Here is a 72,089-nt window from a genome sequence, read left to right as displayed (position 1 = left end):
AAGAAAAATGCACTGATCTCAATATAAGATTTCATGGATATAGTATCGACTAGACTTAGTTAAGTCTCAGTTGACTGATAAAAAAATCTGAAGAAAAAATTGCACTCATCTCAATATAGGATCCCGTGGATATAGCATGACTTAACTAAGTCTCAGTTGGCTGATAGTATGTAACAAGTCTGTTTTTTCTTTACTGAATGACCCTTTTCAAACTTCTTCTCTCGAGCGCACACAAATTGATGTCCTGTCTTTAGAGTAGGCATAGCGAACTATACAAGACAAGCTTTCATCATAACCCGATGAGAAGTAAATACCACCTCAATTGGAACGAACACTAAATTGAGCTCTGCTTGCCGACACACCAAACCCCTTGAGGACTCCTTTGCATTGTAGGAATTTTGTTAGCAACTGATCTGGGTTTTCATTCCATCCAAATCGAATCTGACTCCCTGGAGGTGGTTAATGCTTGTTCAGGACAAGAAAGAATCTGGAATGGCGCTTCAGCTGTTTATGCAGAATGCTTCATCATGGCTGGCTTGATAGGTTCAGTACACTTTTTGCATTGTAACCGAGAAGCGAATGCGGTAGCTCATAGTTTAGCTAAGTTTTCTTATGGAAATAATGAGACTTGTAATTGGGTCCATGAACCCCCAGACTTCCTGGTTAATGTGTTAGTGAACGATGTAACCTTATTGCCAAGTTAATAAAGTGAGCCATGATGGCATTCCCTAAAAAAAGGAATTTTGTAGGAATCTCATGGGATAAAATTTGTATAGAAAAAATTCTTTTAGAGCCCTTTGGTTTGTAGGAATATAATTCTATTCCTATGAAGGAAACACTTTCAATTTCATAGGAAAATAAACATTAGTCTAGACCCAATGAAAAAATGCTATCATGTGAACCAAAAGCCATTTTATTTTTTATTCATCGGATTTCAGACACGTGTCATCTCTGAGTGTCTAAAATAGTTGCCAGGTGAATGACGGAACTCCGATAGCCCCGAAAAGGCCATCGTCTTGGTCTCACCTAAGACGGCGTCTATAACGCCCCTGAAGAACAATCTGAAACAACGGCGAGCAACAAAGAACCTCCAAGCAATGCCTCGAAAAACAATGCTCCCAACAGAGAAATGATGACGAGGACACCGCCATCGTCGGTTCGGATCAAAACCTAGACTTTCGTCTGGAGACAACAAACCAAAGAAGAGGGAGTGAGGTACCCACACACTACAACAACGTCTCCAAGGAAGGGAACAAAACCACGAGTGTCACCACTGTTGGCACCAACCATAGCTCAACAAGATTTTCATCTGTATCACCAGCAGCTACATCCGAAATCCATCAAAATAGGTGTAACACCGTCCCTATTGGTTCACATTGCCGCTACCGCAACACCTTGCCATAGAAGCCACCTACGAACAATATCACCACCGCAAAAACGGTTAGCACTACCAAGCTGAGCACACACCTCGCCACCGGTACCTCCATGGGGCCCAATAGCCTCCGAGACCCGCCAACACCACGCCTACTAGCAACCAACAAACCAGACCCCACAGGCCACCTAGATCCAGATCAGAAGGATCCAGGGCCCTAGGGCATCGTCACCGAAACCTCGCCACGCCGTCAGGAGCACCACCGGACGAGGAGGGCCATCGGTGGGGGAAACCTAGGGTTACACGCCCCCGGAAAAAGCGCGGGTGTGATACCTGGGGCCAGATTTGGAAATAAGTTCTCTGGGTCCATGAGCGGGTCAAGTTTGACCAAGGATTATATATAGCACAAGTATACCTCCCTTCGTTTGTTTTTACAAGACGTTTCAAACAGCTTGCTTTGTATTCTTTTGAATAGTGTTTGAATGTGTTTTGTATTCTTTTGAATAGTGTCTGAATGCGTGAAACGTCTTATATAAAAATAAACAGAGGTAGTACGAGCCGTTGTAGGAGTAGTACATGGTACTCTAGCTAGCTAGGCTCTGACACACGATGTACGGTGCGAGTCGTGACCACCAACCGACATGTACGCGCGTTTCCCTTACCGGGACCTTCTGACATTTCACTCATTTTCCAGTCCTGAATATGGCCATCATATCGTACTATGTAGTACACTGTTTAGTAGTAACGCACGGTTAAAATTACCAATACATATACTCGTACATGCATGCGTTACTAGTAAACAGTCAACAGTGGCAGTGATGCCCTGCCATGCGCAAGAAGAACCAGGTCAACCTTGCCTGCTGCAGGCCGCTGCAAGTCCGTAGGAGCACGTATGGTGGTACCAAAGGCAGGGCATCTTTCCAGCAGCTTTGACACGAATCCGGTCTACATGCACGACGGCGCCAGCCTTTCTCAGAGCGCAACTGTGCACCTGCAGCGCCGCAGCCTTTCCTCGCGCCCTTTGCCCCCCTCGTCCTGCCCTCGGAGCATGGAGAGGCCGGGGAAGCGAAGCCAATTCATGGGAGAATCCATGGGGTTGGGGAAACGACGGAATCCAGGGCACTCGCAGCGTTATCATTTGTTCAATCTGCGGCCATGCGTGCATGGATAACCGAGATTTTCCAAAGCCGATTCCTCTTACCCCTACCTCAACAATCAACATACAGTTGTAATGGGGGCTCTTGAACAAAGAATTTCATGCTCCCGAATGGGAAATTGATGTTTGATCGAGACCAACGAAGATAATGACGGCACAGCTTGTGAATGCTACACTGCGTTTTAGCTGTTGAATGGCTTGGCCTCGTACCGACGAACATGCTAAGTGAAACAGGTTCCATGAGAAGTCGTATTACACGATCCACTTGAAGCCAACGACAGATACTAAAAGGTTTCTAACAGATGCAGCTGGGATTGGGATGTAGTACTCCTAAGTAAGCGTCTAGTGAAATCGCAAATCTTCACCGATTAAACTGCAGAAAGAAAGAACACACGACGATCGAGAATTCGAGTTCGACGGGCAGGGAAGTACACCCAGGATCCTAGACCCCCAAAACAGAAAGATAATCAAGAACACTCGTCAGGACTGTTGATCCACCGGGTCTACTCCTCGGCGCGCCGAGCGGCGCCGGAGAGCGCGGCGACAAGGTTGAGGTGGTGGTGGTGGACCTGCGCCATCGGCATGTACGCGGCCTGCGCATCCAGCGGCGAGAACCCCCACGTGTCCTGCCGCGGCGGCGCCTGCAGTGCCGCCCAGAACGCCGACGTTGCAGCCCCCGCGCCGAAGGCGTCGTTCTCCTCCTCGCGCGGGCGCTTGCCGAGGAGGGTGTGCGGGTACGAGAAGGAGGAGGATGAGGAGGTGGATGGCGCGGAGGAGGACACGAAGGCGGCGGGGGTGGTGCCGGTCCCCGTGGCGGCGAGGATCGAGGGCTCCGCCTGCCGGAGCAGCCACTCGATGGTCTGGCCGTCGGACTTGAGCCCCAGCTCGCGCGTGAGCTGGAACACGCGCGCGGCGCACACGATCGGCATGCGCACGCGCCGACCGCGCCCGTTCACCTTGCTGTGCCGGTCCTTCACGCTGCCACCGGCCTTCTTGCTCGCCGCCGGAGCCAAGCCAGCGTCGGCGGAGGCGGCGGCGGGTGCCATCGTCATCGGTAGGTGCTGCTGGTAGACGTGGAAAGGGCTGGAGGCGGCGGCGATGTCGTGGGAGGTCATGGCGTCTGCTGACTGCTTCGCTCGCTGTACGTTGGAGGGAGGAGGGAGCGTGGGGGCGGTGATCCGGTGGGGTTTGTGAGGCTTTGAGGTGACGGGGTGGAGCGGGGACACGGCGGATAGGTTTATATAATGCGTCCGTTTGCTATTTGCGGAACTTCCGGTTAAACCGCGCTAGATTTTTCGAGTTTTCATATTTTTTTCCAAATAAGTTTGTTTATGTGCAATTGTATTTGTAGTAGAATGTGTGTAATCATGTACTTCATCTATAAAAATATAAGACTCTACTAAGCAATTTTATACTCTCTCCATTCCACAATGTAATGCGCCCACGTTTTCTGAGATCCAAGGTTAACCGTAAATTTAACCAACGAGACCAACTACGACGGGAGCAACAATTATATCACCGAATTCATATAAAAATACGAATTCAGTGATATAATTTTTATTCCCGCCGCAATCAGTCTCATTGGTTAAATTTACGGTCAAAATTGAATCTCAAGAAGCGGGGACGCACTACAATTTGAAATGGAGGGAGTAGTAAAATATGGAAGGGCATCTTCAAAGCAGACCCTTAAACCGTCCGTAACTGTTCGGATGGCACGGTCCCAACGTATTTAGCCGTCCAACATGGGCTGTATCGATCCACCAACTTGTCCGAACACACTTTTTTCTGCAAAGTCAAAACAAATTTGGGGGGCTTTATGGGAGTCCAGACAGAAGCCGCGTAAGACTCCGATACTCCCGGCCCACCCAAAACCCCTCCCAAGCCTCGTGTGTCCATCCTCCCATCTTTCTCTGAATCAATTTTTCTCTTATGCCTCTTGCCGCCGCTCCACCACCCCGGCCACCCCGCCACACCCTTGTCAGAACTCCACGACTCTAACTCCTCCGACGCTACACCCGGGCTCCAGACGCTTCTCCTCCACTGCCGCTCCATGCCTCTCCTTCGCCCGCCGCACAAGTACCATCCGCCCCTACGGTACTCACCAGGCCCGACAATTGTTCGGTGAAATGCACTTGCTCATTTTTTGTCCCTTATTCTTTGAAGCAATGGATTTGGATATGGAGTACATATATGAGCACTTTGTTGATTTGTCCGACAACTCGTCCGATAAGGATGACTACACGGATGAGACAGCGATGATGCAGGCGGTCCTTGCAGAAGCGAAGCATGTGAAAGAGCATGTTCTCAGTTTCAAGGGCCGTCGAGTGCTCAACCGCAACATGCCCCCGATGATCGTCAAAGATGCTGCCATAGGGTGAGGATGTTGCCGTAGGTCTTGAATTTGAGAACATATGTGATTCTATCGAACTTCATGACCAAAATCTGGCCACATTTGATGAGTTTGTTCAAATGCATCAACAAATTCATTATCAACAAACTCATGAGCAACTGAATGGAGATCTGATTTAGCATATGTGGGCGGTTAAAAGGGACAACATTATTGGAGTGTAATATTTAAATTACAACTACTGCTGCATTTGAACATTTTTTAGCTAAATTGAAACTAGATATGCGGCTATTTTGAGCGTGCAAATGTATGCAGTTTTTTAAAAAAAAAATTGAGAACACATGTATGCGACTAGGTTTGGATGGCTGGCTCTCGCAACGGTGTCAGCGGACAAATGCGATGTCTGGTTTGCGAGTCAAAGTTAGACATACCCTAATAATGTACTCCCTTTGTATGCACTCCCTCGATAAACTAATATAAGATGTTTTAGATCACTATCATCTAAAACGAACCATTGATTGGCTTCGATTCTTGTCGAGCCAGAGAGAAAACAAAGAATTGATATACAGATGGACATTCGAAAGGGTAGTGGAGTATTCTCAAAACAGTGGGTAAAGGGCGTTTTGGATCTCGGCCTCCATGGAGGCCGGTTTTTAAAAAAAAATCAAAAAATTTGACAAGGATATGAGGTGTGTGTGTGTAAAATTTCAGGGTGAAATAAGTTAAAATGTGACATGTACAAAAAAGATAAGTTCATGGTTTGGGAGTGAATAGTATCATCATGTGTAAAAAGCCTCAGGACTGTTTTTCTTTTGCAAAGCCCTCATTTCAATGTATTTCGTTCTGAAAATTTACACACTTGTGCATTATGCCTTCACGTATATCTGCATATTTTTCAGAATTCTTTAAGATGTAAAAATATGAATTTTCGTAAATTTTGAATTTTACATTTGGAGGCCTCCAAAAGAAATTTATGTAGAGTATAAATCTTGTGAGGTTCATTGTTCATCTTGCATTTTCTTACATTTAACTTTTTCTAGCCGTTCTTGTATCATTCTAATAACATTTGTGCTTCTTGGTTAAAAAACATCAACATATTTACCCAAAAAAAACATCAGCATGATTCAAGCCTCACAAATGCGGCAACCTCCTAAAAAAAATAGACAGTTGTAGAGTAGGTGTACCCCTTGCCTACTATGCACTCTAGAATTTAGATATTGTTGACATTTTTTCCTTTTTAAGCAACTCACACCTCATATTTGTTTTGCAAACAACAGAAGATCATTTGAAAGATTTAGAAAAGTAAAGATAGAGCAAATAAATATAAATACATAGTGAATTTGCGGAAGAGCTTATTAAATTATTTTTGTAACAAATGAAAAATATGGGGCGAAAATAACAACTCCCTATGCACAATACAATGTACGACTTAATACAATTCTTACGGGGTTGGGCTAAGAATGCGAGCAGAATATATAATGTGGAAAAATGAGAGGCTCCTTAGATTAGTAGAATGCGTTGCTAAAGGGGAGGCTGAAGCGAGCTTGGCTGAACTTTTGAGAGAGAGGAAGAGATCAAATGGGCCCAACATGCTAAAGTGAAATATGTTAGATTGGGTGATAATAATCATAGTTTTAAATAGCCGGCTATAGCCTCGCTATAGCTCCGCTATAGTTGTTTGAGCATGTTGCCGCTAAATGATTGCATTTACAATTTACCGCTATAGCCTCGCTATAGCCCAGCTATAGTTGTTTTTAAGGGTCGCCGTTATATGCCATAGCCCGCTATTTAAAACATTGATAATAATACAAGTTCTTCCACTTGACCCCCAACGAAAAAAACAAAAACAAAGATTTTTCAGCTTGAATAGGATGAGAGAGCCACTGTTGGCCAGGAAAACCTTAAGTCGTGTATCTCTATTTTCAAAGAAGTTGTTTGGGTCCTGATGTCTAAGTTTGTGCTGATGAAAGAAAACACCTCAAATGATATACCACAACTCTATCCGGAAGAAAGTACTGTATTGACGACACCTTTCATGGAGAAGGCGGTATATGGTGCCATCTTATAGCTAAAAATAAATAATACACATGGTCCATATGGGTTCTCGATGGAGTTTTATTGAAGATGTTGGGGGGGGGGGGTTAGGGTGAAAGAAATATGCCCTAGAGGCAATAATAAACTTGTTATTGTTTATTTCCTTATATCATGATAAATGTTTATTATTCATGCTAGAATTGTATTAACCGGAAACTTGATACATGTGTGGATACATAGACAAAACACCGTGTCCCTAGTAAGCCTCTACTAGACTAGCTCGTTAATCAAAGATGGTTAAGTTTCTTAACCATAGACATGTGTTGTCATTTGATGAACGTGATCACATCATTAGGAGAATGATGTGATGGACAAGACCCATACGTTAGCTTAGCATATTGATCGTTCAGTTTTATTACTATTGTTTTCTTCATGTCAAATACATATTCCTTCGACTATGAGATTATGCAACTCCCGGATACCGGAGGAATACCTTGTGTGCTATTAAACGTCAAAATGTAACCGGGTGATTATAAAGATGCTCTACAGGTATCTCCGAAGGTGTTTGTTGGGTTGGCATAGATCGAGATTAGGATTTGTCACTCCGAGTATCGGAGAGGTATCTCTGGGCCCTCTCGGTAATGCACATCATAAGAAGCCTTGCAAACAAAGTGACTAATGAGTTAGTTACAAGATGATACATTACCGAACGAGTAAAGAGACTTGCCGGTAACGAGATTGAACTAGGTATGTGGATACCGACGATCGAATCTCGGGCAAGTAACATACCGTTGGACAAAGGGAATAAAGTATGTTGTCATAACGGTTTGACTGATAAAGATCTTCGTAGAATATGTAGGAGACAATATGAGCATCCAGGTTCCGCTATTGGTTATTGACCGGAGAGTTGTCTTGGTCATGTCTACATAGTTCTTGAACCCGTAGGGTTCGCACGCTTAAAGTTCGATGACGATTTTGTATTATATGAGTTATGTGATTTGGTGACCGAATATTGTTCGGAGTCCTGGATGAGATCATGGACATGACGAGGAGTCTCGAAATGGTCGAAGGTAAAGATTAATATATAGGACGATAGTATTCGGACACCAAAAGTGTTCCGGAGTGTATCGGGTAATTATCGGAGTACCGGGGGGGTTACCGGAACCCCCGGGGGAAGATATGGGCCATAAGAGGGGAGCACACCAGCCCACAAGGGGTGGCGCACCCCTCTTAGGCATGTGGCCGAATTGGAGAAGTAGGAGAGGGGGTTCGGCCCCCCTTCCTTCTCTCCTCCCCCCTTCCTTTCTTCTCCAGCGGGAAAAGGAAAGAGGGGGGGGGGGGGCGCCCCTTGGCTGCCTCTCCTCCCCTCCCACCTATATATATTGAAGGAAATATGCTCTAGAGGCAATAATAAAGTTGTTATTTATATTTCCTTATATCATGATAAATGTTTATTATTCATGCTAGAATTGTATTAACCGGAAACTTAGTACATGTGTGAATACATAGACAAAACAGAGTGTCCCTAGTATGCCTCTACTTGACTAGCTCGTTAATCAAAGATGGTTAAGTTCCGTAACCATAGACATGTGTTGTAATTTGATGAACAGGATCACATCATTAGAGAATGATGTGATGGACAAGACCCATCCGTTAGCTTAGCATAAATGATCGTTTAGTTTTATTGCTATTGCTTTCATCATGACTTATACATGTTCCTATGACTATGAGATTATGCAACTCCCGAATACCGGAGGAACACTTAGTGTTCTATCAAACGTCACAACGTAACTGGGTGATTATAAAGATGCCCTACAAGTGTCTCCGATGGTGTTTGTTGAGTTGGCATAGATCGAGATTAGGATTTATCACTCCATGTATCGGAGAGGTATCTCTGGGCCCTCTCGGTAATGCTCATCACTATAAGCCTTGCAAACAATGTGACTAATGAGTTAGTTGTGAGATGATGCATTAGGGAATGAGTAAAGAGACTTGCTGGTAATGAGATTGAACTAGGTATGATGATACCGATGATCGAATCTCGGGCAAGTAACATACTGATGACAAAGGGAACAACGTATGTTGTTATGCGGTTTGACCGATAAAGATCTTCGTAGAATATGTAGGAGCCAATATGAGCATCCAGGTTCCGCAATTTTTTATTGACCGGAGATGTGTCTCAGTCATGTCTACATAGTTCTCGAACCCGTAGGGTCCGCACGCTTAACGTTCGATGACGATTGGTATTATGAGTTTATGTGTTTTGATGTACCGAAGGTTGTTCGGAGTCCTAGATGAGATCACAGACATGACGAGGAGTCTCGAAATGGTCGAGACATAAAGATCGATACACTGGAAGGCTATATTCGGACATCGGAAAGGTTCTGAGTGGTTCGGGTATTTTTCAGAGTACCAGAGAGTTACGGGAATTCGCTGGGGGAAGTAGTGGGCCTTAATGGGCCATACGGGAAAGGAGAAAGGGGCCTCAAGGGGTGGCCGCCCCCCCTGGCAAGTCCGAACTGGACTAGGGAGGGGGCGGCGCCCCCCTCTCTTTCCTTCTCCCCTCTTGGAAAAGGAAGGGGACTCCAACTAGGATTGGGAATCCTAGTTGGACTCCCCCTATAGGAGCGCCCCTCCTAGGCCGGCCTCCTCTTCCCCCCTCCTTTATATACGTGGGAAAGGGGGTACCCCAAAGACACACAAATTGATTTCTTAGCCGTGTGCGGTGCCCCCCTCCACAGATTTCCACCTCAGTCATATTGTCGTAGTGCTTAGGCGAAGCCTTGCATCGGTAACTTCATCATCACCGTCACCACGCCGTCGCGCTGACGAAACTCTCCCTCGGCCTTAGATGGATCTAAAGTTCAAGGGACGTCACCAAGCTGAACATGCGCAGATCGCGGAGGTGCCGTGCGTTCGGTATTTGATCGGTTGGATCGCGAAGACGTTCGACTACATCAACCACGTTACTTAACGCTTCCGCTTGCGGTCTACGAGGGTATATGGACACACTCTCCCGGATCGTTGCTATGCTTCTCCTAGATAGATCTTGCGTGATCGTAGGAATTTTTTTGAAATACTACATTCCCCAACAATGGCATCCGAGCCAGATCTATGCGTAGATGTTATATGCACGAGTAGAACATAATTAAAGAGTTGTGGGCGATAATAGTCATACTGCTTACCAGCATGTCATACTTTGATTCGGCGGTATTGTTGGATGAAGCGGCCCAGACCGACATTACATGACCGCATTCATGAGACTGGTTCTACTGCCATGCTTCACACACAGGTGGCTAGTGGGTGTCTATTTCTCCAACTTTAGTTGAATCGAGTGTGACTACGCCCGGTCCTTGTTGAAGGTTAAAACAGCACACTTGACGAAAAATTATTGTGGTTTTGATGCGCAGGTAAGAACGGTTCTTGCTAGAAGCCCGTAGCAGCCACGTAAAACTTGCAACAACAAAGTAGAGGACGTCTAACTTGTTTTTGCAGGGCTTGCTGTGATGTGATATGGTCAAGACGTGGTGATATATAAATTGTTGTATGAGATGATCATGTTTTGTAACAGTTATCAGCAACTGGCAGGAGCCATATGGTTGTCGCTTTATTGTATGAAATGCAATCGCCATGTAATTGCTTTACTTTATCACTAAGCGGTAGCGATAGTCGTAGAAGCAATAGTTGGCGAGACGACAACGATGCTTCGATGGAGATCAAGGTGTCAAGCTGGTGACGATGGTGATCATGACGATGCTTTAGAGATGGAGATCAAAGGCACAAGATGATGATGGCCATATCATATCACTTATTTTGATTGCATATGATGTTTATCTTTTATGCATCTTATTTTGCTTAGTACGGCGGTAGCATTATAAGATGATCTCTCACTAAATTTCAAGGTGTAAGTGTTCTCCCTGAGTATGCACCATTGCGAAAGTTCGTCATGCTGAGACACCACGTGATGATCGGGTGTGATAAGCTCTACGTTCACATACAACGGATGCAAGCCAGTTTTGCACACGCAGAATACTCGGGTTAAACTTGACGAGCCTAGCATATGCAGATATGGCCTCAAAACACGAATCATATAGTAGATATGATCAACATAGTGATGTTCACCATTGAAAACTACTCCATCTCACATGATGATTGGCCATGGTTTAGTTGATATAGATCACGCGATCACTTAGATGATTAGAGGGATGTCTATCTAAGTGGGAGTTCTTAAGTAATATGATTAATTGAACTTAAATTTATCATGAATTTAGTCCTGATAGTATTTGCATATCTATGTTGTAGATTAATTGCTCGCGTATAGCTTCCCAGTTTATTTATGATATGTTCTTAGAGAAAACTAAGTTGAAAGTTGATAGTAGCAATGAAGCGGACTAGGTCCGTGATCTGAGGATTATCCCCATTGCTGCACAGAAGAATTATGTCCTTGATGCACCACTAGGTGACAGACCTATTGCAGGAGCAGATACAGACATTATGAATGTTTGACAAGCTCAGTATAATAACTACTTGATAGTTTAGTGCACCATGTTTTACGTCTTAGAATCGGGACTTCAAAAACGTTTTGAATGCCACAGAGCATATAAGATGTTCCAAAAGCTGAAATTGGTAATTCAGACTCATGCCAGAGTCAAGAGGTATGAGACCTCTGACAAGTACTTTGCCTACAAGATGGAGGAGAATAGCGCAACCAGTGAGCATGTGCTCAGATTGTCTGAGTACTACAACTGCTTGAATCAAGTGGGAGTAAATCTTCCGGATAAAATAGTGATTGACAGAGTTCTCTAGTCATTATCACCAAGGTTCTGGAACTTCGTGATGAACTATAATATGCAAGGGATGACGAAAACGGTTCCCGAGCTCTTCGTGATGCTGAAATCGACGAAGGTAGAAATCAAGAAAAGCATCAAATGTTGATGGTTGACAAGACCACTAGTTTCAAGTAAAAGGGCAAGGGAAAGAAAGGGAACTTCAAGAAGAATGGAAAGCAAGTTGCCACTCCCATGAAGAAGCCCAAAGCTAGACCCAAGCCTGAAACTGAGTGCTTCTACTACGAAGGAAATGGTCACTTGAAGCAGAACTGCCCCAAATACTTGGCGGATAAGAAGCATGGCAAAGTGAACAAAAGTATATATGATATACATGTTATTTGATGTGTACTTTACTAGTGTTCATAGTAGCCCCTGGGTATTTGATACCGGTTCAGTTGCTATGATTAGTAACTCGAAACAGGAGTTACAAAATGAACAAAGACTAGTTGAGGGCAAGGTGATGATGTGTGTTGGAAATGATTCCAAGGTTGATAAGATCACCATCGCACACTCCCTTTACCTTCGGTATTAGTGTTGAACCTAAAATAAATGTTATTTGGTGTTTGCGTTCAGCATAATATGATTGGATCATATTTATTGCAATACAATTATTCATTTAAGTCAAAGAATAATTGTTATTCTGTTTACATGAATAAAACCTTCTGTGGTCATACACCCAAGGTGAATGGTTTATTGAATCTCGATCATAGTAATACACATATTCATAATATTGATGCCAAAAGATGCAAAGTTGATAATGATAGTGCAACATATTTGTGGCACTGCCGTTTAGATCATATAGGTGTAAAGTGCATGAAGAAACTCCATACTGGTGTGCTTTTGGAATCACTTGATTATGAATCACTTGATGCTTGCGAACCATGCCTCATGGGCAAGATGACTAAAACTCCGTTCTCCGGAACAATGGAGCGAGCAACTGACTTATTGGAAATAATACATACTGATGTATGCGATCCGATGAGTGTTGAGTCTCGCGGTGGGTATCGTTATTTTTCTGACCATCACAGATGATTTGAGTAGATATGGGTATATCTACTTGATGAAACATAAGTCTGAAACATTTGAAAAGTTCAAAGAATTTCAGAGTGAAGTGGAAAATCATCGTAACAAAAAAATAAAGTTTCTACGATCTGATCGCGGAGACGAATATTTGAGTTACGAGTTTGGTCTTCATTTGAAACAATGTGGAATAGTTTCGCAACTCATGCCACCTGGAACACCACAGCGTAGTGGTGTGTCCAAACATCATAACCGTACTTTATTAGATATGGTGCAATCTATGATGTCTCTTACCGATTTACCACTATCGTTTTGGGATTATGCATTAGAGACATCTGCATTCATGTTAAATAGGGCACCATCTAAATTCATCGAGACGACACCATATGAACTGTAGTTTGGCAAGAAATCCAAGTTGTCGTTTCTTAGAATTTGGGGCTGCGATGCTTATGTGAAAAAACTTCAACCTGATAAGCTCGAACCCAAATCAGAGAAATGTGTCTTCATAGGATACCCAAAAGAAACTGTTGGGTACACCTTCTATCACAGATCCGAAGGCAGGATCTTTGTTGCTAAGACTGGATCCTTTCTAGAGAAGGAGTCTCTCTTGAAACAAGTGAGTGGGAGGAAAGTAGAACTTGATGAGGTAGTTGTACCTTCTCCCTTATTGGAAAGTAGTTCATCACAGAAATCAGTTCCTGTGATTCCTACACCAATTAGTGAGGAAGCTAATGATGATGGTCATGAAACTTCTGATCAAGTTACTACCGAACCTCGTAGGTCAAATAGAGTAAGATCCACACCAGAGTGGTATGGTAATCCTGTTCTGGAGGTCATGTTACTTGACCATGACAAACCTACGAACTATGAGGAAGCGATGATGAGCCCAGATTCCGCGAAATGGCTTGAGGCCATGAAATTTGGGATGGGATCCATGTATGAGAACAAAGTATGGACTTTGATTGACTTGCGCGATGATCGGCTAGCCATTGAGAATAAATGGATCTTCAAGAGGAAGACTGACGCTGATAGTAGTGTTACTATCTACAAAGCTCGAATTGTCGCAAAAAGTTTTCGACAAGTTCAAGGTGTTGACTACTATAAGATTTTCTCACTCGTAGCGATGCTTAAGTCTGTCCGAATCATGTTAGCAATTGCCACATTTTATGAAATCTGGCAAATGGATGTCAAAACTATATTCCTTAATGGATTTCTTAAAGAAGAGCCGTATATGATACAAACAAAAGGTTTTGTCAATCCTAAAGGTGCTAACAAAAAGTGCAAGCTCCAGCGATCCATCTCTGGACTGGTGCAAGCATCTCAGAGTTGGAATATACGCTTTGATAAGTTGATCAAAGCATATAGTTTTATACAGACCTGCGGTGAAGCCTGTATTTACAAGAAAGTGAGTGGGAGCACTACAACCTTTCTGATAAGTATATATGAATGACATATTGTTGATAAGAAATGATGTAGAATTTTATGGAAAGCATAAAGGAGTGTTTGAAAGGAGTTTTTCAAAGAAATACCTCGGTGAAGCTGCTTACATATTGGGCATCAAGATCTATAGAGATAGATCAAGACGCTTGATAAGATTTTTCAATGAGTACATACCTTGACAATTTTTTTGAAGTAGTTCAAAATGGAACAGTCAAAGAAGGAGTTCTTGCCTGTATTGCAAGGTGTAAAATTGAGTAAGACTCAAAACACAACCACGGTAGAAAATAAAAAGTGAATGAAAGTCATTCCCTATGCCTCAGCCATAGGTTCTATAAAGTATGTTATGCTGTGTACCAGACCTATTGTGTACCTCACCATGAGTTTGGCAAGAGGTTACAATAGTGATCCAGGAGTGGATCACTGAACAGCGGTCAAAATTATCCTTAGTGGAATAAGGAAATCTTTCTCGGTTATGGAGGTGACAAAGAGTTCGTCATAAAGAGTTACGTCGATGCAAGCTTTGACACCGATCTGGATGACTCTAAGTCTCGATCTAGATACATATTGAAAGTGGGAGCAATTAGCTAGAGTAGTGATGACCCACAAGTATAGGGGATCTATCGTAGTCCTTTCGATAAGTAAGAGTGTCGAACCCAGCGAGGAGCAGAAGGAAATGTTAAGCGGTTTTCAGCAAGGTATTCTCTTATATAAGGTGCAGCAAGATAGTTTTGTGATAACAGATAGTTTTCAGCAAGGTACTGAAATAAGTGATAACAGATAGTTTTGTGATAAGATAATTTGTAACGAGCAACAAGTAACAAAAGTAAATAAGGTGCAGCAAGATGGCCCAATCCTTTTTGTAGCAAAGGACAAGCCTGGACAAGCTCTTATATAAGGAAAAGCGCTCCCGAGGACACATGGGAATATCGTCAAGCTAGTTTTCATCACGTTCATATGATTCGCGTTCGGTACTTTGATAATTTGATATGTGGGTGAATCGGTGCTTGGGTGCTATTCTTACTTGAACAAGCATCCCACTTATGATTAACCTCTATTGCAAGCATCCGCAACTACAACAAAAGTATTAAGGTAAACCTAACCATAGCATGAAACAAGTGGATCCAAATCAGCCCCTGACGAAGCAACGCATAAACTAGGGTTTAAGCTTCTATCACTCTAGCAACCCATCATCTACTCATTACTTCCTAATGCCTTCCTCTAGGCCCAAATAATGGTGAAGTGTTATGTAGTCGATGTTCACATAACACCACTAGAGGCTACATACATCTCATCAAAATATCGAACGAATACCAAATTCACATTACTACTAATAGCAAGACTTCTCCCTTGTCCTCAGGAACAAACGTAACTACTCACAAAGCATATTCATGTTCATAATCAGAGGGGTAATAATATGCATATAGGATCTGAACATACGATCTTCCACCAAATAAACCAACTAGCATCAACTACAAGGAGTAATCAACACTACTAGCACCTACTAGCACCAATCCCAGACTTGGAGACAAGAATTGGATACAAGACATGGACTAGGGTTTTGAGATGAGATGGTGCTGGTGAAGATGTTGATGGAGATTGCCCTCTCCCGATGAGAGGAGTGTTGGTGATGACGATGGCGATGATTTCCCCCTCCCGGAGGGAAGTGTCCCTGGCAGAACAGCTCTGCCGGAGCCCTAGATTGGTTCCGCCAAGGTTCCGCCTCGTGGCGGCGGAGTCTCGTCCCGAAAGGTTGCTTCTGGTTTTTTTCTTGATGAAAGGCTTCATATAGAAGAAGATAGGCATCAGAGAGCCACCAGGGGGCCCACGAGGTAGGGGGGCGCGCCCTAGGGGGGGTGCCCCCCACCCTCGTGGACAGGGTGTGGGCCCCCTAGCCTTCATCTTTGGCGAGGATTTTTTATTATTTATTGTAAGACATTCCATGGAGTTTCAGGACTTTTGGAGTTGTGCAGAATAGGTCTCTAATATTTGCTCCTTTTCCAGCCCAAAATTCCAGCTGCCGACATTCTCCCTCCTTATGTAAACCTTGTAAAATAAGAGAGAATAGCCATAAGTATTGTGACATAATGTGAAGTAACAGCCCATAATGCATTAAAATATCGATATAAAAGCATGATGCAAAATGGACGTATCAACTCCCCCAAGCTTAGACCTTGGTTGTCCTCAAGCGAAAGCCGATAACAATAAATATGTCCCCATGTTTAGAGGTACAGGCGTCGATAAAAATAAAATAAAATACAGACATGAAGGCATCATGATTATTCTCATAACAGCAACATATATAGATTTTGTCATATGATTACTTATGTTCAAGTGATGATCTATTCACAATGCAAAAGTATGAATGAGAAACCTTATTGAGGACCAGCAAACTATAACCCTAGTCATCGAATCAATTGCAATTTATCATAACATCAGAAAGAGTCTATGTTAGAGCTGAAAAGCAAGTCCACATACTCAACTATCATCTAATCCTTCATAATTGCTAACACTCACGCAATACTTGTGGTTACGGAGTTTTAATCGGACACCGAGAAAGATAGGGGCTTATAGTTTTGCCCCACAACCTTTTACCTCAAGGATAATGTCAACAATAATAACTCATGCTCCCCTACATCCAATTATATATATATATATATATATATATATCATGTTCTTTCCAACATGTTGGGCTTGCCAAAGGATAAAATGAAAAAGGAAAGGTGAAGATCACCGTGACACTTGCATAAGGTAGAAGATAATAAAAGATAGGCCCTTCACAGAGGGAAGCAGAGGTTGCCATGTGCTTTTATGGTTGGATACACAAAATCTCAATACGAAAGAACGTCACTTTATATTGCCCCTTGTGATATGAACCTTTATTATGCAGCCCGTCGCTTTTATTACTTCCACATCACAAGATCGTATAAAGCTTATTTCTCCCACACCAATCAATCATACATATTTAGAGCAATTTTTATTGCTTTGCACCGATGACAACTTACTTGAAGGATCTTACTCAATCCATAGGTAGATAAGGTGGACTCTCATGGCAAAACTGGTTTAAGGGTATTTGGAAGCACAAGTAGTATCTCTACTTGGTGCTGAGAATTTGGCTAGCATGAGGGGGAAAGGAAAGCTCAACATGTTAGAGGATCCATCACAACATACTTTATCTCAGATATAAGAAAACATAACCCATTACGTTGTCTTCCTTGTCCAACCTCAACTCTTTAGCATGTCATATTTTAATGAGTGCTCCCAATCATAAAAGATGTCAATGATAATATATCTATATGTGAAACCTCTCTTTCCTTATTACTTCCTATTAATTGCAACGATGACCAAAGCTATGTCTGCCAACTCCCAACAACTTTTAAATCATCATACTCTTTCTATGTGAAGTCATTACTCTCAATAAGATCAATATGAACTCTTTGTTTCTTTTTATTCTTTTTCTTCTTTTCTTTTATTCCCTCAAGATCATGGCAAAATAATCAAGCCCTTGACTCAACACTAATCTTTATTATATAGCTCATGGACTCGATTACATAGAAAAATCATAAAGCAAAACTCAAAACTAGATCATGCCATAAACTTTATTCTACAAGATCAAGATACTACTAATAGGATCGAACTAAGAAAAACGGTAGAGATAGGAGATGTGTTTGTGATACGATACCGGGGCACCTCCCCCAAGCTTGGCAGTTGCCAAGGGGAGTGCCCATACCCATGTGATTATGTATCCTTCTTTGTTGTTGGTGGTGAAGAAGATGGTGGTGATGGATAGTCGCACATCGAGCGTAAGAGGTCCTCCAACTTGCGGATAATGCCCTTGAGTGCAATGATATGCTCCTTCAACAAAATATTTTCACTTGTGAGATACATGTTTTGAATACGAGCTAACTCAATCATCTTGAAAGCTTCGATCTCAGTTGGGGAAAGAAGGTTGTGATCTAGTTGAAGGATGTCTTCTGCTGCCGGAGCTTGGTTCTCCGTGGCCTTCTTGATCCCTTCATCCTTGTTGATATCCGTGGGTTCTTCCCTCTTCAGCTCTATCTTCATTAGCCAAGCATCTTTGTCACCATTGTTGGAGGAGGGGGACGACATGATGCCTGGCCTTGACAACCCTGACAGAGAACAGCTCGAAACAAGAACAAAGGAGATTTGCGTGATACGGGAGTCAAAACCTTCGGGAGAATATATAATGAATTTTTACCGACCAAAATACGCATCTTGCAAGAAAACGGAATCCGGAAGGCACACGAGGTGCTCACGAGGTAGAGGGGCGCGCCCAGGGGGGTAGGGCGCACCCACCACCCTCGTGGGGCCCTCGTGTCCTTCCCGGACTGCCACTTATTTTCTATTTTTCTAAATATTCCAAAACAGAGAAATATTGCCTTAAAATTTGTTTTGGAGTCGGTTTACTTACCGTACCACATACCTATTCCTTTTCGGAGTCTGGAACAGTCTGGAAGGTGTCTCTTATGTATTCCTCCGGGGTTACGGTTTCAATAATATTGGTTTCAACATTTATGGGATTACCTGAGATATAATGTTTGATTCTTTGACCGTTTACCACCTTCGGATTTGTGCCTTCGAAATTGTTGATCTTTATGGCACCGGAACGATAGACCTCCTCGATAACATAGGGCCCTTCCCATTTAGAGAGAAGTTTTCCTGCAAAAAATCTTAAATGAGAGTTGTATAGCAATACATAATCACCTACGTTAAACTCACGCTTTTGTATCCTTTTGTCATGTCATCTTTTAACTTTTTCTTTAAACAACTTGGCATTTTCATACGCTTGGGTTCTCCATTCATCAAGTGAGCTAATATCAAATAACCTCTTCTCACCGGCAAGTTTGAAATCATAATTGAGCTCTTTAATAGCCCAATATGCCTTATGTTCTAGTTCGAGAGGTAAGTGACATGCTTTTCCATAAACCATGTTATATGGGGACATTCCCATAGGGTTTTTATATGCAGTTCTATAGGCCCATAATGCATCATCAAGTTTTTTGGACCAATTCTTTCTAGACCTATTAACAGTCTTTTGCAAAATTAATTTGAGCTCTCTGTTGCTCAATTCTACTTGACCACTAGACTGCGGGTGATAAGGATATGCAATTCTATGATTAACGTCAACTTAGCAAGCATTTTACGGAAAGCACCATGAATAAAGTGTGAACCACCATCAGTCATTAAATATCTAGGGACTCCAAACCTCGGAAAAATAACTTCCTTAAGCATTTTAATAGAAGTGTTGTGATCAACACTACTAGTTGGAATAGCTTTTGGCCACTTAGTAATGTAATCAACAACAACTAAAATATGTGTATATCCATTAGAGGCAGGAAAAGGTCCCATATAATCAAAGCCCCAAACATCAAATGGTTCAATAACAAGTGAATAATTCATAGGCATTTCTTGACGTCTACTAATATTACCAATTCTTTGACATTCATCACAAGACAAGACAAACTTACGGGCATCCTTGAAGAGAGTAGGCCAATAGAAACCGGATTGCAATACCTTGTGTGCAGTTCTATCTCCAGCGTGGTGTCCTCCATAAGCTTCGGAGTGGCACTTGCATAGGATATGTTCCTGTTCATGCTCAGGTACACAACGTCTAATAACACCATCTACTCCTTCTTTATAAAGATGTGGGTCATCCCAAAAGTAATGTCTCAAATCATAGAAAAACTTTATCTTCTGTTGGTATGTGAAACTAGGTGGTATGAATTTAGCAGCAATGTAATTAGCATAATCAGCATACCTAGTAGTACTACGAGAAGTACTTATAACATTTAATTGCTCATCAGGGAAGCTATCATCAATAGGTAGTGGGTCATCAAGAACATTTTCTAACCTAGACAAGTTGTCTGCAACGGGGTTCTCAGCTCCCTTTCTACCAACAATATGCAAATCAAATTCTTGTAGCAAGAGAACCCATCTAATAAGTCTAGGTTTAGCATCTTTCTTCTCCATAAGATATTTAATAGCAGCATGATCAGTGTGAATAGTTACTTTAGAATCAACAATATAAGGTCTGAACTTATCACAAGCAAATACAACTGCTAAAAATTCTTTTTTAGTAGTAGCATAATTTTTTGAGCATTGTCTAGAGTCTTGCTAGCCTAATGGATAACATTTAATTTCTTATCAACTCTTTGCCCTAGAACAGCACCTACAGCATAATCACTAGCATCACACATAATTTCAAAGGGTAAATTCCAATCAGGTGGCTGAACAACAGGTGTAGAGACTAATGCTTTCTTAAGTATTTCAAATGCTTCTACACAATCATCGTCAAAGACAAATGGTATATCTTTTTGTAATAAATTAGTCAGAGGCCGAGAAATTTTTGAGAAGTCCTTAATGAACCTCCTATAAAATCCGGCGTGACCAAGGAAACTTCTTATACCTTTGATGTCCTTGGGATATGGCATCTTTTCAATAGCATCAACCTTGGCTTTATCAACTTCAATACCTCTTTTAGAAACTTTATGCCCCAAGACAATACCTTCATTAACCATAAAGTGGCACGTTTCCGAATTCAAGACAAGATTAGTTTCTTCACATCTTTGCAAAACTCGATCAAGATTGCTCAAGCAATCATCAAAAGAGGTACCACAGATGGAAAAGTCGTCCATGAAAACCTCACAAATCTTTTCACAAAAGTCGAAGAATATAGCCATCATGCATCTTTGAAAGGTAGCAGGTGCATTACATAAACCAAAAGGCATACGTCTATAAGCAAAAGTACCAAAAGGGCATGTAAAAGTAGTCTTTGATTGATCTTTAGCCGACACAGGTATTTGAGAGAAACCATTAACCATCTAGAAAGCAGTAATGTGTATGTTTGCATAATCTTTCTAGCATTTGATCGATAAAAGGTAAGGGGTAATGATCTTTCTTAGTAGCCTTATTTAATTTGCGGAAATCAATTACCATCCTATAACCTGTGATAATTCTTTGTGGGATCAATTCATCTTTATCATTAGGAAAAATAGTAATACCTCCTTTCTTAGGGACACAATGGACAAGACTTACCCATTGACTATCAGCAACGGGATAAATTATACCTGCCTCCAGAAGCTTGAGTATTTCTTTTCTTACCACTTCTTTCATTTTAGGATTCAGACGTTGTTGAGGATCACGAACTGGTTTGGCATCCGCTTCCAAATTTATTTTATGTTGACATAGAGTGGGACTAATGCCCTTAAGATCATCAAGAGTATATCCAATAGCGGCTTGGTGCTTCTTCAGAGTTTTCAATAATCTTTCTTCTTCATGCTCTTAAAGGTTAGCACTAATAATAACATGATATATCTTCTTTTCATCAAGATAAGCATATTTAAGATTATCAGGCAACGGTTTAAGCTCAAACATGGGATCACCCTTGGGTGGAGGGGGATCCCTTAGGATTTCAACATGCAAATTGTGTTTCAGAATAGGTTCCTGTTTAAAGAATACTTCATCTATTTCCCTTCTTTCATTCATGAACATATCATTTTCATGGTCTAGCAAATAATGTTCTAAAGGATCACTAGGAGGGACGGCAATAGAAGCAAGACCAATAATTTCATCCTTACTAGGCAATTCTTCTTCACGATGTTGTTTACTAAATTTAGAGAACTTAAACTCATGAATCATATCATCCAAGCCAATAGTAACAATATTCTTTTTGCAGTCTATCCTAGCATTAACAGTGTTCAAGAAGGGTCTACCAAATATAATTGGACAAAAGCTATCTTGTGGGGAACCAAGAACAAGAAAATTAGCGGGATATTTAGTTTTCCCACACAAGACTTCGACATCTCTAATAATCCCAATTGGTGAAATAGTATCTCTATTGGCAAGCTTAATTGTGACATCAATTTCTTCTAACTCAATAGGTGCAATATCATGCATAATTTCTTTGTATAAGGCAATGGGTATTGCACTAGCACTAGCACCCATATCACATAAACCATGATAACAATGATCTCCTATTTTAACAGAAATAACAAGCACGCCTACCACAGGTCTATGTTTATCTTTAGCATAAGGTTTAGCAATTCTAGCAGTTTCACCGCAAAACTGAATAACATGCCCATCAATATTATTAGACAAGAGATCTTTAACAATAGCAATATTAGGTTCTACTTTAACTTGTTCAGGAGGTGTATAAGTTCTAATATTGCTTTTACGAACCACAGATGAAGCTTTAGCATGATCCTTTATTCTAACAGGGAAAGGTGGTTTCTCAACATAAGAAGTAGGAACAATGGGATCATTATAAGTGACAGTCTTTTCTTTAACTTTAATAGGTGCACCTGTTGGAAATATGCCCTAGAGGCAATAATAAATTGATTATTATTATATTTCCTTGTTCATGATAATCGTTTATTATCCGTGCTATAATTGTATTGATAGGAAACTCAGATACATGTGTGGATACATAGACAACACCATGTCCCTAGTGAGCCTCTAGTTGACTAGCTCGTTGATCAATAGATGGTTATGGTTTCCTGACCATGGACATTGGATGTCATTGATAACGGGATCACATCATTAGGAGAATGATGTGATGGACAAGACCCAATCCTAAGCATAGCACTAGATCGTGTAGTTCGTATGCTAAAGCTTTTCTAATGTCAAGTATCATTTCCTTAGACCATGAGATTGTGCAACTCCCGGATACCGTAGGAGTGCTTTGGGTGTGCCAAACGTCACAACGTAACTGGGTGGCTATAAAGGTACATTACAGGTATCTCCGAAAGTGTCTGTTGGGTTGGCACGAATCGAGACTGGGATTTGTCACTCCGTGTTAACGGAGAGGTATCTCTGGGCCCACTCGGTAGGACATCATCATATGCGCAATGTGACCAAGGAGTTGATCACGGGATGATGTGTTACGGAACGAGTAAAGAGACTTGCCGGTAACGAGATTGAACTAGGTATTGGATACCGACGATCGAATCTCGGGCAAGTAACATACCGATAGACAAAGGGAATTGAATACGGGATTGATTAAGTCCTTGACATCGTGGATCATCTAATGAGATCATCGTGGAACATGTGGGAGCCAACATGGGTATCCATATCCCGCTGTTGGTTATTGACCGGAGAACGTCTCGGTCATGTCTGCATGTCTCCCGAACCCGTAGGGTCTACACACTTAAGTTTCGGTGACGCTAGGGTTATAGAGATATTAGTATGCGGTAACCCGAAAGTTGTTCGGAGTCCCGGATGAGATCCCGGACGTCACAAGGAGTTCCGGAATGGTCCGGAGGTAAAGAATTATATATAGGAAGTGCTATTTCGGCCATCGGGACAAGTCTCGGGGTCATCGGTATTGTACCGGGACCACCGGAAGGGTCCCGGGGGTCCATCGGGTGGGGCCACCTGCCTCGGGGGGCCACATGGGCTGTAGGGGGTGTGCCTTGGCCTATATGGGCCAAGGGCACCAGCCCCAAGAGGCCCATGCGCCAAGAGAGAGAAAAAAGGGGAGAGTCCTAAAGGGGGAAGGCACCTCCGAGGTGCCTTGGGGAGGATGGACTCCTCCCCCCCTTGGCCGCACCCTTCCTTGGAGGAAGGGGCAAGGGCTGCGCCTCCCCCCTCTCCCTTGGCCCTATATATAGTGGGGAAAAGGAGGAGCAACCATACCTAAGGCCTGGCGCCTCCCTCTCCCTCCTGTGACACATCTCCCTCCTCCCACAGCGCTTAGCGAAGCCCTGTTGGAATCCCGCTACTTCCACCATGCCGTTGTGCTGCTGGATCTCCATCAACCTCTCCTCCCCCTTGCTGGATCAAGAAGGAGGAGACGTCGCTGCTCCGTACGTGTGTTGAACGCGGAGGTGCCGTCCGTTCGGCGCTAGGATCATCAGTGATTTGGATCACGACGAGTACGACTCCATCAACCCCATTCTCTTGAGCGCTTCCGCGCGCGATCTACAAGGGTATGTAGATCCACTCCTCCCTCGTTGCTAGATGACTCCATAGATAGATCTTGGTGACACGTAGGAAAATTTTGAATTTATGCTACGTTCCCCAACAGTGGTATCAGAGCTAGGTCTATGCGTAGTTACTATGCACGAGTAGAACACAAAGTAGTTGTGGGCGTTGATTTTGTTCAATATGCTTGCCATTACTAGTCCAATCTTGTTTCGACGGTATTGTGGGATGAAGCGGCCCAGACCAACCTTACACGTACTCTTACGTGAGACCGGTTCCACCGACTGACATGCACTAGTTGCATAAGGTGGCTGGCGGGTGTCTGTCTCTCCCACTTTAGTCGGATCGGATTCGATGAACAGGGTCCTTATGAAGGGTAAATAGCAATTGGCATATCACGTTGTGGCTTTTGCGTAGGTAAGATGCGTTCTTGCTAGAAACCCATAGCAGCCACGTAAACACATGCAAACAACAATTAGAGAACGTCTAACTTGTTTTTGCAGGGTATGCTATGTGATGTGATATGGCCAAAAGGATGTGATGAATGATATATGTGATGTATGAGATTGATCATGTTCTTGTAATAGGAATCATGACTTGCATGTCGATGAATATGACAACCGGCAGGAGCCATAGGAGTTGTCTTAATTTATTTATGACCTGCGTGTCAACATAAACGTCATGTAATTACTTTACTTTATTGCTAACCGTTAGCTGTAGTAGTAGAAGTAATAGATGACGTGACAACTTCAAGAAGACATGATGATGGAGATCATGATGATGGAGATCATGGTGTCATGCCGGTGACGAAGATGATCATGGAGCCCCGAAGATGGAGATCGAAGGAGCTATATGATATTGGCCATATCATGTCACTACTATATAATTGCATGTGATGTTTATTATGTTTATGCATCTTGTTTACTTAGAACGATGGTAGTAAATAAGATGATCCCTCATAACAATTTCCAGAAGTGTTCTCCCCTAACTGTGCACCGTTGCTACAGTTCGTCGTTTCGAAGCACGCCGTGATGATCGGGTGTGATAGATCCTTACGTTCACATACAACGGGTGTAAGACAGTTTTACACATGCAAAACACTTAGGGTTAACTTGACGAGCCTAGCATGTACAGACATGGCCTCGGAACACAGAAGACCGAAAGGTCGAGCATGAGTCGTATAGAAGATACGATCAACATAAAGATGTTCACCGACGTTGACTAGTCCGTCTCACGTGATGATCAGACATGGCCTAGTTGACTCGGATCATGTAATCACTTAGATGACTAGAGGGATGTCTATCTGAGTGGGAGTTCATAAGATGAACTTAATTATCCTGAACATAGTCAAAAGGAATTCGCAAATTATGTCGTAGCTCGCGTTATAGTTCTATTGTTTAGATATGTTCCTAGAGAAAAATTAGTTGAAAGTTGATAGTAGCAATTATGCGGACTAGGTCCGTAAACTGAGGATTGTCCTCATTGCTTCTTAGAAGGCTTATGTCCTTAATGCACCGCTCAGTGTGCTGAACCTCGAACGTTATTTGTGGATGTTGCGAACATCTGACATACACGTTTTGATAACTACGTGATAGTCCGGTTAAACGGTTTAGAGTTGAGGCACCGAAGGCGTTTTTGAAACGTCACGAAACATATGAGATGTTTCGAGGACTGAAATTGGGATTTCAGGCTTGTGCCCACGTCAGGAGGTATAAGACCTCCGACGATTTTCTTAGCCTGCAAACTAAGGGAGAAAAGCTCAATTGTTGAACTTGTGCTCAGATTGTCTGAGTACAACAATCATTTGAATCAGGTGGGAGTTCATCTTCCAAATGAGATAGTGATGTTTCTCCGAAGTCATTACCACCAAGCTGCTAGAGCTTCGTGATGAACTATAATGTACCGGGGACATATATGATGATCTTTGAGATATTCGCGATGTTTGACACCGCGAAAGTAGAAATCAAGAAGGAGCATCAATTGTTGATGGTTGGTGAAACCACTAGTTTCAAGAAGGGCAAGGGAACAAAGGGATACTTCATGAAACGGCAAATCAGCTGCTGCTCTAGTGAAGAAACCCAAGGTTGAACCCAAACCCGAGACTGAGTGCTTCTGTAATAAGGGGAACAGCCACTGGAGCAGAATTACCCTAGATACTTGGTAGATAAGAAGGCTGGCAAGGTCGATAGAAGTATATTGGATGTATTATGTTAATGTGTACTATACTAGTACTCCTAGTAGCACCAGGGTATTAGATACCGGTTTGGTTGCTAAGTGTTAGTAACTCGAAATAAAAGCTACGGAATAAAACGGAGACTAGCTAAAGGTGAGCTGATGATATGTGTTGGAAGTGTTTCCAATGTTGATATGATCAAGCATCGCAAGCTCCCTCTACCATCGAGATTGGTGTTTGCGTTGAGCATAGACATGATTGGATTATGTCTATCGCAATACGGTTATTCATTTAAGGAGAATAACGGTTACTCTGTTTATTTGAATAATACCTTCAATGGTCTTACACCTAAAATGAATGGTTTATTGAATCTCGATCGTAGTGATACACATGTTCATGCCAAAAGATAGTAATGATAGTACCACCTACTTGTGGCACTGCCACGTAAGTCATATCGGTATAAAACGCATGAAGAAGCTCCATGTTGATGGATCTTTGGGCTCACTCGTTTTTTGAAAAGTTTGAGACATGCGAACCATGTCTATTGGTGTATATGCATGAAGAAACTCCATGCAAATGGACCATTTTGACTCACTTGATTTTGAATCACTTGAGACATGCAAATCATACCACACGGGCAAGATGACTGAAAGCCTCGTTTTCAGTAAAATGGAACTAGAAAGCAACTTGTTGGAAGTAATACATTTTGATGTGTGCAGTCCAATGAGTGCTGAGGCATGTAGTGGATATCGTTATGTTCTTACTTCACATATGGTTTGAGTAGATGTTGAGTACATTTACTTGATGAATCACGAGTCTGAATTATTGAAAGGTTCAAGTAATTTCAGGGTGAAGTTTGAAAGATCGTCGTGACAAGAGGATAAAATATCTATGATATGATCATAGAGATGAATATCTGAATTACGAGTTTGGCACAGAATTAAGACATTGTTGAAATTGTTTCACAACTAATACAGCCTGGAACACCATAGTGTGATGGTATGTCCGAACATCATAACTGCACCCTATTGGATATGATGCATACCATGATGTCTCTTGTCGAATTACCACGATAGTTTATGGGTTAGGCATTAGAGACAACCACATTCACTTTAAATAGGGCACCACGTAATTCCGATGAGATGACACCGTATAAACTATGGTTTAGAGAATCCTAAGCTGTCATTTCTTAAAAGTTTGGGACTGCGACGCTTATGTGAAAAAGTTTCAGGCTGATAAGCTCGAACCTAAAGCGGATAAATGCATCTTCATAGGACACCCGAAACAGTTGGGTATACCTCCTGTCTCAGATTCGAAAGCAATAAGGGATTGCTTCTAGAATCAGGTCCTTTCTCGAGGAAAAGTTTCTCTCGAAAGAATTGAGTGGGAGGATGGTGGAGACTTGATGAGGTTATTGAACCGTTACTTCAACTAGTGTATAGCAGGGCACAAAGAGTTGTTCCTGTGGCACCTACACCAATTGAAGTGGAAGCTTATGATATTGATCATGAGACTTCAGATCAAGTCACTACCAAACATCGTAGGATGACAAGGATGCGTACTACTTCAGAGTGGTACGTAACCCTTTCTTGGAAGTCATGTTGCTAGACAACAATGAACCTACGAGCTATGGAGAAGCGATGGTGGGCTCGGATTCCGATAAATGGCTCAAAGCCATTAAATCCGAGAGAGGATCCATGTATGAAAACAAAGTGTAGACTTTGGAAGGACTACTTGATGGTCGTAAGGCTGTTGAGTGCAGATGGATTTTAAAAGGAAGACGAACAATGATGGTAAGTATCACCGTTAAGAAAGCTCGACTTGTCGTTAAGATGTTTTCTGACAAGTTCAAGGAGTTGACTACGGTGAGACTTTCTCACTCGTAGCGATGCTAAGAGTCTGTTGGAATTATATTAGCGATTACTGCATTATTTATGAAATCTTGCAGATAAGATGTCAAAACATTGTTTCCTCGACGATTTTCTTGAGGAAAGGTTGTATAACCGGAAGGTTTTGTCAATGCTGAAAGATGCTAATAAGTATGCAAAGCTCCAGCAATCCTTCTAAGGACTGGAGTAAGCATCTCGGAGTGGGAATGTATGCTTTGATAAGATGATCAAAGATTTTGGGTTTATACAAAGTTTATGAGAAACTTGTATTTCCAAAGAAGTGAGTGGGAGCACTATAGAATTTCTGATGAGTATATGTTGTTGACATATTGTTGATCAGAAATGATGTAGAATTTCTAGAAAGCATGTAGGGTTATTTGGAAAGTGTTTTTCAATGGAAAGCCTGGATTAAGCTACTTGAACATTGAGCATCAAGATCTATAAGGATAGATCAAAACGCTTAATGGAACTTTCAAATGAGCACATACCTTGACATGATCTTGAAGGTGTTCAAGATGGATCAGTCATAGAAGGAGTTCTTGCCTGAGTTGTAAGGTATGAAGTTAAGACTTAAAGCTCGACCACGGCAGAATAGAGAGAAAGGACGAAGGTCGTCCCCTATGCTTAAGACATAGGCTCTACAGTATGCTATGCTGTGTACCGCACCTGAAGTGTGCCTTGCCATGAGTCAGTCAAGGGGTACAAGTGTGATCCAAGAATGGATCACAGGACAGCGGTCAAAGTTATCCTTAGTAACTAGTGGACTAAGGAATTTTCTCGATTATGGAGGTGATAAAGAGTTCGACGTAAAGAGTTACATCGATGCAAGCTTAACACCTATCCGGATAGCTCTGAGTAGAGATGTCGGATACGTATAATGGAGCAACAATTTAGAATAGCTCCAAGTAGAACAGTTATTTGGAATACCTCCAAATAGAACGTGGTAGCTGCATCTAGGAGATGCCATAGAGATTTGCAAAGTATACACGGATCTGAAAGGTTTAGACCCGTTGACTAAAACCTCTCTCACAAGCAACATGATCAAACCTAGAACTCATTGAGTGTTAATCACATAGTGATGTGAGCTAGACTACTGACTCTAGTAAACTCTTGGGTGTTAGTCACATGGCGATGTGACCTGTGAGTGTTAATCACATGGCGATGTGAACTAGATTATTGACTCTAATGCAAGTGGGAGACTGTCGGAAATATGCCCTAGAGGCAATAATAAATTGATTATTATTATATTTCCTTGTTCATGATAATCGTTTATTATCCGTGCTATAATTGTATTGATAGGAAACTCAGATACATGTGTGGATACATAGACAACACCATGTCCCTAGTGAGCCTCTAGTTGACTAGCTCGTTGATCAATAGATGGTTATGGTTTCCTGACCATGGACATTGGATGTCATTGATAACGGGATCACATCATTAGGAGAATGATGTGATGGACAAGACCCAATCCTAAGCATAGCACTAGATCATGTAGTTCGTATGCTAAAGCTTTTCTAATGTCAAGTATCATTTCCTTAGACCATGAGATTGTGCAACTCCCGGATACCGTAGGAGTGCTTTGGGTGTGCCAAACGTCACAACGTAACTGGGTGGCTATAAAGGTACATTACAGGTATCTCCGAAAGTGTCTGTTGGGTTGGCACGAATCGAGACTGGGATTTGTCACTCCGTGTTAACGGAGAGGTATCTCTGGGCCCACTCGGTAGGACATCATCATATGCGCAATGTGACCAAGGAGTTGATCACGGGATGATGTGTTACGGAACGAGTAAAGAGACTTGCCGGTAACGAGATTGAACTAGGTATTGGATACCGACGATCGAATCTCGGGCAAGTAACATACCGATAGACAAAGGGAATTGAATACGGGATTGATTAAGTCCTTGACATCGTGGTTCATCCGATGAGATCATCATGGAACATGTGGGAGCCAACATGGGTATCCAGATCCCGCTGTTGGTTATTGACCGGAGAACGTCTCGGTCATGTCTGCATGTCTCCCAAACCCGTAGGGTCTACACACTTAAGTTTCGGTGACGCTAGGGTTATAGAGATATTAGTATGCGGTAACCCGAAAGTTGTTCGGAGTCCCATATGAGATCCCGGACGTCACGAGGAGTTCCGGAATGGTCCGGAGGTAAAGAATTATATATAGGAAGTGCTATTTCGGCCATCGGGACAAGTCTCGGGGTCATCGGTATTGTACCGGGACCACCGAAAGGGTCCCGGGGGTCCATCGGGTGGGGCCACCTGCCTCGGGGGGGCACATGGGCTGTAGGGGGTGTGCCTTGGTGTATATTGGCCAAGGGCACCAGCCCCAAGAGGCCCATGCGCCAAGAGAGAGAAAAAAGGGGAGAGTCCTAAAGGGGGAAGGCACCTCCGAGGTGCCTTGGGGAGGATGGACTCCTCCCCCCCTTGGCCGCACCCTTCCTTGGAGGAAGGGGCAAGGGCTGCGCCTCCCCCCTCTCCCTTGGCCCTATATATAGTGGGGAAAAGGAGGAGCAACCATACCTAAGGCCTGGCGCCTCCCTCTCCCTCCTGTGACACATCTCCCTCCTCCCGCAGCGCTTAGCGAAGCCCTGTTGGAATCCCGCTACTTCCACCACGCCGTTGTGCTGCTGGATCTCCATCAACCTCTCATCCCCCCTTGCTGGATCAAGAAGGAGGAGACGCCGCTGCTCCGTACGTGTGTTGAACGCGGAGGTGTCGTCTGTTCGGCGCTAGGATCATCGGTGATTTGGATCACGACGAGTACGACTCCATCAACCCCGTTCTCTTGAACGCTTCCGCGCGCGATCTACAAGGATATGTAGATCCACTCCTCCCTCGTTGCTAGATGACTCCATAGATAGATCTTGGTGACACGTAGGAAAATTTTGAATTTATGCTACGTTCCCCAACAGCAGCTACTTTTACTTCTATGGGAGGATGATATTTAAACCACTTCTCCTTAGGGAGATCAACATAAGTAGCAAAAGATTCACAGAAAGAAGCTACTATCTCAGAGTCAAGTCCATACTTAGTGCTAAACTTATGGAAAATATCAGTATCCATAAAAGATTTAACACAATCAAACTTAGGTGTCATACCTGACTCCTTACCTTCGTCGAGATCCCAATCTTCAGAGTTGCGTTTAATTCTATCCAATAAATTCCATTTCAATTCAATAGTCTTCATCATAAAAGAGCCAGCACAAGAAGTATCAAGCATGGATTGATTATTGTGAGATAGTCGAGCATAAATTTTTTGAAAAATTATTTCTCTTGAGAGCTCATGATTGGGGCATGAATATAACATTGATTTAAGCCTCCCCCAAGCTTGAGCGATGCTTTCTCCTTCGCGAGGCCAAAAATTATATATATAATTGCGATCACGATGAACAAGATGCATAGGGTAATACTTTTGATGAAATTCCAATTTCAATCTTCTATAGTTCCATGATCTCGTATCATCACATAGCCTATACCATGTCAATGCGTCTCCCTTCAAAGATAAAGGGAAGACCTTCTTCTTAGCAACATCATCGGGCATACCTGCAAGCTTAAATAATCCATAAACTTCATCCACATATATTATGTGCTCATCAGGATGCTTTGTTCCATCTCCTGTAAAAGGATTAGCTAGCAGTTTTCTATCATACCCGAAGGAAATTCAAAAGGAGATTCATTTTCAATAGGTTCAGTAGGTTGAGGAGCAACTCTTTGCTCTACTGGACGGGGTGAATATACCCCGAACAAGCCCCTCAGAGGATTACTTTCCATAGTAACAAGTGACAGTAAATTTCAGCACACTATATAAATTTTTCCTTACCAAATTCCACCTACCAAAGGCGCTTCACTCCTCGGCAACGACGCCAGAAAAGAGTCTTGATGACCCACAAGTATAGGGGATCTATCGTAGTCCTTTCGATAAGTAAGAGTGTCGAACCCAACGAGGAGCAGAAGGAAATGATAAGCGGTTTTCAGTAAGGTATTCTCTGCAAGTACTGAAATAAGTGGTAACAGATAGTTTTGTGATAAGATAATTTGTAACGAGCAACAAGTAACAAAAGTAAATCAGGTGCATCAATATGGCCCAATCCTTTTTGTAGCAAAGGACAAGACTGGACAAACTCTTATATAAGGAAAAGCGCTCCCGAGGACACATGGGAATATCGTCAAGCTAGTTTTCATCACGTTCATATGATTCGCGTTCGGTACTTTGATAATTTGATATGTGGGTGAACCGGTGCTTGGGTGCTGTTCTTAATTGAACAAGCATCCCACTTATGATTAACCTCTATTGCAAGCATCCGCAACTACAACAAAAGTATTAAGGTAAACCTAACCATAGTATGAAACAAGTGGATCCAAATCAGCCCCTTACGAAGCAACGCATAAACTAGGGTTTAAGCTTCTGTCACTCTAGCAACCCGTCATCTACTTATTACTTCTCAATGCCTATCTCTAGGCCCAAATAATGGTGAAGTGTTATGTAGTCGACGTTCACATAACACCACTAGAGGCTAGACAACATACATCTCATCAAAATATCGAACAAATACCAAATTCACATGACTACTAATAGCAAGACTTCTCCCTTGTCCTTAGGAACAAACGTAACTACTCACAAAGCATATTCATGTTCATAATCAGAGGGGTAATAATATGCATATAGGATCTGAACATACGATCTTCCACCAAATAAACCAACTAGCATCAACTATAAGGAGTAATCAACACTACTAGCAACCTACTAGCACCAATCCCAGACTTGGAGACAAGAATTGGATACAAGACATGAACTAGGGTTTTGAGATGAGATGGTGCTGGTGAAGATGTTGATGGAGATTGCCCTCTCCCGATGAGAGGAGCGTTGGTGATGACGATGGCGATGATTTCCCCCTCCCGGAGGGAAGTGTCCCGAGCAGAAGAGCTCTGCCGGAGCCCTAGATTGGTTCTGCCAAGGTTCCGCCTCGTGGCAGCGGAGTCTCGTCCCGAAAGGTTGCTTCTGGTTTTTTCTTGACGAAAGGCTTCATATAGCAGAAGATAGGCATCGGAGAGCCACCAGGGGCCCACGAGGTAGGGGGGGCGCCCCCCACCCTCGTGGACAGGGTGTGGGCCCCCCGGCCTTCATCTTTGGCGAGGATTTTTTATTATTTATTGTAAGTCATTCCGTGGAGTTTCAAGACTTTTGGAGTTGTGCAGAATAGGTCTCTAATATTTGCTCCTTTTCCAGCCCAGAATTCCAACTACTGGCATTCTCCCTCCTTATGTAAACTTGTAAAATAAGAGAGAATAGCCATAAGTATTGTGACATAATGTGAAGTAACATCCCATAATGCAATAAAATATCGATATAAAAGCATGATGCAAAATGGACGTATCAAGTAGCCCCGTATAGAGCATTGTAGACATAGAGAATTTGCAAAACACATATGGCTATGATTGTGGCAGACCCGCTGACTAAACTTCTCTCACAAGCAAAACATGATCACTCTTCAGGTGTTAATCACATAGCAATGTGAACTAGATTATTGACTCTAGTAAACCCTTTGGGTATTAGCCACATGGAGATGTGAACTAATCACATAAAGATGTGAACTATTGGTGTTAAATCACATGACGATGTGAACTAGATTATTGACTCTAGTGCAAGTGGGAGACTGAAGGAAATATGCCCTATAGGCAATAATAAAGTTGTTATTTATATTTCCTTATATCATGATAAATGTTTATTATTCATGCTAGAATTGTATTAACCGGAAACTTAGTACATGTTTGAATACATAGACAAAACAGAGTGTCCCTAGTATGCCTCTACTTGACTAGCTCGTTAATCAAAGATGGTTAAGTTTCGTAACCATAGACATGTGTTGTCATTTGATGAACGAGATCACATCATTAGAGAATGATGTGATGGACAAGACCCATCCGTTAGCTTAGCATAAATGATCGTTTAGTTTTATTGCAGTTGCTTTCATCATGACTTATACATGTTCCTATGACTATGAGAATATGCAACTCCCGAATACCGGAGGAGCACTTAGTGTGCTATCAAACGTCACAATGTAACTGGGTGATTATAAATATGCTCTACATGTGTCTCCGATGGTGTTTGTTGAGTTGGCATAGATCGAGATTAAGATTTATCACTTTGTGTATCGGAGAGGTATCTCTGGGCCCTCTCGATAATGCTCATCACTATAAGCCTTGCAAGTAATGTGACTAATGAGTTAGTGGCGAGATGAAGCATTACAGAACGAGTAAAGAGACTTGCCGGTAACAATATTGAACTAGATATGATGATACCAACGATCGAATCTCGGGCAAGTAACATACCAATGACAAAGGGAACAACGTATGTTGTTATGCGGTTTGACCGATAAAGATCTTAGTAGAATATGTAGGAGCCAATATGAGCATCCAGGTTCCTCTATTAGTTATTGACCGGAGATGTGTCTCGGTCATGTCTACATAGTTCTCGAACCCGTAGGGTCCGCACGCTTAACGTTCGATGACGATTGGTATTATGAGTTTATGTGTTTTGATGTACCGAAGGTTGTTCGGAGTCCTAGATGAGATCACGGACATGACGAGGAGTCTCAAAATGGTCGAGATGTAAAGATCGATACATTGGAAGGCTATATTCGGACATCGGAAAGGTTCTGAGTGGTCCGGGTATTTTTCGGAGTACCGGAGAGTTATGGGAATTCGTCGGGGGAAGTAGTGGGCCTTAATGGGCCATACGGGAAAGGAGAAAGGGGCCTCAAGGGGTGCCCGCGTGCCCCCCTCTCTTTCCTTCTCCCTCTCCTACTCCTTTCCTCTCTCCCCTCTTGAAAAAGGAAGGGGACTCCAACTAGGATTGGGAATCCTAGTTGGACTCCCCCTATAGGTGCGCCGCTCCTAGGCCGGCCTCCTCTTCCCCCTCCTTTATATACGTGGGCAAGGGGGCACCCCAAAGACACACAAGTTGATTTCTTAGCCGTGTGCGGTGCCCCCTCCATAGATTTCCACCTCGGTCATATTGTCGTAGTGCTTAGGCGAAGCCCTGCGTCGGTAACTTCATCATCACCGTCACCACGCCGTAGTGCTGACGAAACTCTCCCTCGGCCTCAGCTAGATCTAGAGTTCGAGGGACGTCACCGAGCTGAACGTGTGCAGATCACGGAGGTGCCGTGCGTTCGGTACTTGATCGGTTGGATCGCGAAGATGTTCGACTACATCAACCACGTTACTTAACGCTTCCGTTTTCGGTCTACGAGGGTACGTGGACACACTCTCCCCGCTCGTTGATATGCTTCTCCTAGATAGATCTTGCGTGATCGTAGGAATTTTTTTGAATAGTACATTCCCCAACATATATGTGGGGAGGGGGGTGCCTAGAACACACAACATCAATTGTTAGCCGTGTGCGGCGCCCCCTCTCCACAGTTTACACCCCCAGTCATATTCTCGCGGTGCTTAGGCGAAGCCATGCGCGGATCACTTCACTATCACCGTCACCACGCCGTCGTGCTGAGGGAACTCATCTACTTCCTTGACACCTTGCTGGATCAAGAGGATGAGGGACGCTATCGAGCTGAACGTGTGCAGAACTCGGAGGTGTTGTACGTTCGGTGCTTGATCGGTCGAATCTAGAAAAAGTTCGACTACATCAACCGCATTGTCAAAATGCTTCCGCTTTTGGTCTACGAAGGTACGTAGACACACTTTCCCCCTCGTTGCTATGCATCTCCTAGATAGATCTTGTGTGAGCATAGGATTTTTTTTTGAAATTGCATGCTACGTTTCCCAACATAAGGGAGATTTGGTGCCAATATTTTGGTACTTATTCATTGCTGAACTCCAGTTGTTTAAGCTCAACTTCAAGACAACCACTCTACTCTACTTCCTTAGAAGGAAGAGGTTGTGCAGATTGAATAATTCCGTCCTATGTGTTTACTCATTGTAATCTTCCAAAAAAACTACCAAACTGGGTACAAATAGACCAATGGCCATTGTTCATCCTACTCGGTCTGCTTTCATGCCTAGACGTCATATCCTGGAGGAGGTGGTTGTCCTGGATGCAACGGTCCATGAGCTTCACTTGATGAAACTCGGTGGAGTTATCTTTGAAGTGAACTTTGAAAAAGGCTATGGTAAACTTAAGTGGCCTTTCTTACAATAAGTTCTAAAAATGAATGGTTTTGACCCTGCTTGGCGACAACATGTTCGTTCCTTTGTTCAGGTTGACATTGTGGGGACGAGTGAATGATTATACGAGGCACTAGTTCCAGACCATGAAAGGATTGGACATGAGTAAGACAGTTAATATGAAACCTGTCCTACGCCTTTGCGAGCAATTGTTCGGGCTTAAAATAAACTTCCACAAATGCCGAATATTCTACTTTTGGTGCGCCAAAGAGGAAGAAAATCAGTATAAACAAGTGTTCGGTTGTGAGATTGGTAATAAGTTCCCGTTCACCTATCCCGGGATACCAATTCACTATCGTAAACCTACAAATAAAGAGTGGAAGGGTATAAAGCACATGTTTGCAAAGAAGCTCAGTTGTTGGAAATGTAAACTAATGTATTATAGTGGACGGTTGGTACTTGTTAATTTGTTGCTCACGAGTCTATATATGTTCATGCTTTCGTTCTTTGATGCACCGAAAGGGTGTGGATAAGACTAGATCTTCACAAGGCCAAATTCTTTTGGTAGACTGATAAACAATAAGAACAATTGTGAAGAACAAAAACATGAAAATAACGGAGGAAGAAATGCATAACGGAACACATAATGTGTATCATGCTGCAGCAAAGGCCAGCTCCATCGGCAAAAAAAGTGTGCTACAAGATTTAGTACCGCCCTCCACCAAATGCTATACAAGTTATAGCGTACTATATTTGAAAATTGAGGCATAAAAATGTCAAATAAAAAAAGTTAAGGCCTTTCATATTTTGCAAGGAGAGGGGGCACTCCAAATTAAACAGAGAAGCATACGAGAGCTAGGTTCAGGGCAAGTACACTCATAATTTGCAAGGAAAGAGAATACCCCTAATTAAACAGAGAAAAATCAGTGCTTGACTTACCGGCGCCGGTGGTGTGGTTGACTTCAGCGTTGTTCTGCTGGAGTTGGAGGTGTGGCCGACACAGCTACTTGGAGGGGGGATGTAAAGGAGCTGTTGCAGCTCACGAACTGCCACCACTACCTTGGCTCACGAGTCACGAACATCCCCATCATCTCTGCCCTCGGTCGCGAGCTGATGAGAAATTTGTGACGAGTTGGCTAGGTTAGGGTGTATGCGTTGGGTTTGCGTCTAAGAGAGACTGAGTTAGAGTTGGACCGATGCGATGCCTGATGGGCTGTTGTGTGGTACTCTCTTCATCCAAAAAAATTTGTCTGTCAAATAGATGTATCTAGCACTAAGGAACAAGCTTTGGACAAGTCTTTCCGGAAGGAGGAAGCACACGCTAAAACACTACAACTTTATTTCCTTTAACGTCAAAATAGTGTGCTATAGCGCGAGCAAGCAAATTAGGTAAAACGTAACGTGACCCTCCCAGATGATTATCTGCTATGGCAAGCTATAACGTTGAAATAACAAGCTATTTTTTTCATTTTACAGATATATTGTCAACCAATGCCTACATGCCCTCAACACAACAAGTATACCACTATGCGTCCATTTCTACCAAATTCGATGAAGTAAACTTCCCTTGCAGACGAAAAGCACTCATCATCAACATAGGTATTCAACAAAGCCAGTAATGGATCAAGATTGATCATACACCAATAGCTGCAGCTTGCAGATAATATTTTTTGCTAATTGTGATTTTTTTATATTTATTTTGTTTTTTTCATGGTAATACATATCTCCTTCATATCATAAATAACAAAGTACAAGTCACGTAAAGACCTACATGACAAAACTAAAAAAATAGCAGAACATCTCTGAGCTTGACACCAACGCCCGTCACCTGCCTCCGGCACCACCACAATAGCCACCGAAGAAAAGAATGACGAATCACCTCCTCACCCGAGCTCGACGCGGCTCCATCGCTGATATGCAGCTTTGCGGACCTCCAAGGTGGTTCATCAAAAATGAAGCCCTTACCGTTGAACGAATCAGACCGGGGCAACACTTCGGACACGCCATCGAATCCCAGATCTGGCACCTCACCACGACTAAAACGCCGAAGGAGGATACTATATCTGTCATCCACGAACCACGAGCCGAGCACATGCTCCGTCTTCCAGATGTCGTCGATGCAGACCACAATCTGCATTCTCTCCTGGACTACCTCCCAAGCTCCGCGCCGACGCTGGAGCAAACATCATCGCAATGGCGGAGCCCGAGGACACATGTCCACCACGAGGATGCCGCCGCTGCCACGCTATCCTTGCTTGAACAGACTGGTTTCCAAATTCATCCCCAACCATAGGACCGATGGCCTCATCAGGGAATGATTCGAAGAATCTTTATCCAGCATTGTCATCGTCGCCGCCGAAGCAAAGACGACGAACAACCTAAAAACCTAGACTATGATAGAGTAAAAGCGACCCACACGTGTAATGAACGTTGATGCTTATGTATTAATAAGTATGGTTGTGTGCATCAGTGTGTGGTCCTTAACTTTTTTAGATGCTCCGGATCCGCGCGCCCATGGTGTGTCCTGATGCTCGGCGCGTCTACGGAGGGGTTGCGCGTCCGCCAGCGCGTTCGGATGCCAGACGGACCACACGGCCTCCGGCGAGGCAACTATGGCTGGCCTAGTGCCGGATCCGTGCGCCATTTGGGCGGACGTAATGGATTCCCGACGGAAGGTGTCCGAGCACAGCCATGCACGGGCTTCCTGCCGGACGCGTCGGAGCGTAAGCCGGACATCCATCTCCTTCTCGGAGCCGCGTGAGATGAGCTCGGGATCGACAGATCTGGAGGTGAAGGATTCGGATCCGCTGCCCATCATCGGAGACGGCCGAAGGGAGCCGAAGACAAGTTTGGGTGGCGTAGGGGAGGGGAGTGGAGTGATCAGGATTTGATCTGGCGAGTGGACGGGGAGGAATTTATGTGGGGTCAGGTAGGCCAACGTGGGTCGGGCCCAACGTGGCGGGCGTGCCCGGATGCGCCCGAACGCCCACATATCCGTTCCATATTTGGACTGGATATGAAAGGTGTCGGCCAGTCCGGACGTTTGAGGACCGTTTGAGGAGATTGTCTTGATAAAAAAATCGTAATCGGATGGTTTGCCCGGGCGTATGGAGCGGGTTTGAGGCGACCGGATGTAGATGTTCTAACACGATATGAAACCTGCCCATGAGCTGCACCTGCATGCCGATGGAACCAATTATTGTTTCAGTTAAGAGACGTTTGATCATTACGCGTGGTTCGAATTTGATGCTACACAAGCAACCGACTATGGTCTACCGGCTATTGATCTGTAGTCTCGCACACTTTCATGTACCGCGCTCTGTAAGTTTCAAGACAGAACTTGCTCATGTAAAACACATGGCGAGACTTGCGAGCACGAGGAAGGGAGGTGGTAGAAACCGAATCGAGCTAGAGCTACGCTAGAGCGCGGGGGAAGCAAAGGACGCAGAAGCACATGCACCTACAAGGGGAGCACCGCACATGGGAATCTGGGTCGTGTAGCTCTAGCTTTCATCACTTTGCTTGGAATCTGCGGGTCTTTTACAATTAGCAGCACGAGCCTACCAAGGTAGAGGTAGAGTATGAGTAACACATCACATCGCAGACGAGACCGATCGATTAGCCAGGAGCTTAAATATCTTATCTTGGCGGGGTAACTGTGGAGGCACAGTGAACGTACTGCCCCAAGATCCTGGATTTCGCTGTCTTTCCCCTCTCAATCACTCACGCTCGCCAACAAAAGGTGACGGCGAAGAATGACAAACCAATTAAGCACCTCAGGGCATCTTCAACTGTGACCCGCAGACCGTTCGCATCCGTCCGATCATGAAAGTCATCCAACTTGAGTCTGTATGGCTTCGCTGAACGATTCGAACAAATTGTAACTGAACATGGGGTTTTGCGGGAGTCCGAACACGTGAAACGTCGCTCTCTGCCTCTGACCCACCCAAAAAAAAAAGACGGAACCCGCACTTTAGTAACATCCTGCACTGTTTTCGCGTCAAAATCCCCCACTCTTTTCCCCTTGCCGCTCTCCGCCCAATTCCCGCTCTTTTCTCCCACCCTCTTATTCCTTCCGCCGATGACGCATGAAACCGTCAGAGAACCTGTCGGAGATGGAGGCGGCGGCGGTGCCAGAGGATCAGAGCATCACGCTAGCCCGGAAGATCAGCTTGGCTACGCGGCAAACTCGCCGCATCAAAACGAGCTACGCGGCAAACTTGTCGCATCAAAACGAAGGCCACAAAGGAGGAGAGGCTCAAGAAGCGGTTGGCCGCCAGTGGGCCTAGTTGTGGTGTTGGGTGTGGCGATCGCGGTGGTCGCGACAGACGTGGCGGACATCGCCAGACGGGCGCACCCACAGTACAGACGGTGCCATGGCCGGAGGATTACAAGCCTCCGTACTACTACGCCGCCAAGCAGCTCGGAACCCCCGTCGGTAGGGTGCCTTACATCGTCGACGTTAACGCGACGCCGCTCTTCTCCGAGCTTTCTTCGCCGCAGCTCGTCCGAGCGCGGGCGGCGGGCGGGGAGCAGATGGGTGCCCGCATGATGTTCGTTGCAATGCCTAGAGCGGGGGAGCCGGCGTATGACGACCGGGACAGGAAGATGCTCGACATCATCCACGACAGAGGCGAAGAAGGGGGAGAGGGCTATGAGGACGGGACAGTGGAAGGCTCGGATCCCACCTACTCCAGCAACTACCATCGGTAGCAGTACTATACCCAGACAGGCACGCGGCAGTCCTACAATCAGATGGGCGTGGACACACATCAACAACAACACTGGGTCGCCGAAGAGCAGTAGCCGGATGGGAAGGAGGATGAGGAGGAGGGGAAGGACAGCGAGGACGATGATCCGCTGATACAGCCGGTGATCCAAAGAAGAAGGGTAGAGGAGAAAGCTTCAACATGCGGGAGGACGAGTTGTTGTGCGATGCATGATTGGCCACTAGCCTTGATCCTCTCCATGACACGGAGCAAAAGGGCACAACCTCTTGGAACAACATTCATATATGGTTTCATAAACACAAATATTTCGCGTCCTACTCCGACGCAGTCATCCGCAACTGTGAATGGAAGTCCCTCTACCATCTATGATACACCATCCAAGTGGCCGTGTCCAAGTATTGCGGGCACTTGAAGCATCTCATCGCAAATGGCCTAGCGGTGTACAAATCACCGAGCAAGTAAGTTGATCATTAGACGGACATGCCTTCTTTTGTTGCTCACTTGCCGGACATGCATAGTTTTGTTGATCACTAGCCGGACATGTATTTGTTTTGTTACTCACTAACCGGATATGCATTGTTTTGTAACGTTCTCGTGCTTGTTTCGTGTGCAGAAGTTGGAGAAGAAAAACTTCACAATCATGCATTGTTGGTTGAAATAATGAGCAACCGAAGTGGAACCTTTTCATAGCCAAAACTGCCGCCAAGCCAACGAGGAAGAACCCGATGACCCTATCGGCCCAACCCAAGAACCGCCGAAGAAGGTTAGAAGAAATTTATGGGGGAAGGAGTGGGAGGAGGAAATGGCGAAGCAAGAAGGTGCAGCGGCCAAGCTGACGGAGAGGTTCGAGAACATCTTGGCGAAGAAGGAGGAGGTATGCGTTAAGCGGTCGGAGATCAAGGAGGAGAAGAAGGCAGAGAGGTTCAAATTATTGATGGAGTCGACGGACAAGTAGCTCAAACTCGAAAAGAGGAGGACCATGGTCGAAGAGAGGAATGTCGTGCTCGGGGAAAAGAAAGTGAAGATCGCCGCCAATGCGGAGGACGCCATGATGTTGACCTTGAATGTAGACTCTTTGGATGCCGATGCAAGAAGGACCGCGCAATCCGTCTGGTACCAGATGTTGCAGCGGCAGAAAAATCAGTTGGCGGCGGCGGAGAATGAGGACGCGACGGAGGTGATGGAGGAGGATGCAGAGGCTGTCTACGCGACGGCGACGACACCTTGACCATGGAGTACCGAGTGGGATTGCCGGTCCGGCAGGACAGAAAATTGCATGGACTGTCGGACTGATGTTCTTTTGGATTCAGACATGTAAAAACAAAGCATACTTGGCTCTTTTCGGTTGTGATCAAACATGCAATCTGAAGTTGGTGTGATCCAGTGCGCTGTGTGGATTGAGTAAGTTTGAATTTGGATTTGCTAGCGGACATATAAGATAGCGTTGGATATCGGTTGTCAGTATCCAAGCCCGTGGACTGGTCCCATATCTATGGACGGATGTAAAAGAAAATTTACGGGTTGACGTTGAAAATGATCTAATATCATCAGGGTTCGCTTTCAATCAAAAGGCTCAAGAACGATAGACATTCGATGATGGGGGCTACTGCTGATCTGCCACAGCGAAAACTTCAGGTGGCTTGCTCTTGGCGTACTAAAAATCATTATCATGCATGTCATCACCACCATGGGTTCAGAGCAGCAACTTGCAAGCACTCCCATGTACATTGTACGAAAGCTGTACCGTGCACTGTGCGACTCCGGCTTGTTGGCCTTGGGCGTTGGCTGGCGGTGCAGTATGGTGGGGGTCAGCCCGATCGTCCGTCACCGGGGACAAGGAGAGGGAACAGTTGGATGGCAGAGGCGCGAAGCGAAGGGATTGACATCTCCGGGTTAAAATTTCTGTGCCCGCCAACCCCACGGCGTCGAGTGCACGCTCCGTTGCGCTGTGGAGACTGGAGAGTAGTTCTAAAAATTTCAACCCCAGCGGCAGCATTCCAACTTCCAAGTCCGGGATGATTTCACCGGAAACTTTACACATCTTGCCGGGATCCGAACGGATTTGCAATATGATGATAGGGAATGGCATATTGGTGGGAGGGGATTGGAGGTCCAGCGTGCGTACATGATGAGGATGATCTGTGCTGAAAGGGAAGGCGGGCGGGGATGGACGGGCCACCAGCTTGCTAGTTTTGGATATGCATGCACTGCGCCTGCGCTGGTCGTCTACCTACCCGCTTTTCTCTCTCCGCGGATCTGGATTTAGGCCAACTCCACCACACGACCCTATCCTATCCGACCTCGTCCGTTTGGAGTAAAAGAAACAAAAAAGGCAGCCCAGCGCGCGGGAGCAAACGGAATTTTATCCGCTTTGTGTCCGCTTTCGACCCATTCCTGGCCTAAACTTGCGCCGGTTTTGGGGTGAAACGGACACCACACGGACGGGCGGAATGCGCGCGCTTGTCCTCCCCTGGCCCGCCTGTCGGGGACACTAGCAGTCCCTCCGCTCCCAACGCTTCACCCTCTCTCCCCGCCCCGCCCTGCCGCCGCCGCCGCCGCTATTCACCGGTCGCCTCGTCACCGCGCAGCCCCCCCCCCCCGCCGTCCATACCAAACCACGTCTCGACATGGCCGCCACCACGCCCGCGCTTCCGCCGTAGTTTTGGTCGTCGATCGGAGGAGGTTTGGCCGTGGCCGTCCTTGCCGGTGGCAGAGCCGGACACGACTGCCGGCGACGTACCACGGCGGCCGAGGCAGATTCCGACGAGAGCTCCAGAGCGGCCTGTAGCCGGCCGGCAACCACCCTGCTGCGTCGAGGTGATCATCGCGGCCTCTTCGCCACCACGACCGCAAGGTGTTCGACCTTTTGCCAACAAAGGTATGGACAGTGGAGACGAGTTTTTCTTCCATCACTTCCTTTGTTCATCGGACGATTCGTCGTCGGATGATGACGATCTTGTGGTGGCTGCACTGGTCGTTCACGACCATATTCAACGGCAGCTTCCTCGGTACAGGGGGTCAGTCCCTGGCCGTGCTCCCAACCTGAACCGCAACAGGGAGAGAGGCCACGCCCTGCTCTATGCAGATTACTTTGCCAACACCCCGCTCTTCAGGCCGGATAAATTTCGTCGCCGTTTTCGTATGGCAAGGCATGTGTTCAATCGTATCCGAGAGGGAGTGGTTGCTCATGACCCATACTTCGAGTGCAAGACGGATGCCCTTGGCAAGCTTGGATTCTCCTCCTATCAGAAATGCACCGCGGCCATCTGCATGCTTGCATATGGAATTCCAGGCCATCTGGTGGATAAGTATGTGCGTATGAGTGAGACAACATGTCTGATGTCAATGTACAAGTTTTGCCAGGCTGTGATCGAGGTCTTTGGGCCAGAGTACTTGAGGCAGCCAACTGCCGCTGATACAGAGAGATTGTTGGCGACCAACGCAGCTAGAGGATTTTCAGGTATGCTTGGCAGCATAGATTGTATGCACTAGGAGTGGAAGAACTGTCCATTTGCTTGGCAGGGCCAGTACAAGGGGCATGTTAACGGGTGCACTGTCATATTAGAAGCGGTGGCATCACAAGATCTTTGGATATGGCATTCTTTCTTCGGCATGGCAGGTTCTCACAATGATATCAACGTGCTGCAGCGTTCTCCAGTCTTCGCGAGGCTTGCAGAAGGCCACTCCCCACCTGTCAACTTTGAGATCAACGGCCACCATTACAACAAGGGATACTATCTAGCAGATGGTATATATCCTCAGTGGTCAACTTTTGTGAAGACAATCTCGAAACCCCAAGGTGAGAAGAGAAAGAGATTTGCCCAAATGCAAGAGAGTGTTAGAAAGGATGTGGAACGTGCTTTTGGTGTGCTTCAATCCCGGTGGGGTATCGTTCGAAACCCTGCACTGTCATGGGATGAAGGGAAGCTTTGGAAGGTGATGACTGCTTGTGTGATCATGCACAACATGATCGTCGAGGACGAGCGGGATGAGAGTATCTTCGACCAAGGATTTGATTACCAAGGTGAAAATATTGAGCCCCTACACCAAGACCCGGCCACATTTGAACAGTTTGCCCAATTCCACCGTGAGATGCGTGATTGGCACACTCATGTGAATCTTCAAAATGACTTGGTTGAGCACGTGTGGGATCACATTGGCAACCAATAGATGTATTTCTCTATTTTATGTTCAGTCAAGACAATTTTGATTTGATTGTAAAACTATTTTATTAAAGACAATTTCAATTGGGTTGTAAAACTATTTTAATTTTCAGACAACTATTTGGGTTCGAAAATAGTTTTAATGCAAATTTGGGCATTTCTTGGCCCTGACGGACAGGATGGGGCAAAAGGATGCGGCCGCGTGCTGGTCGCACGACCACCGCATCCCAGGACAGGCCCAGACACGACCCCAAATCCCTACCCAAAGGGACAAAAACAGGACAAAACGGACATCCATTTGGGATCGCCCGGTGGAGTTGGCCTTATCCTAACTCTATGCGCGCGCAACCTGCACCACACATCCAGCCCTACTGTCAAATCAATATGGCCCACATGTGTCAGCCATGCATGCGCCACTGTGTATAGTTCAGCCGCATTTCAATTGATTCGACCTAACATGGTACCAACAAGGTTAATCAACATATTTTAACTAATTGTGGTTTATTATTTACTAAAAAATAATGTAATTCTTCTCAGAAAAAACTAATAAAGTTAATTACTGGATTATACCAAAGGAATTTTTAGATGGCTGTGGCGAACTCTACTAGAATTTAACACTGTATGATTGGAGCCGCGGCCGGCAAAGTCTCCATGCTTGTTCAGATACACAAATGACAAATTGACAACTTTCTTTTTGCTAGTAAGGATCTTGGCAGTAATGTTATCTTGTGATATGTATTAAAATGTTAATCTTGTCCAATACTAACCTACTCCCTCCGTTCCTAAATATAAGATTGATGAACTGAAAGAACGGACAAATTATTACCTTACCCAACAGCTTATCCAGGTAAGCGGTCATTGGTCAAGCCATTGAGCTCATTACTTGGGATAGAATTTGAGGTAATAGCACCAGAAGTCCCACAACTTGTCCTGGATGTGACGATTTGGTCTCAAACTTACAAAAGCCAACTATTAAGTCCCACAACTTGCACCCAAAGTGCAAATCTGGTCCTAGCCAATCGTAGCACGACAAGTGGAGCCTAGTCAGCACAGCCGGTCAGCGCAGCACATTTTGCAATTACCCCCCTGGCCTTAGCAGTAATCAACCCGCACTACAGAGCCGCAAGGCATCGTCGTCGTCCGCGTCAGCGAGCGCCTCAGCGGCCGCCTCGGCGAGTGCGTCCGTCGCGAACTCGTCCAGGCTCGGCGCGGCGCCGAACAAGAACCAGAAGCTGGCGCACGAGGGCGCAGCGCACGACCTGAACCTCGCGTTCCCGCACCACCAGCAGGCGCAGGCGGATTACATGGCGTTCCCGAGCCTGGAGAGCAGCAGCATGTGCAACCCCGGCGGCGGCGCAATGGCGGGCAATGGCGCATGTGCAGTGCATTGTTGTTACCACCAAACACACTGTAGCTCGGTCCTCTCCCCACTCCTACAGGTCTCCTAAAGTTGGCCCGGCAAACCAGAGAAACCGCACCACCACATGCGCCATGTACGTAGTACTGGATAGCTATGTACCGAGGCCTAGCTAGCTAACTCCAAGCCGGCCTAAAATGAAGCTTCACACAGGCCAGCATGTAGCATCCATGGCACCGATGAACAGAGATTAAAATGTTGTGTACTCTGATAGTCTGATGTCAGCCTGTCTGATGTGTTAGAGCTAGCTAGCCCCCAAGTCGATCACCAAACACTAATGAACGGCTAGAGCACAATTGCAAGGAACAAGAAGAAGAAGAAGAAGACCAGAAAGAAAGAAAGAAAGAAAGAAAGATATCAAACACCATATCCACCATCTTATTAAACCTTTCTGCCCTATCTCCAGCTGCAGCTTGGAAGCGCATGCATACACGCACAGCCGACGCTCCGATCGCATGAGCTATGCATGCATGGGCGCCGCCGTCCATGTTACCAGGTGCCGCCGCCGCCGATCATGCCGTTCCAGAACCCCGGCGTGTCGGGCTGCCCAACGGGGGTGCCGTTGCCTTGCTGCTCCTTGTTGCCTGGCTCGAACTGATGGTCGCCGCCATCCACGCCCGCGCCAGAACCATCACCGCTCTCACCGCCACCGGCGCCAGAGTTTGCCGTCGGCTTCAAGTCGTCGAACGCGAACGGCAACCTGCCCGACCTGTCCTGCATCCCTTGCATCCCGGCACTGGAGCCGTACCCCGCCGTGGAAGCCCCGCCAACCGTACCGTGCGCGTCCAGCGAGAAGCCTAGCAAGCTCTGCGACTGCGGTGGCGCCGGCGCGCGGAACTCCCCGAGCGAGAACCCCGCGGCGCCGTACTCCCCGGGCATCTGCATCGGCATCTGCAGCGGCATATAGCAGCCGGTGCTCCGGAGCAGCTCCATCGCGGAGAGCGCGCCACCGGCCCGGGCGCCATTGCCCGCCATTGCGCCGCCGCCGGGGTTGCACATGCTGCTGCTCTCCAGGCTCGGGAACGCCATGTAATCCGCCTGCGCCTGCATCCCGCCTTGGTGGTGCGGGAACGCGGGGTTCAGGTCGTGCGCTGCGCCCTCGTGCGCCAGCTTCTGGTTCTTGTTCGGCGCCGCGCCGAGCATGGACGAGTTCGCGACGGACGCAGTCGCCGAGGCGGCCGCTGAGGCGCTCGCTGACGCGGACGACGACGATGCCTTGCGGCTCTGTAGTGCGGGTTGATTACTGCTAAGGCCAGGGGGGTAATTGCAAAATGTGCTGCACTGACCGGCTGTGCTGACTAGGCTCCACTTGTCGTGCTACGATTGGCTAGGACCAGATTTGCACATTGGGTGCAAGTTATGGGACTTAATAGTTGGCTTTTGTAAGTTTGAGACCAAATCGTCACATCCAGGACAAGTTGTGGGACTCCTGGTGCTATTACCTCATAGAATTTTATCATGGCATTGACACAACAGTACTAAATGATGACAAAGTGCAGAAATATGATCTTGATCCAGCTGCAAAAGCTGCTGCAGCTTCGGTTTTGGCATCCAAGCTGGGGGCAGATTCTGGCTTAAGAGTACATCTTGGGGAAGAACCAAATTCTGATGCAGCAGTGGTTATGAGCAACAATGCTGAGATATTGCCATCAGATGGGCTGAGAAACAGGAAGCAACCCAATGCAAGAGGCAGCAGGACTGCTAGCACTACAGCTGCTCATACTTCGGCGCAAGGTGCTGAATCTAGCCCAGCTCTTAATGCTGGCCTGGAAAACGTACAGCCTACAAGGGTTGTAGAACAGGAAGCAACCCAATGCAAGAGGCAGCAGGACTGCTAGCACTACAGCTGCTCATACTTCGGCGCAAGGTGCTGAATCTAGCCCAGCTCTTAATGCTGGCCTGGAAAACGTACAGCCTACAAGGGTTGTAGAACATTATCAAGGCTCTGGGGCAAAAGTGATGGTGGATGGATTGCAAAAATCGCTGCCTTACTTGTTGGGGAGGACCATCACAGTCGTACGCTTTGATCTGTGCCAATTGCCATATGCATAATGGTATGTACGAGAAACAAAAGTTTTTGACCTTTTTAGCCATGCCCTCTCTCTAGATAGTGTAAAAAAGGTCTTACATTTTGAGGCAGAGGGAGTATTTCCTTAGAAAGAATGGACGCGTGACACGACACCTACCCAACTTACTAATCTGCAGGCTTGGCCCGGAAGGAAGATTACCCACGCATTACATACTATTGCCCCTCCCACATTGTCATGCTCTAACCTCATCAAAGAACTCGATGGGGCAATACTCAGGCTCCAACTCAGGCCCATCGACCCCAGTTGCTCCTGCTGATGTGATGTTATGATGATGATCCACAGCAAAATTGGAAGCCCAGAGAAAGTTGGGAGTACGTTTTTCCATAAGCCCCGTCCGGGAGGGAGGAAGGGAGGAACCGAAGGAGGTCGAGATTCCGAATTTTCCTTCTACCTGGTCTACACGCATTGCCAGCCATGGTAAACGTATTCGCTTCCGATGACCTGGAGGCGATCCTTATGTACACACTTTTGCACCGATGCGTGCCACAGCTTTAATTAATTGTTATTCCACCTACGAGCTTCACGTCTGTGTTTGTGAACCTACCGGAAAGGTTTGCCCTTCGAATTTGGAACGAGATTGGGGGTTTGGAGTTGCTACTACTATTGTTTGAACCACTTGCGGGCGCAATAAATGCACACACAACATCGCATGATTGGTGTCCTTTTGTTCTTAATTTTTTTTAAAACAAGGCAAAAGATTTGCCATTTCATTGATTAAGAAGGAAGTTGCAGACAAAACCGCAAAGCGGCTAAGAAAAACACTAAGAGGTCTACTCTCGCGGCATTACAATATTTGTTCTTAAAATGCTTTCGCCTTAGGGCATGTACATCAGTTCCGATACATGTTGTCTGTAGCGATCCTCCAAGTCATCTATAGACAGGCTTACAAACACTTTGTATATTTTTCAGGCTATCTATAGGACCAAAAAATTAGGAGAGTTCGTGTAGCAGGGATACGGCAGTTTGATAGGGAAGCGTCAACTTAAAAGACGGCTGAGCGTACAATGGGAAAATGTCTGTCGGTAAGTAGCGATATATCAGGGAAATCGACCGTCCGTTAAATTCTAGACACCCTCGTTCTCTCTCCACGTTCTCTTGCCTCCACGTAGAAAAATATCCCATGTGACATCCATTACAGACTGCTGACTAGACAACGCTGTACATGCCCTTAGTGCTTTCGCATGAAACACTCATCCAACTCCTTACAGCTGACTTATGAGCCACTACTTACTAAGTATAAAAAAACTCTTCGAGAATAATTAATAAAATGGCCGTATGCATCTTCCAGATGCAGAGGCCGGGGGTCATCCTCCTTTTCTAAAAAAAAATACAAAAAAGCTATCCCCATGTATAATTTTCTGTCAAAGTTTACCCCAAAATGTTGCATTGCGTCAAGTTTTCGACCACTGAACATGCCTGAACTGGCTACACCCACTGGTTATGTCGGCGTGTCCAGCAGCTGAAATTACGGCCATGTATTTTTGTACTAGTATTTGCAAAAAAAATGCTTCACAGTTGGAATATTGGTACAAAAATGCCCCCTAGTTGGACACGCATCGTGTACACGTACATCCATACTGTACAAATACGGGCCAAGGCATCAGTTGGTATGTGTTGGCCTCACTTTTGTTTTTCTTGCGGCTGCCTCTGACAAGAACGGCACCAAAGCAGGTTTTCGTGAGTGTGTGGATGAGTGCCAAATTGCAGATTCCAAATGACTTGATTTTTCTACCCAAAAAAGATATATAACATCATTATGTTTGAGTTGGAATTAATCAGATTCACATTTAGTCAAACCGACGGAAAAAAGAAAAATCCAACAGAAAGGAAACACTAGGGCCACCCAGGTCCAGAGATCCACAATTCTAGTGGGTCCAGGGTGCTGGTTGTGCCGACTGGTGGGACCCAAGAAAAGCGGAAAAGAACCTCGGTGCGGTTGAATTGGCTGAACTCGTGCTCGCTCGACACACGTTGGTACTAGGCTGACCGCCTATAAATATCTCCGCCCAGCCTCGAGTTCTGTTTGCAAGTACATTCCTTCACACATCACCAGCATATCAATGGAGGAAGGGTGGCTGGGCACCGTGGCCCTCTGCTACTTGCTCGGCGGCATGATCAGCACAGCTGCTCCCATGCTTGCTGTGAGCATCGTGGCAGGGGTCATCCCGGGGCAGATGACCGCCGCGGGCATGTACGCCGCTGTGGTCACCACGACCAACGCGATCGCCACGGAGCTCGTCACCGCGTACGCTGCCAAGAAGGTGGCGGGGGCGAACGAGGACAAGTTCGGCCCCGTCAAGAAGGCTGCGGCAGCAGCGGTGGCCAACATCCTCGGCTCGGCTGTGACCATCATGGCGGTCACCAGGTCGCCATCACCGGCATCGTCGTCGTCCTCTTCATCCCCCTGGGCTACACCGCTGCGAAGCTCAATGGACGGGCTGCGGCTGCTGGAGCTCTCCGCGTGCTGTGCGTCGGCATGATCGCCCTGTGCATCGACTACCTGGCTATCCGCTTTTACCCCCGCATCCTCGAAAAGCAGTGATCCCATCTCCAGCAGGTAGTCACCGTTCTTCTGGTCTGCACACGGCAGATCATGTAATAATAAGAGTTTACTAGCGCATGTTTGCCTGTGTGTGCGTCGATGATAATAAGTCGTGTGGTCGTTGGTTCAGTTTGCAAGCGACTTGATGTATGTATATCTTTGAGCAGCAATGTGGTGGTTGGTTCAGTTAGAGAGCGACTTGATGTATATACTATATCTTTGAGCAGCAATACAGGTCACAGCTTCAGAAAAACAGCCCCACCCTGCTTCTCTACTTCAGCTTATTTCTAGCAAATTGTTTTCAGTTCAACACCTGTTGTACTCGAATTTCACATTCTCGGCAAACCTTTTAAATTACAAGAAAAACAAAGTCTAACCGACATCAATTTTGTTATTATGGAAAATAAATGCTGACTACCCAAACTACCAAGTTACTACCATTTCACTGTTCTTCTAATTATGCAAAGCCATCGCAAGACAAGAGTTACGTGGAAAATGTGCATGACAATATTTCTTGGGCTCTTTGATCACGAGGTATTTACAGCCGCATGATTTGGCAAACATGGCAGCTGCAGATTCCTGAAATAACTTACTACACACAACTCCAAAACATCAGACCATCTGCAATGCAGTTTTCTTATTACCACAGGTAGTTCATGGAAGCAAAGCAGGAACCAAACTCTTCTTACTCCGTGATATGACAAGACAAAGTACCAGCGCCAACACTGACACTGTTAATGGTGAAGTAACCACTTCACTCACTTGCAGTGGTGCTGGTCTCACTGCACACGCTCCCTGCTAATAATAATTCAGACATCCATGTAGTATTGATACAAAGTAAACCTGGATACACAAAACCATAATAATAATAAAATGGCAATGCCCAATGATTTTAGTTAAGACAAGCATCACCAGAACAATATCTCCTAAAATCGCGCACACTGCTGAGAGTGACAGCCGACTCTTAATTCCAAAGTGACATAATCCTATAACTTATTCACGTTAGCATCCCAAGAGCCCTTATCGAAAACAGCAACACCTTAGTGTTTACCTCTCCCCAAAGCAGCATTAACAATTCTTCAATGTTGAGAATGAGCTCAATTCAAACATTCTAACCAAACTGAAACAAAGTACTCTTCAATTAAGCAGGACCCCTCGGCACTTCCTCATCAGTGGATGTCTCAGGTGAAGGCGTTTCATCACCATCATATTCTTCTGACACACCCGTTTCCTCAGCAGCAGAATCTTTGAGTTCAAGTGCCTCGGTGGTAGCAGGTTCAGACTCAGAGACTGGTTCTTCAGCTGTACATTCTGCGTGAGGGGTTGTATCTCCGCTATCCGAGCAGAACCCAAGCTCCTTTTCCAGCTTCTTCCACCCAGACAGCATAGTGTCAGGGAACTTCTTCGTCACCACGTAAATAACCTCCTTCGCCTCCCTTTGCCAATCCTTCAACAAATCCTTTCATTGTCTTAAAGTCTGGCACCTTGTGCTAGCTCATGCTTTCCCTGAAAATCTTCATGGCAGTATCAAAATCGCCATGAGCATACAGCGCTGCAAGCATGTGCTTATATGTGGCTGCATTCGCTGAGCACCCTTTGTCACCTAGCGAACGGTACAGCGCCTTGGCATCCTCCATCTTTCCATCTTTGCAATAGGCAGTCATGAGGAAATTGTAGGTGATGGTGTCTGGCTTTACTCCATCGGCCTCCATTTCCACCATCACCTGGAGAACACCTTCCGGCTTGCCATTGAGTCCGTGGTGCATGGCCTTCACATTATATGTTGCATGGTCTGGCTTGCATCCGCTTTCCAGCATCTGCTTCCACAAAGTCTGGGCCTCCTCTACCTTCTTCTGCTTATACATGGAATCAATCATTGTGGTGTAGATGGTGGTGGTCGGCGAGATACCTTCCTCACGCATCCGGGCTATCACTTCGTGAGCCTTGGCGTCATGGCGGACCATACAGTGAGCCTTCACCAGTATGGCGTAGGAGGTGGCGTTGGGGGTGATGGAGAACTCCTTGACCGGGACGCGGCGGTGGCGGCAGCACCGGACGAAGGCCGATAGGAGGGCGTTGAAGGGCATCGGGGAGATGGGGGACGGGAGGGACGGCGCGGCGGAGCGGAAGGCTTCGAGGGCCTTCTCGGGGAGGCCGGCGGAGGCGTATGAGCAGAGGATGGCCGAGAGATGCGGCTCGGTTGGGGAAGCTGGGATGTGGGAGGAGAGGAGCGCCTCGGCATCAGCATGCCGTCCGGCGCGGGTGAGGCGGCGTGCGGCAAGGGAGAGCGCATGGCGCGTAGAGCCGGCGGAGAGGGAGGCAGTGTCGATGGCCTCGAGGAGGGAGACGGCGCGGTCGGCGTCGTACTCGCGGCGGAGGCGGGTCTTGGCGGCCGAGGACGTGAGGGGGGGGGGCGCAGTGGTGGTGGCGCAGAGCGTGCGGAGGAGGACGTCGGCGCGGCGGCTGCTGCGGCGGCGGAGAAGGGAGGCGAGGGCTGCCATTTTCGGGGGTGGAATTGGATCACAGCAAGGTTTGGGGTTTTAGGTTTTGGGCGACAGACAGAGTACTCCAGCACAAGAGGAGTCTGTTTTGGAAATGGCCAGTGTTGGGCCTACTTGGGCCGTACTGTACCAATTTTCTTCGCTAAGCCGAAATCCTAAGCCCAGAACGTATCGACAGTCCAACTCCTATACCATCACCACGTTCTCACCGGCCTTCGCCGTCACTGCGCCGGCGCGGCCACCGGCGAACGCCCTCAACTCGTCGTAGCGCTTAAGCTTCCTCTCCCCCGACCTCAGACTCCCCAGTCCCCATCGTGTGTCGGAACAGATGCGGCTAGAGCCAAAACCCTAACCCCTTGAAACAGCTGCCTCCTACTCGAGCTGCGGGCATGGACGCGCTCATCTCGGCGGCGCTCGAGGAGGTGTGCGCCCGCCTCTCCTACGGAATCCCCGTAACCGACCTCTGGCCGGCGCTACGCGGGGCGCTCGAGGCGGCCGGCCTCCCGCTCAGCCCCGCCGTCAAGCGCGTCCTGTGGGCTCGCCTTCTCGCGCTCCCCGTCATCAGCCTCGTGGTGGGCGACGGGGATGGATCGCCCGTCGCGCCCGGCGACCCGGCGGAGAAGGACGTGGGGGAGGCAGAGCGGCGGGGCGTGCGGCTGGTGTCGAGCGCGCCGCTCAGGGACAACTTCCTTGGGATGTATGGCCACAGGTTCGCTAAATCGGAGCTCTGAGTGCCGTCCAGAAGGCCGCGCTAGAGCTTGTCGGGGCAAGCAGGTGCGCTCCGATGTACATTTGAGCAAAGTATCATATTGGTTGCTTACATCTCCCCTTTGTTTTCTATTAATCTGTGCCGAATTTCTGGCCCCCTTAATTTTTGTACATTTATGCCGACTTACCTGTGATCTTGTAATTCTTTGGGCTTAGGAGCTTCTGAATATTGAGTCAGTTATTTTACAATGCCTCCGTGATTATTTTAGTTATGAAGATTGGAGAATGTTCCCTATTCGGTGTACATATGAACCTCATTCTGGGATGTTTTCATGTGTGTGCTATAGAATTATTTTTGTCCGGCGGGAAATTATTCGATTTTACTGCCCCCCCCCCCCCCCCCCCCCCAATCATCCCACATACGACCATACATGTCAAATGGCAGGTTCAGTTGACGTTTTAAGGGGTTTAAAGCCTGTGTCTTAAGTTTAACCAAGTCAAGTGATAGATATGATCTGGTAAAAGTTGGCATGGCATCTCCCTTTGGCCGCTAAAAGTTTCAGGACTACTTGCTCTCACTTATCAAGTTTAGGTAGCATAAAATTCATTTTTCAAATTTAACCACATTCTCCAACACAATTGCTACTGCTTTCTTTTTTTTATCTTTCTTCGCGATAATATATGAATTTGCAAATTGGCAACAAGATATCATGACTTTGGTAATAACGCCTGCGATATTTGTTTACCTTTTGTCATAATAGGACTGTTGGTGTAACACAGAATGATCTATGCAAAAAATTTCACATGAAAGGAAACAACTTCCATTTTGTTGTAAAAAGCCTTGTATCACAGCGGCTGATAGTTAGACAATCAGCTCTCATAAAGGTGAAAGACAATGGGGCTGAGGGGGAAGAGGTTTCACATAATAAGCAGGTTATTAGCACCAACTCATTATATCTGTCCCGATATGCCAAAGACATGAATATGAATTCACAACAAAGAATTGAGATTACAAAACCTGAACTACTGGGGAGCAATGAAGAGACCAACATTGCTTTGCAAGAAGATGGAGCTTTGGCTGTAAATTTGAAGAATGACATATCTGTTCATGATTATCTTCCAGCAATGGAAGCCATATGTGAAAAACTTGAAAATGCCAGTGGAAAGGTCAATTGTTCTCTTCTTTTTCCATTTTGATACTCTGTTTTATTTGTTTCTGATTTGCACGTTTGCTAACCTGGGGCAATTATTTCCCTTTAGGCTTTCGTTGTATCAGATATAAAAGTTGATCCGGATTACAAGATGGCATATGGACACAGAGCATGGAGAAATGTAGGTTTGTTTATTATTGGTTACTGCAGATGTTCTCTATTTCCCTATTTCCTTCCTAATGGAGTATTTTGAGACGTATTTTTCTTAAGGTATTGCATAGGCTAAGAGATGCACAGCTTGTTGAAGAATTCGATGCCAACGTTGATGATAAGGTGATGTCAATGTTTCCTCCTGTTTCATTGTTATTTTCAGTTATTATTTATGCCATTATTTCATATTTTTTAGGGTTCATTCTTGTGGTTGCCCATGAATCTCTAATTAGCAAATTATCTATCTGTTGGAAGTCTGTTCTTCCTGGGATCTCCAATAACGCTCGAGTGCTAGGTGGCACTAGTTACTGTTACTAGCATTATTCCATTCCCTTGTTCAGTTCCTGCTGGAAACTTGCATATTGTTTTAGATTGAAGATTCAATTCCCCCCAAGCCCCAGGTCCATATTTCCTCAAATAAACAGAAGCAGAACACATAAGGTGATTCCAGAGCCCAGACAGTACTATCCAGTTTAAAGACAGGAAAGGCCAGACTAGAGACACCACCATGACAGATACAGTCATGGATAGACAACTATGAACTCATACGTATGTAAGGACAGACCCAGTGCATAGAAGCTCCCACACAAGGTGGGGTCTGGGGAGGGATTATAGGAACCTAGTCTTACCCCTGCAAAGTGCAATGCAGAGAGGCTGGTTCAAATCCAGGACCTCTTGGCACAAGTGGGGAGGACTTCACCACTGCGCCAGGCCTGCCCTCCAACTCATACATATGTAACAACAATAAAACCATATATAGACAGCTTATGAATGGCCTTAGTGATTACGAACTGCCTTATTAATTCAAGCAGTTCCATCCACCTTTTGGGCATTCTCCAATTGCAATGCTTCTTTCAGAGCTGCAAGAACACAATTTATTTGGCATAAGACTGCAGAATATTCAACTGCAATGCTCCGCCCTGCTGTACTCTATTACTTTGTTATATTTTTGCATACTTTGTTAATGAACTAGCTAGACCCTTTTCAGGTTGTTCGCTGTTTACGATTGCTGAAGAAATTTGATCCAGTTGAGTTCCAGTCGAAAAGTACAACCCAAGACTACAAAATTGGCGAGAAACGCCAGGCAACTGATCAAGTTATGGAGCTTCCATTAGAGAACTGTATATATGATATGATCAAAGCTGAAGGGTCAAAAGGTATAACCCTTGTCGAGGTACTTCTCTGAACCTTCCAACAGCACCACACAGTGCGCTACATTCCTTCATAGCTTTGACACATTGCTTCATTTCCAGGAGTACTGCTTTTCTCTGATAGTTGAATACTTGAATCTGGTTACGAGTCAAAACCAGATTGAAATGTTGACAGATTTGGTTGTTTTAGCAACTGCTTAGTTAATTTAGCAACTTGGAGGACATCAGTAATTTCCCACGTCAAGATAGGACAAGCTCCTGAAAACAAACTTTTACAGCTTACTTTGGTTTTAAACTTATTTTTTTGATGTGCTACAACAGATTGGATAGTGTTCATCCACTTAAATATCTTTCTCAGTACCTATATGGTCTGCATTATCGTTATGACAAATCCCCATAATCCATATTCAAGGAAGTGAGAATTTCCATTGTCCAGTTCAAAAGGACTTCCAGTGTTAATAATCATAGCTGTAGTTCAACATCTGCACTATCAGGAATACAACGTGTATAATGGCCTGCAGACTATCTATTGCTAGTTTGCTACCCACAGCTGTTAAAAGGTTTTAGTCATAGTGTCATATGGCACTACTGGCAGAATTCTGGTTATACTTGGACATAAACATGTGTCTTAATGTTTTATTAGCAGGCGTATTTGTGCCTATATTAGTACTTCTTTTTTTGCTTCTAACTGCATGGCCTTAACGAATTTATTTATTGAAATTTCATTTACTGCAAAACTTAAAAATGACACATGATCTTTTCTTTATGGCATAACATTCTTGCCAATACAATAACCTTCTGATTGTGGTTTCTAATGAAAAATTAGCTGCATGCCACAAAACGTCCTTGCACTATGAACCCAACAATGTGTTGTTGGTGGTGAATATACAAGGCATCTTTAGTGCACATCATTATGTAATACACATTGGTGTTGTTTATCTCATCTAATGTGGCAAATTAGTTATTTGTATTTCCTGAAATTAGTAACTTGTGTTCTCATATTACACACAACCAGCTTGGCAAACGTCTTGGGCATAAGAATTCAAGAAGGCTTCATAAAAGAGTGTCATCCATGCGCCAAAGATTCAATTTGACTTGGGATGCTGAAGTTTCAGATAAGACATCTCAGTACCGAGTTTGGACTTCAAAAGACTTTTTGCACTACAAATCTGGTACTGCTCTGCAAAGTTTTGAGGCACTCCCAGGTGATCATGTCAAGCGTTCCGATTCGTGGTCACTAGTTCCATCTAGTGGATTGGATTCTCATAGCTCTCATGGCAACAATAATGAACTCTTGTATGAAGCGGAATGCCATGATGAGCCAGTTGGACATTCTCTCCAAAGCAGCCATGAAGCTTGTGTTGGAGTTTCCCAACTAGTTAAACAAGGTACAGTAATCTAAATTCCTGTCGCTAACTGTGTATTCTCTCTGCGCTTTACATTTGTTTGTGAACTGCAAGCTGCCGTAAAAGCTTTATGGTATTTCACTATTTTTTCCACAAAATTTTAATTATGATTGGCTTCCACAGCTTTGAGTTATGTCCACTCATAGATCCAACAAAATCATGTGCATGAGTTCCCAAAATTATCACATATGGAAGGGTATATTCTACAAACATACAAAATTTCAAGATCACAATCCATTGTATTTGTGTGATATGAAAAAGACATACTCTGTGAACACTATGCAATCTATATTCACTGAATACTATGAAATTTCGAACACCCTTTACCCTAAAATTTTCAGATAGTTCAAAACTTCTTTCATGATTTTCACACGTTTGCAACATTTAGGGAATTCTTACCTAATATGTCTGCAATCAATAAGTATTGCAGCAACCTTGAGTGTACAAAATATTTCCTGTTTTTATTTATCTGTTGCCCTTTTTGTATGTACCCTCTCAGCCTCTCCATTGTTTCTCTAAGACACAGTTTGACTTAGAATGGTCTATGGTATTCTTTAATCTTGACCATTAATTTATTTCACAGAACATTTTTTTAGTAATGGCAAAATCATGATCGTGAAAAGAACTTTGAAATGCAAATCTACTGGTACCGTTTTGGTGCCAGTCAACCTATATATTATTTCCATTCTGAATAAATGTTGGTAGAAAATTACAAAAAATGAACCTCAAAATACATGGATGCGTTATTAAAATGTGTAGAGTGCACAAAACCACATGTTTAGGTCATATGGGTTGTAGAGAGGAAATACTGGTCAGTTAAATGCAGATAATCACATGTTTTCTCTTCTCTTTTAGATAAACTTGCTTTGGGTCGGAAGAAGCATCGGTGCCCCCCTTCAACTTCTGATGATCGACGACAGAGAAGGATTCTACACATGTTGAAGGTGCTTGCTAAGTATTCGTTAATCAGTTTTTTTTTTCATATGAACCATCTGTTCAAATACAAATGTGCTCTAAATTACTGCTTTTACTGTGCTTGATCTGTGGCATGAAGTAACGCTCGCTCTTGACTTGATGCACTTCACAAGTTCACAAGAACATTAACATCGTCTGTGTCCTACTTGCGTACCTTTAGTTGCATCGCTTTTGCAAACATGAGCTCAGTTTATGTATTGTAACCATTTTCATGCACTTTTTTTTTACAATTTACAGGAACATAACATGGTCTATGCTTCTGTAAATACTAGTAATTACAATTAAATTAATTTAATTGTAAGTGTTACTTTGTGCAATATGTTGTCTTCAGCAATTGTATCATAAGCCACAAAATCCCCTTCTCATTTTACCCTTTTTAATAGGACTTAAATTATCTATTCATTTCGTGCACTAATCATTTGAAACTGCTGAAATGTGTTCATTAAGAGTTCTTTTAGTGAAAAAGAAACCCAAACCCCTTCCCTAGAAGTCACTCCTTTTGTCACTTACCACCCTATTAAGTTATTCGGGTCCATTGATTCATCTATAAATCATTCTACCATCTTAAGACACTCTTGTAGGGTTCATTTATCTCATTTTCTCACGAATTTCTGTTGAATTCGTGACACGTCAGCAGCCACAGACGAATGGGATCGAGCAGACAGCCTCGTCTGGTTTCTCTCCGTCTTTCTTAACAATAGCTTCCCTCTTTCCTTACTGTGGCGTCACTGTAGGTGATAGACTGATATGGCTGTGTCCCTGTGTATCCCATGTGTCATGTGATATTGGGATGGTTGCATTGCCTCTCTAATATGTCATGCTTCAATAAAAACCACCAGAATTTCACGATAAATTGTAAAAATGAACAGGTAGGTGTGTATATCTATGGTAAAATGCTTTCTGGTGATGCTGATAAACTAGAATGGCTTATAGGAGGCTACATTATCCCATGTAAAACTATGTCAGCCTGTGGATTCTGGCCTTAATATTCCTTATACCAGCATGCTTCTATCTGGGAAGTACAGCTCTATGGTACCAGTACAAGACTATTATCCTTCTTTCTTTTTAATGTTTCATGTTTATCATTTATTTATTCCTCTTCATTTTTTTATTTGTAATAAATGAAAGCACTTCATAGTTATCTTAGTAGGACTTGCAAGAAGTAACATCATTTTTTGTTCTTTTGTGTACACACGGTCATGTCCATGCATGTTCATGCACTCCTGAATGTCTTCTTGCATTTCATTGTTTTGCACCTTTTTTTTTCCTTTGCAGAAAAAGAAATTTGTGCTAAAGGTGGAGTTACATAAATGGTTAGAGAGACTTGAGAAGGAAAATGGCAAAATGATGGATAGGAAAACATTGGCTCGCACGTTGAATAAGCTTCAGCAAGAGGGCAGCTGTAAATGTATCAAAGTCAGTGTCCCTTTGGTTACAAACTACACCCGCAATCGTCTCATTGATGTAATACTTCATTCTTCTGTTGGGGACTTATCACCAGAACTTGTTGATCAAATTAGGATGAGGCAGCGGAACTTTGACACTGAAACTCGTTCTGGTGCAGCAGCTAAACTGAAGCAAAATCAACATAAGACAGCCATGCCTGGTCTGAGGATTTCACGCAGAGTTAAAGATAACAAACCGTTAATAATAGAAGCTATGCATGCCAATGGATTTATAGGTGCAAAAATGATCCGGGTGAAGCTGTTCCACATATTTCTGTGGGTATATGTTAGTTGTTTGCCAGGTTGCTGCATACCAGCTGGTTATGCTGAAGAAGGGCAGCATGCCAAGGACCTTAATCAATCATCTCCGTTATTTTCGATGGCAGCAGCTATAAATGAAATGCCTGTCGATCTCTTTCTACAAGTTGTGGGATCAGCCAAGAAGATCGATAACATGATAACTAAGGTGCTTTCAGAACTTCCTACCGAGGAATACAACCAGCTCATGGATACTCATGCTAAGGGACGACTCTCACACTTAATAAATATTTTAGATAAGCTCAAGGTAATGTTCCGTGTCTTCGATGTTTGTGAGAATCTAGAAAAGGAAAAAACTAAGAATACAAACCTGAAGTTCTTTTAGGTTGATAAGTGCCTGATGCATGATCTTATTTAGCAAAGTCAACTTCATGTTTATTGCGATTCAACTTCCATGATATCTTAATTCACTAGGGCGCAGCGGACTTGTAATGACCCAGTTCTGCACTTCTGTGGCTTTGTTTGCTAGTTGCTCCAACTTGCAAATGAACTTGTAGATGAGTCAGGTGTACCATCAGATGCTGCGCCTACACATTCAATGGAGCTCAGGCCTTATATTGAAGAACCAATACGAAGAATTCTTCCATCATCACATGTTAATTTGAATCATCGTCCAAAAATTCGGCATGATTTTGTGCTTTCAAAGCAGGAGTTTGTTGATGCTTACTGGGAAACATTAGAGTACTGCTATCTGACAGCTGGCTTGACTGAGCCGTTAAGTGCCTTCCCTGGCTGTGCTGTACCTGAGGTTGGTTATCATTGCTGTGCATTGTTGCTGTATTATCTCAAAATAGTACTCCCTCCGATCTATAATTAGTGTTATTTTAGTTCAAATTTGAACTAAAACCGCGACACTTATTATGGATCGGAGGGAGTAATATTTTACTGTTGATTTACCTGTTACCATCTTTAAATGCTCATTTTCTTTCTTATCCCGTTATGTACTTTGAAAATAATGTGTATATATATTTGTCAAAATTTGACTGCTGCATCATTGACTTAACTGTATAGTTCTGTTTACACTAACTTATGTTTCATTCTCTACACATCTTGCATTTCATTGTCCTTTCTGGTTGTGGTAAATGGTTTTGCCTGTAAGATCCTTTCAGCTAAGATGTTCCTGTTCATTTGAACGTCCAATGCTGATCTGTTTTATAAATTCGCGGCCTTCCAATTTTACCTTCTGAGTATATCTCAGTATCGTATTTGGCTGCTACTGCTGTTAACTGCTCCATCAATATTCATGATTTGGTGTTGCATTGCTGCTGCCCAAATCTAGTCAACAGTGTCGGCACTTTTAAAACCTGCTTTCCAGGATCTCGATATTGTCATACTGATATGTGCTTTTTAGTTCCTTGCTAATATGCTCTTTTTTATCATAAATGTTGCCAGCTGCAAGCATTTTGTTGATTGCCATTTTTTTTATATAATCTGGAAACAATATTTTCTGGCATTGGCAGTTCTACCTCATCGAGCTTTATATAGTACCATGTTTCATGCAGGTTTCTCATCCTCGTTCGTGGAGTTCTCGTAGAGTAATGACTATTGAACAACGGCGGGAGTTACAAAAGCGTATTAGAAAAATCAGTGAGGAGGGGAGAATTCCTTTCAAAGATTGTCTTGTAATCGCAAAAGAGTTGAATCTCTCTCTAGAGCAGGTATGAGCTCGTAATTTCCCTCCATCTTCATGTGAGGGCAATTTATCTGCAGCATTAGTCTGAATAATATTTGACTTGGTTTTGCACTACCATTGAACTTATATGCTAGTTCTTTTCTACAACTTTGTGTTTTCGGGCAGTCCATATTGAGTGCATATAGATTTTTTGAAAGGTCAAACCTCACAAACTTTGACCAAGTTTATGGAGAAAAAATATTTACATCTAGAATGCCAAACATATATCATTACATTCACCATAAGATATAGTTACATATTTTATATATTTGGTACTGCAGATATAGATAGTTTTCTCTATAAACTTGATCAAACTTTGACTTTTGAAAAAAAATCTATATGCACTACATTATGCAATCCTATGGTCTACACCCTTCTTACATACTGTAATCAAGATGGAACTTGACCACACGGTAGTAAGTTCCATCATGAGCCCCCTTTGTCATGGAAATTGGGCATGCGACGAATGCTGAGCACAGGAAGGTGGGTGCTGCTCTAGTACCACCTGAGAGAGTAGAAAGCATTTCAGGAACAAGTCCAAATGTGTTCAACTGCTCATACAAAGGAACATTAATAAGACCCGCTAGATGTTTTTAGAGACATAGAAAACCAAAGGCAGTAATAACTTGATCCAAATATCTTAGGGGCATGGTATGTAAATTCCGAAGGATAACAAGAACTGTAGTTTTGTATTTGGACTTTTGGAGGAAATTTAATTCAATTTTTCTTCTTATTGGGGTAGAAATGGATATTGAATTATTTCTACTAAATGTCTGCTTGGGTTTGCTACCACAGTTGAATTGAGTTTGTAAAAATGGAGGCTCAATGCGTTTCCAAGTTGAAATAGAATTGGGCTTACAATTCAACTTTCTGTTTGGTTGCTAAAGAATCCACAGATAACATATTGGTCACCACCCAAAACCAAATCATATTTGGCTGCCAGAGAAATGGAATCACACATGTGGTCGAGTGGCTTCACCGTGAATCCCCGGTGGAAGCAGAAGAGGTGGTGGGAGCTGGCTGGCGGCAGAGGCTATGGGCTGTTGCCACCCGAGCCGAAGACAGGGAGGAGGAAGAAACAGTTCATGATGTCGGATGTACTTGAGATCTTGCTGGTTGCAGTCAGTGCCACAGGCTGCCATCTGAGCGTTATCCCCACCTAATAACTCAAAGGTGGAGGAAGAAGCAACCATTGTCAGAGGGGAGAATAGAGGAGGCGGCCAGAGGTGGAGAATGGAGATGCTGTACCAGATCCTGATGGAAGGAAGGGAAGAAGCAAGAAGATGAGGCGAGCGACTGTAGTGGTAGACGGAGGCAGGGGGGCTGTGGAGGTGGTCAAGGGGACACAGGCTGACTGGTGGCCGTTGGTGGAGGTTGACAAAGGCACGGCATCGGATATGAGAGGAAGTGGGGGTGGCCTTCGAGCAAGCAGATCTTGCATTCAATTACAAAGAATTCAGAGTGTTTATGGCTCAGTACTTTGCAAGGCCTCCCCACCCCCCCCCCCCCCCCCCCCCCCCCAAATTCCTCTTCCAGATCCTAATAGCATTCGGACAGCCGATATTCAGAAGACTCGATTTCAGTTCCTGAGTTCCAAGTCTAGTTCCAACATCCAAACAGGGTGTAATACAATATGGCTGACCTCATATAACTAAGAGTATAATTTTGACAAGCTAACATAACAAAAATGTGCAGTCTGGCTCTTTTGATTTGTCAAGGTTAAAGTTTGACTCCGCATCACAAAATTCATAACTTGGCAGGCTTGCTTGTTACACTCTGCACTGTGGGATGGACGGGCGGACGGCCTCTTTAAGCCTATCCTAGTGAATCTTCATTTGACTTATTTTCTGCCATGCACATGCGTGTGCTCTTCGAAGTTTATGTGGCACATTTTTTCCGAACATGTACTTAAATGCATGCTATTTTGTATTAGAAGAAACCGTCAAGAAGGTGGCAGAAGTATTCAAAACCACCAAAAGTGGCTGTCCTAAAAACCAAAACTAAAGGTATGAAACAAATAAAAACAAAACTGCCTAGCTAACCAAACAGAAAGGAAACTAGGGGTGAGGATCCTTTGTTTCTGCTAGTTTCCGGAGATCAGCTTTGCTGAGAATGCTATCGGCCAGTGATTGGCCAGTTAACTAGCTCATGGTATGATACTATAAATGGAATTGAACAACAAATCTGAGCCCAGTGCCCCAGTGGGAGGTAGGTAGGGAGGGGATTCAGGCCATATTGCAAACCCCGACTACTGCTGCCGGTCATTGGACCTTTAATTTTCACATCTTACCCACAGTACAGGAAGGGAAGGAGGGAACTCGAGAGAGTACTTAGGCCTGATGGCATACCCCAACAGCCTCCACTTGTCTGGTCCTTCCTACTTGCATCTGCATCTGCTGCTGCTCTCTGCCCTGCTGCTTGTTGTGGCGGCTGCTACTGTTCATGGTGGAGGTCTGGTAATATTAGGGCACAGGATTTAATGTATTGGACCACACTTAGAGAAGATTCAACATGCATAGCATATAATTTGTTGATACTAATGAACCATGAAAAATCATGGAGCAATTGTAGCATATCTCCAACACAGGTCCACCTTTATTCCTTTTATTCTTCACATATGGCCATGATTTTTTCAAGCAAACATACCTTAATTAGCACAACACACAGGATGTTCACCTTTGTTTCCTTTTATGGCTTTCTTCACATGTGGCCATGATTTTTTCAAGCAACCATATCTTAATTAGCACAACACGCAGGACTTTTTTTCCATTGTGTTGGTACAATAAAAATATACAACTGCTAATTGTCTGATATGTGTACGTAAGCTACTCATAAGGTGTGAAGATTATATGGTCAGGAAGGCATTTTCTTGTATTTTTTCTTCAGTTTCAGTTAGTAATAGTGTCCTTAATTGCTTATCCTGCCAGCAGTCACTGCCTGCTTGTTTCTTAAGTTATGATTGTTTCATTATCCTAGTTGAAATATTGTTTATATCTGATTTGTTTTGTCCATTAGTTCCTATTCAGTATTACTGACTGGCAGGATTTTTTCTATTAATGTAGGTGCTTTGTGTTTCGTACTCTCAGAATAGACAGCTCATCTTTCCTACACAAAAGCAGCAACGAGCTAGTTCTGGATCGATCTGTCAGAAAAGGAAAAGATCTGCTAATAAGGTTACCCTACGGTTTATTAAACAAAAAGTTGAAGCCAGTGGATCCTCTGGAAAGATATCAACCCAGTCTACCCTGGATGAGGGATTACCAGGGAGCATCTATGCATCATCCACTGGTAAGAAGTTCGTGTGGACATATGAATCTGACAGGTATAGTTTCGTTCTGCACCTACTACAGACCTTACTACGGAGCTAAAAAAATGTTTCCCATTGCGCTGGAGCCTGATTGGTTATTATTATCTGCAGAAAACTGCTGATGATCTACACTAGATTTTGTGCAGCACGCGGACCCAAATGTCAATGGAATTCTCTCTCTGGTCTTCCAGCTGCACCACCTACATGTCGTAGAAGGATGGCATATTTAAATAAAAACATAAATATAAGAAAAGCTGTTGTCCGAATCTGTAGCCTTCTCAGATAGGAAAGGAGATCGAAAGAGAGGGAATCCCATTCTCATATGTCAAATTCTAGTCATGAGAACTGTGTGGATTCAGATTCTGAGATATTCAATTGGGATTATTTTGAAGATCCAGAAATAAAAAATGCACTTGATGAAGTCCTTGAATTCATCCGAGTAGAAAACGTGAACCAGACCAGGAAAGCTGAGCCTAATAATGCAAAGTGCAACAATGATAATAATGCCAACGAGGAAATTCCAAGTGGGCAGAAAGAGCAGGTAAGTAATTGTCATTTAACCTGAACTTCCGACCTATGTTTTGGTTAATACCGATCTTTCACCTTGAATTAATCAGGTTATGCAAGGTGTTACCAGTACAAGCACTGCAGTTCCAGAAGCTGGATCACGTGAGCTTGCAGAATTGCCTAGACAATCAAATGCACCCCATGCTAGTAACAGCGTGGACGGTCCCTGTGCATCTGATGAAAACATCATTAAGGTCAACAAAGATGAAACTACTAGAAGATATGGATGCAAATCTTTAGCAGTTGCCAATGCGATAGAGCTTCTGAAGTTGGTTTTTCTCAGCACATCATCAGGATCAGAAGTACAGGCTTCATTAGCTACAACCCTCCAGCTGTATTCACAGAGCGAAATTGTGGCTGCCTTTTCCTTTCTTAGTGAGAAGAAGTTCACGGTTAGTATTTGCTAACTTATGCAGTTAAGCACCCATTGAATATCCAGTCTCTGCTATTGTTCAGTTTGCTCAGCCCAGCTCAGGTCTTTTAACCCATATTAACTTCCCTTGATTGCAAAGTGCAACATTTAGCTTCATTGCTTGTGAAACCTAGATATTTTCCTCCATTTCTTGCTGTGAGAAAACTATCCTTGCAGTCCTACCACTTCTACTTATAAATAACTGTTTATATGACTCGAAATTTGCTAACCATGGTTTGTGATCACAAAAATTATACTTCATCTGAAGCATGGTCCTATCAGTCCATCACAAATCACCATTCAGAAAGTAACTCGATATAGAACTAACATGTACAAATATAAGCTTGTGGTGGGGGAATAGCATGGACGTAGATGTTGGGTTCTGATGTTGATAACTGGAAATTCATTATGAAGCCGGAAGCTAAATACGATGTGATTGCCTAGCTAACGTTGTCTGGATTTATGAATGTGGTGCATGTCATGTTTATGCCTGTGTTATCACAGCTTTTACTTTCCCCATGTTATAAGCACCTGAGTTTGCAGTGGAGCTATGCTGATAATCTTTATTCTTAGCATGTGCTGTAAAGGATGATTAGTCTGTTCAGCATCTTCACTGTTATCCTGTCTGTAATCATGTCAGGAATCATAGAGTTCCTTCAATTCTGTAATGAGCTGGAGCAGACAGTTTGATTTTTAAGTCTAATATGTGATATAAGACAACAGCTATTTTGTACCGCTGTTCTTACTTCTCCCTGCATTTTGCAGGTTAGTGGACATGGAACAAAGCCATACACCCTTTCTAGAAAATTCTTCTTCAAGGCTTCTCATTCACCCTTCCCATTTGGTTCTGGAAAAAAGGCTTCTGAATTTTCCAACTGGCTTATAGGGCAGCAAAGGAACACTGCAGACAATAGAATTTATTTGTATCCAGATGTAGAATGTGGAGAAATTGTTTATCTCTTTTCGCTGGTTTCGTCTGGAGGGTTGTTCATTTCACCTTCCTTGCCAAGCGAAGGAGTTGGTGATGCTGATGGGTCTAATAGTTCCAGCCCTTTGGTTGAAGATACCAGTGGACTAAATGATGGTACTCACAAACGCAAGGCTGATACGGTGGAACAGGAAAGCAGTGCGGCTAAGAAAAACAAACTTTGCTACCGCCGTGAGAAAGGTTTCCCTGGTATCCAAGTTGCTCTGAATCAGGACAGAATTCAAACAAACCATCTCACGCAGGAGTTACATGATAAAGAGTGCCTTATTTTTAGTTTAGCCCAGGAAATGAGCATGAGGGATGTTGATTCACAGGTTGAAAGCCCCGACACGTCACTGTATTTAAACAACTCCAGTTCATGTCGACATATGCTGTCTGAATCTCATTTGGAAAGCTCTTATAATGGATGGCCTTGGGATGCTATGAAAATATATGCAGACCAGTTACCATCATTATCTTGTAATCAAAATGAATTGTCCATATTGTCTTCTGATCTGTTCAGAAGCGCATTTTATGTTATTTATCAAGGTGGCGAAGGAGGAGTTAATTTGAGAGAATTGTCACAGAAACTGCATCCATTAGGTACTTGCTGTTCTCATGAATAATCATTTGCGTGGTTTCACCAACCATCAACAATTGATGCTCCTTCTTGATTTCTACTTTCGCGGTGTCAAACATCACGAATATTTCAAGGATCATCATATCTATCCCTGATATGTTATAGTTCATCACGAAGCTCTAGCAGTTTGGTGGCAATGACTTTGGAGAAACATCACTATCTCATCTGAAAGATCAACTCCCACTCGATTCAAGTGATTGTTGCACTCAGACAATCTGAGCACAAGCTCAACGATTGAGCTTTTCTCCCTTAGTTTGCAGGTTAAGAAAATCGTCGGAGGTCTTATACCTCTTGACGTGGGCACGAGCCTGAAATCCCAATTTCAGCCCTCGAAACATCTCATATGTTTCGCGATGTTTCAAAAACATCTTTGGTGCCTCAATTCTAAACCGTTTAACTGAACTATCACGTAGTTATCAAAACGTGTATGTTCGATGTTCGAAACATCCACAAACGACGTTTGGGGTTCAGCACATTGAGCAGTGCATTAAGGACATAAGCTTTCTACTGTCCGCATAATCGCTACTTTCAACTTTCAACTATATTTTCTCTAGGAACATATCTAAACAGTAGAACTAAAGCGCGAGCTACGACATAATTTGCAAAAGGTCTTTTGACTATGTTCAGGATAATTAAGTTCATCTTATGAACTCCCACTCAGATAGACATCCCTCTGGTCATCTAAGTGATTACATGATCCGAGTCAACTAGGCCATGTCCGATCATCACGTGAGACGGACTAGTCATCATCGGTGAACATCTTCATGTTGATCGTATCTACTATACGACTCATGCTCGACCTTTCGGTCTCCGTGTTCCGAGGCCATGTCTGCACATGCTAGGCTCGTCAAGTTAACCCTAAGTGTTTTCGCTGTGTAAAACTGCCTTACACCCGTTGTATGTGAACGTAAGAATCCATCACACCCGATCATCACGTGGTGCTTAGAAGCGACGAACTGTAGCAACGGTGCACAGTTAGGGGAGAACACTTCTTGAAATTTTGTAAGGGATCATCTTATTTACTACCGTCGTCCTAAGTAAACAAGATGCATAAACATGATAAACATCACATGCAATCAAATAGTGACATGATATGGCCAATATCATTTTGCTCCTTTTGATCTTCATCTTCGGGGCTCCATGATCATCATCATCACCGGCATGACACCATGATCTCCATCATCATGATCTCCATCATCGTGTCTTCATGAAGTTGTCACGCCAACGACTACTTCTACTTCTATGGCTAACGCGTTTAGCAATAAAGTAAAGTAAGTTACATGGCGTTCTTCAATGACACGCAGGTCATACAAAAAATAAAGACAACTCCTATGGCTCCTGCCGGTTGTCATACTCATCGACATGCAAGTCGTGAATCCTATTACAAGAACATGATCAATCTCATACATCACATATCATTCATCACATTCTTCTTGGCCATATCACATCACATAGCATACCCTGCAAAAACAAGTTAGACGTCCTCTAATTGTTGTTGCATGTTTTACGTGGCTGCTATGGGTTTCTAGCAAGAACGTTTCTTACCTACGCAAAACCACAACGTGATATGCCAATTGCTATTTACCCTTCATAAGGACCCTTTTCATCGAATCCGTTCCGACTAAAGTGGGAGAGACTGGCACCCCGCTAGCCACCTTATGCACCAAGTGCATGTCAATCGGTGGAACCTGTCTCACGTAAGAGTACGTGTAAGGTCGGTCCGGGCCGCTTCATCCCACAATACCGTCGAAACAAGATTGGACTAGTAACGGTAAGCATATTGAACAACATCAACGCCCACAACTACTTTGTGTTCTACCCGTGCAAAGAATCTACGCAATAGACCTAGCTCATGATGCCACTGTTGGGGAACGTAGCAGAAATTCAAAATTTTCCTACACGTCACCAAGATCTATCTATGGAGAAACCAGCTACGAGTAGAAGGAGAGTGCATCTACATACCCTTGTAGATCGCTAAGCGGAAGCGTTCAAGTGAACGGGGTTGATGGAGTCGTACTCGTCGTGATTCAGATCACCGATGATCCTAGTGCCGAACGGACGGCACCTCCGCGTTCAACACACGTACAACTCGACGATGTCTCCCACGCCTTGATCCAGCAAGGAGAGAGGGAGAGGTTGAGGAAGACTCCATCCAGCAGCAGCACAACGGCGTGGTGGTGATGGAGGAGCGTGGCAATCCTGCAGGGCTTCGCCAAGCACCTACGGGAGAGGAGGAGGTGTCACGGGAGGGAGGGAGGCGCCAAGGGCTCAGGTATGGATGCCCTCCCTCCCCTCCACTATATATAGGGGCAGGGGAGAGGGGAGACGCAGCCTTGCCCCCTCCTCCAAGGAAGGGGTGCGGCTAAGGAGGGGGGAGGAGTCCATCCTCCCCAAGGCACCTCGGAGGTGCCTTCCCCCTTTAGGACTCTCCCCTTTTTCCTTTATCTTGGCGCATGGGCCTCTAGGGGCTGGTGCCCTTGGCCCATGTAGGCCAAGGCGCACCCCCTACAGCCCATGTGGCCCCCCGGGGCAGGTGGCCCCACCCGGTGGGCCCCCGGGACCCTTCCGGTGGTCCCGGTACAATACCGATGACCCCGAAACTTGTCCCGATAGCCGAAACAGGACTTCCTATATATAAATCTTTACCTCCGGACCATTCCGGAACTCCTCGTGACGTCCGGGATCTCATCCGGGACTCCGAACAACATTCGGTAACCACATACAAACTTCCTTTATAACCCTAGCGTCATCGAACCTTAAGTGTGTAGACCCTACGGGTTCGGGAGACATGTAGTCATGACCGAGACGTTCTCCGGTCAATAACCAACAGCGGGATCTGGATACCCATGTTGGCTCCCACATGTTCCACGATGATCTCATCGGATGAACCACGATGTCAAGGACTCAATCGATCCCGTATACAATTCCCTTTGTCTAGCGGTATTTTACTTGCCCGAGATTCGATCGTCGGTATACCGATACCTTGTTCAATCTCGTTACCGGCAAGTCTCTTTACTCGTTCCGTAACACATCATCCCGTGATCAACCCCTTGGTCACATTGTGCACATTATGATGATGTCCTACCGAGTGGGCCCAGAGATACCTCTCCGTTTACACGGAGTGACAAATCCCAGTCTCGATTCGTGCCAACCCAACAGACACTTTCGGAGATGCCTGTAATGCACCTTTATAGCCACCCAGTTACGTTGTGACGTTTGGTACACCCAAAGCATTCCTACGGTACCCGGGAGTTGCACAATCTCATGGTCTAAGGAAAAGATACTTGACATTAGAAAAGCTTTAGCATACGAACTACACGATCTTTGTGCTAGGCTTAGGATTGGGTCTTGTCCATCACATCATTCTCCTAATGATGTGATCC

At 44.5% G+C, this 72,089-nt stretch overlaps 2 protein-coding genes and 3 pseudogenes across 2 annotated transcripts; 2 read left to right on the top strand and 3 right to left on the bottom strand.

The window, feature by feature from the left end:
• Window positions 1-2,750: 2,750 nt before the first annotated feature.
• On the bottom strand, window positions 2,751-3,743 carry LOC123130709 (transcription factor TCP7). Its single transcript, XM_044550526.1, has one exon. The coding sequence runs from the start codon at window positions 3,641-3,643 to the stop codon at window positions 3,032-3,034; it is 612 nt and encodes a 203-aa protein (XP_044406461.1). The 5' UTR covers window positions 3,644-3,743; the 3' UTR covers window positions 2,751-3,031.
• Window positions 3,744-42,751: 39,008 nt separating this feature from the next.
• LOC123129635 (uncharacterized protein At2g24330-like) lies at window positions 42,752-49,003 on the top strand (annotated as a pseudogene).
• Window positions 46,875-48,104, bottom strand: LOC123131505 (dof zinc finger protein 1-like). Its single transcript, XM_044551163.1, has 2 exons — window positions 48,087-48,104; window positions 46,875-47,868 (listed from the first exon to the last, which is right to left on the bottom strand). Exons 1-2 carry the CDS (start codon window positions 48,102-48,104, stop codon window positions 47,134-47,136), a joined length of 753 nt encoding a protein of 250 aa, XP_044407098.1. The 3' UTR covers window positions 46,875-47,133.
• A 3,078-nt stretch (window positions 49,004-52,081) lies between the features above and the next one.
• LOC123127813 (pentatricopeptide repeat-containing protein At4g36680, mitochondrial-like) lies at window positions 52,082-53,872 on the bottom strand (annotated as a pseudogene).
• A 38-nt stretch (window positions 53,873-53,910) lies between these two features.
• LOC123127812 (uncharacterized) lies at window positions 53,911-66,657 on the top strand (annotated as a pseudogene).
• Window positions 66,658-72,089: the final 5,432 nt, after the last annotated feature.

The sequence above is a fragment of the Triticum aestivum genome, chromosome 6A (assembly GCF_018294505.1).
Source record: "Triticum aestivum cultivar Chinese Spring chromosome 6A, IWGSC CS RefSeq v2.1, whole genome shotgun sequence".
NCBI lineage: Eukaryota > Viridiplantae > Streptophyta > Magnoliopsida > Poales > Poaceae > Triticum > Triticum aestivum.
Note: the sequence above shows the minus strand (reverse complement) of the source record. Positions and strands in the feature narration are given on the sequence as shown.

Excerpts from the sequence above, each read along its gene's own strand:
- LOC123130709 (XM_044550526.1), bottom strand. The coding sequence starts at position 3,643 with ATGACCTCCCACGACATCGCCGCCGCCTCCAGCCCTTTCCACGTCTAC.